General features: G+C 38.0%; 4 protein-coding genes across 5 annotated transcripts; 2 read left to right on the top strand and 2 right to left on the bottom strand.

The window, feature by feature from the left end:
• Positions 1 to 8,616: 8,616 nt before the first annotated feature.
• LOC107822875 (uncharacterized) lies at positions 8,617 to 9,521 on the bottom strand. Its single transcript, XM_075241722.1, has 2 exons — positions 8,982 to 9,521; positions 8,617 to 8,865 (listed from the first exon to the last, which is right to left on the bottom strand). The coding sequence occupies exons 1-2, from the start codon at positions 9,519 to 9,521 to the stop codon at positions 8,617 to 8,619; spliced, it is 789 nt and encodes a 262-aa protein (XP_075097823.1).
• Positions 9,522 to 12,749: 3,228 nt separating this feature from the next.
• LOC107771164 (uncharacterized) lies at positions 12,750 to 18,035 on the top strand. Of its 2 annotated transcripts, none has more exons than XM_016590493.2 (5): positions 12,750 to 13,235; positions 14,654 to 14,732; positions 14,828 to 15,646; positions 16,726 to 16,977; positions 17,611 to 18,035. In XM_016590493.2, the coding sequence occupies exons 1-5, from the start codon at positions 12,821 to 12,823 to the stop codon at positions 17,768 to 17,770; spliced, it is 1,725 nt and encodes a 574-aa protein (XP_016445979.1). In that variant the 5' UTR covers positions 12,750 to 12,820; the 3' UTR covers positions 17,771 to 18,035. The 2 variants fall into 2 exon arrangements, with proteins under 2 accessions (XP_016445979.1, XP_016445980.1); XM_016590494.2 differs by having other exon boundaries at positions 17,582 to 17,715.
• A 3,751-nt stretch (positions 18,036 to 21,786) lies between these two features.
• LOC107771165 (peroxidase 72-like) lies at positions 21,787 to 25,331 on the bottom strand. Its single transcript, XM_016590495.2, has 4 exons — positions 25,045 to 25,331; positions 23,696 to 23,887; positions 23,326 to 23,491; positions 21,787 to 22,328 (listed from the first exon to the last, which is right to left on the bottom strand). Exons 1-4 carry the CDS (start codon positions 25,270 to 25,272, stop codon positions 21,916 to 21,918), a joined length of 999 nt encoding a protein of 332 aa, XP_016445981.1. The 5' UTR covers positions 25,273 to 25,331; the 3' UTR covers positions 21,787 to 21,915.
• Positions 25,332 to 33,784: 8,453 nt separating this feature from the next.
• Positions 33,785 to 35,526, top strand: LOC142175146 (uncharacterized). Its single transcript, XM_075241721.1, has 5 exons — positions 33,785 to 33,962; positions 34,151 to 34,308; positions 34,386 to 34,664; positions 34,742 to 34,861; positions 34,945 to 35,526. Exons 1-5 carry the CDS (start codon positions 33,785 to 33,787, stop codon positions 35,524 to 35,526), a joined length of 1,317 nt encoding a protein of 438 aa, XP_075097822.1.
• Positions 35,527 to 65,494: the final 29,968 nt, after the last annotated feature.

Raw genomic sequence — 65,494 nt, 5'->3', positions numbered from 1 at the left:
ATGGTGAGAAGTGGGTTCAATTGAACTTGCTTCGTCAAAAAATAATACTGTGTATATGTATAAATTATGGCTAAAGCAAGGTAAATTTTGTATAGAAATTATTTTTGAACCCGCTTATACAGTTTATACCGCTTATGTTAGTTATGGATTTCTCTGATTGAACCCGCTTGCACAAAATCCTAAGTCTGTCACTGCTTCTTTGGTAATAATCAGAATTTATACAAGAAGATGGAAAACCTTGTAGCTCTTCCGAGCAGCATCTGTAGGTTGAAAAGTTTGGTTAGCTATCGAATCTCGATTCCCCATATTGTAATATCCCCTCCCCATTTTCCCGTCAACAAGAAAGTAATTACGTACTTCCTAGAACGAACAAAAGAACCAGACAAGTACTCGGGGAGATTAAAAGTTTAAAATCAAAGCGATAAGGACGATTATCCTTGGTTCCGAATTTAGCAAATAAAAAGATGATATGAAACTTCAAAGATTATCTTTGGTTCAGAATCTAAATGTGTCGCATTGCTCAAAACCGGAAAGCTTGCAAGAAGAGATAAAGTTTTATGATCCAGGACAAAAAAACTTCAGTTTTTAGTGTTGAAGTTTTTACAAATGAACTAAATAACTTTAGCATCTTCTGTTAGTGTTTTTGGAAAAGCTTATCCAGAACAAAAAAACCTCAGCTTATTTACTGCTGAAGTTTTGATAAATGAACTAAATAATTTCTGCATCTTCTGCAGAAGTTTTTGAAAAAGCTTGATGACAAAACTAATGAATCCAGGACAAAAAAACTTCAGCTTATTTAGTGCAATTACAAACAAAAACCTCAGCAAATAGAGAACAAAACTTCAACTACTATGCTTAAGTTCAGCAATTACAAACAAAAACTTCAGCACACTTGGTTCAGCACACTTGCTATTTCAGGCTCGGCTACTAGAATGCTGAAGTTTTGTGTGATTGTCTTTGCTACTTTAGTCCCGTATGCTGAAGTTACGCGAAAAAGTGGGTACGCTTGTAATTTTTTTTTTTACAAAGTGGGCACAAGTTAAAACGTGACTCAAAAAATGGGTATAGATGCAAATGCCCCTATAATTTTCTCTAATATTTATCCCTAATATTTAGTGAAAATCTCACTTTAAACCTATTAAGCCCAAACTATTTACCTTTCAATACTCATGCCCAAACTATTTACCCTGCCTACCCAGTCGGCCCAATTTATTTACCCGGCCTCCATATTTCACGCGGCCCAATCTACCCATCCCTCCTTATCTTCGATCCAGCCCACCTATTTCACCCGGCACAAGCTTCCCACGCTTTTCTTCGTTCTTTAACAGTTAACAAGTAGACTAGAGTACAGTTTTCAAATCTCCATAGCCAACCGATGAGAACGCAAAATTCACCCACATTCGAGTTTTTAATTTTTTTTCCGATTCCGTTCTATCTCTTCGTCTAGTACCTATTTTTGGGTGACATTTTTGCTTTGGGTGAAATTTTTGCTTCTGAAAGTACATTTTAGTGAAAGTGGGTTTTCAAAATCATAGGATTTTTGTGTTTTCCTTTGTACTTTTGTGAATCAATGTCTATGGGTTGTTGTTTTCTCTATGGGTCGGAAGCATTGTGCGCGTAGATGGTGGCGCCATGGACAATATCATTCTTCAACACAAGTAGCTGCTGAATTCGTTGCCTCAGCCATGTCTGTTCCTAGTTTTTCCTTATTTTCTGATTCTCAGTCTCTATTTAGTCATAACCCTAGCAGTAGTCATGTTGAAAACACAACTGAAAATGTAGAATTAGAGGGTGGAAAAGGCAACAATATTAATGCTTCGTCAGTCGATGAAACTCCCTACCTGTCATTACCCGACACAAATTCTGAACCAGTCATAGGAGATGTTCCTGTGACTGATAAGGGAAAAGGTAAAGTTGTTGAGGATTCTGAGTTAGGGGGAAGCCGACGTGAATCCGTGCCTAAAACAGAGACTCAACCAGTAGATGTTGATTGTAGCGATGATTCTCAGTTAAAGAAGAAAAAAATTGGTATCGCACCCAAGAAGGTAATTTTCTTACAATTATGATCTTTGAGATTTTTAATGTATAGTACATTGTTATTTTTTGATTTCCTGTTATGTTTTTGTATTATATTATAGTTATAATCAGTTGTGTTAATTTTAAGTGAATTCTATTTCTTCAAGTTCATTCTGTACATTTAAGAGAACTGTTGTAAATTTATTACGATTTCCATTTATCTGTTTATTCCAGCTATCCGTTTCATCAATGTTCAGTGCGACGTAATAGTGTTTATAGCTGTCAAAATCCATCACTAGATGATTAACTAAGAGAAAATCAAGTACCAGCGAATTTTGAGTTTTTGGGTGAAGTTCATTTGAGTTGTTCTATGTGTATGTTTCTGTGATATTAGCAAAATTTAGGCCTATCATTCTGCTTAGAAGAAGTAAAAGATATCATTTTGTATACATTGTGTTTGAGCGTGAAGGAATTGAGTGATCTTTTCTAGTATATTGTACAGACCAGTTAATTTGCAATAATGAGCTTGTTAATTTTGGATGGCATATTTGTCTTTGCTATTAGTTTCTCAATGTTTTTGAATCAATATAGACAGATTAAATTAACTTTCTGCTTGAGGTTTAAAAAGGGTCACTGATTCAGTAGTTGTTGTAGTCAGCCATATTTATTGAAGCCAGAGCTGCTCTGTGTGATTTCTGATTTTCAGCTTTGCATTAGATGGTTTTGTACATGATTTAGTATTTAGCCAGTTGACAGTGGTGGAGAGAAGCATGGAAGGAATGAGACCGTGTAAGTTAGGAGTGCAGAATGAGCTTTTCTTTATAGGTGGCATTGTGTGGATGGGGTCAATGGGCGAGAAGCGCTGGTACTGTAGCATAAGTTCCTTGTCGAATATTAGCTATCTTGTAGTGCAATTTGATGTGAGTTTATGCTATTCTTTTACTTCCTTAGTAATCTCAAGAATATGCAAGATGAAAAGTATTTTGCTACTATCCTCTAAAATATGTATTTGATAAAATAGTTTTCGGATACTGTAGATTTAATAGCTAAGTTTCTTTTGGCTTTCCCTCCCTAGTAATATTGAATATGCATCTTCAAATGAAACAACTTAAAGTAAGTTTATGCATTGGTGGTCACTTAGTATTGCTGTAAATTATTCCCACACTATTTTCCTTTTTGTTTCCTTATAAGTAAAATTTGTAGTTGCCGGAAATTAGTCAGTAGAATTGTATACCCTGCTGGTATAGTTATATGTCGTGTTGGTATCGTATGGTAGTTGTAATATTTTTAGTTGGTTTAGTTGCATTTTAAGTGAATTCTATTTCTGAAATTATTTTATATGAACATGTTTTGCAGTATTGGGATTTCCTTGTGCCTATGGACTTAGATTATAAACCAAAGGTTGATTGGGATACCAACTGCCATGTTATTCATCAATTAAAACCAAATTTATCAAAGAGGCAACTTCAACTGTTTAAGAAAACATGTTTTGGCTATTTTTGGATCTGCCACCAGTTATTGTGCAGATTCGGGTTATGCACCATTTGCTTATTAGAGAAGTACATCATGAGGTGAAAAATGAGATGCGGTTTGTAGTGAATGATTCTAGGTTGCGCTTTGGCTTGGGTGAATTTGCACTTGTTACTGGGTTGAAATGTAAGGGTGATACAAGTATAGAGAGCATAGCAGAGAATAGGTTGATTTCAAAATATTTTGGGACTGCATCCGTGACATTTGCCCAACTAGCAGACTGTTTTAAGAAGAAGAAATGGGAAACAGATGATGATGCGTTGAAGATAGCAGTTCTTTATTTTGTGAACAGCTTCTTACTTTCTCAACTCAAAACAAAGGTTATTTCACGGTCTTACATTGACTTGGTTGAGTGCGGTGATTTTAATAATTATCCCTGGGGTATAGATGTTTATAAAGCTACAATTGACTCGTGTTCCAACAAGTTTCAAGATAAGCCTTCTTTTTATAGACTCGGTGGCTTCCCGTTGGCTTTACAGACTTGGTTGTATGAATGCTGCCCAAGTTTGGATGGTCACTTTGCTGATCATCTTGGAAACAAACTTCCACGAATTTTGAATTGGGTAGTCATGGGTCAAATATCGAATGAGTGAATTGCTTTGCAAATGTGTAGCTTGCAACGCGAGCAGGTAATTTTCTCATAGTTTTATTGCCTCTCTTAATGTTTTGGTACAGTAGTTTAGTCACAGATGTAGCAATATCTCAGTTCAGTGATATACTCTGTTGGTATACATGTATACTATATTGGTATCATGTATACTATATCCCAGTTCAGTGATATACTCTGTTGGTATACATGAATACTATATTGGTATCATATGGTAATAGGGATCTTTTATCTTTCCATACTTTATTATCATTTCTATTTCTAACTAGTGTGCTTAATAATTGCAGCTAAAGAACATCACTCCAACTGATGATGAGAAGCAACTATTTGATGTGCGTGGTCTAAACTTTGAAATTGAAGTTGAGTGCACTGACAGTCAGCCCGATAGCTTTCAGGTTTTTGGCACTCAATTACCAAAGACGTAAAGTATGCATGAAAGTATTGGAGGTGATTCCCAACCTACCAATGTTGAGGTAATGAAGGAGTTACAAGCTTTGAAGCTTTTTGTAGAGACCAAGTTTGAGGAGGTGCTTGCAGCTATTGGTAGGCAGTCAATGAAACCAGAGGGAAATTCAGCGGTATTGATCTTTTATATAATATAATGCTATAGTATATTGTTCAAAGATGCAATATATGCTTATAGGATACTATTCCATTCTTTACTTTTAGTGCACATAGTATTCTTGTAATATACATAATACTAAAATTGTTAGTTTCTCATTTTCAGCATAAGCAACAGGATAATGATCCTGACTTTCGTGAGATGCATAATGATTATGACCAGTTTGAAAGTGGCCACGTTGGGAATGATCCTGTAGTTCTTGGAGATAGCACGCCCAAAGCGCCTTCTAGTATGTAAATCACAGATTTGATTGATTTTTTTTGCTGTTGTTTTTTGAAAATAGTACTCTTGCTTATACTTTTATATGTTTAGTATCTGGTTTTGGTGGGGTTGGTCAAGATGGAGGTGCCACTGGTGTCAATGTGAAGAACGTCACAGCAAGTGATGGTGTAGTTAATGATGATTTTGGCTTAGATTCTAACTTTGAACTGTCTGCATTTGCAATTGATCAAATCACCGCCATTATACAACAAGCAACATATAAGCAGTCATCTCATGATGTTAAAAAGTCGGGTCCTGCTCCGCTGCCATCAGAAATCCCTGTACAAATACGAGCAGATGTTGTTATTGAGTCTAATACTGCTCCACAGGGTACGATGTTGATGTTACTAATTCTGTAGTTAGTATGTAAATAATAGGTTCTTGATAGTTTTTTAATTTTTATTTAAGTAGTAATGCTGATAATGCTTTTATGTGTTTAGCATGTCGGGTTGATGGTGTTGGTCAAGTGGATGTTGGTGGCAGTAATGTGAATTTGCCTTCTGGTAATGTCTTCTATATATAACTTTTCATTCTTTTTTTCTAAATTTCTTAACTTTGTATATTTATTTATTCACTAGCATTTTCTAATTTAAGTTCTATGTCGACACGGAGGTGATCTTCACTTGGATTCTGATTTTGAATATACTAATTCTCAACTTGATCTAATTGCTTCCATTACACAAGGAGGGAGACATAATGTAAATCAATCTGGAAATGAACTGACAACTAGTGCTGTAAATAAGTCTAAACCTGATCAGTCGGCATCAAGAAGTATTGTCCAGATACAAACAAACGTTGAAACTACTCCTGCAGTTTTTGCACGGAGAAGGCGCCCCGCAGCTATAAAACAGTCACTGTATAGGAATGACTGCAATCTGGTGTAGTGCAGTTGGGGGATCCTCGAAGGTTATCAAAGGAAGATTTCCATTTGTAAATGACATTTTAGAGACTGTTGATTTTAAGCTTACAACTGCATTCTCAAACTTTGTTGAAGCAAACATGCAATTGGGAGAGTGCGTATTCGTTTCCATGTACTTTTGTTTTCATTTTTTCTTAATGTTTGTTGTTATATTTCTTATCCATATCTTCTTTTATACGAAATAGGGAAGTGTATTTACGTGGTGATCAAAAGCTAGAGCTTTATTTTGACTTTGAAGTTGAACAGATTGATGATAAGACATTTTTCCATACCTTAAACTATTCTGGCAGGCCGCTCTCTAGTTCGGTATGTGTACTACTTTTTATTTTTGTTGTTGTAGTAGTTCATTCATATTGTTAGTGGTAGTCATGTTTTCTTCCTCTCTTTTTTGCATTACTTGAATATTATATTCTACTATCTTAGGAAAAAGGCGAAATATGAAATTAATATGCCAATCAAAGTCACAACTATAGATACTCTTTTTAATAATATCATTCAAAGAGTTTTCACATAATTTTTAAAAGGTGGGAAACAAGATCATTTGATTGATAGATCAGACGATATCATGGAGTACATGAAAGGATTTAGGATACATTGCAACACTCCATGACACCAGGTTGATCATGTCATTTTTCCAATTAATTTGGCAGAAATTCGGCATTGGATATTGGGGTGTGTGTCATTCCACAAGAGATGTTTTTACGTATATGACTCGCTACATAGTCGAAAGCACAAAAAAGCTATTCAAAAAGTGGCAGAGGCTTATGCTGTGTTGATCCTCCTATTTCTAGTTAGTATTGAATTTTATAACCAAAGAAGTGACATTGTAGTAGAAAATGGTCTGCACATGGGAAAGAAGTTGACTGATCCTTTTGAGATTGAACTGATTACAAATCTGCCAACACAGCAAAATTCGTAAGAATAGTTACTTTTTTTTACTTTGTTTTCCTCATTCATATTAACATTTTCACTTCTAATTGATTTTTATAGTCTATTCATTTGTTTTATTTCAGAGATTGTGGAGTATATGTTGCTTGCTTTGCTGAGTATATTATTGAAGATCTTCCAATCCCTGTTGCCAATTTTGATGTGGATGGTCTTCGAGCTAGGTTTGGTATACTGTTGTGGCACTATGGGAGGAACAAGCAATTGCATGGCGAATCAAGTGAATCTGAGGCTCCAGTAGCACCTAAAAAGACTCGTGGAAGGAAACGCAAGAAGTAGTATAGGTCTCTTTTTGGTTTTAGTTAATCGTATCATGAAAACTTTGCAAGATTTAATAATTTTTGGTGAAGTATGGTATTATTAGTAGTAAATGACCTTCTGTTGATTCAAGATTGTAGGAAACTTGTGGCTTTATAAAAAATTTCCAGCTGCTAATATTTCTTTTGTCATATTTAATTATTCTGGTTCAAAATATGTGGTATAGATTTCTTCAAGTACATGGGGGTTATCAGTTTAGTTATGTCTCTTGATGCTGAAAATTTGCTGATTTTGTTTCTGATTTTAACTTGTTTTATTAGGTTTTTCTTAGGCTTTTTCCATAAAGTTGTTGGTTTATTAGGATGCCGAGGTCCATTCCTTTGCCAGAGGGTAAGGTTTAATGGATTCTGCAAGTGAAAATTAGGGGCAGATGAAGCGAACACTTCCAACAACATACAAAGTTGTTGTGACAGAAGTTAAATGATCTGCTTTCGAATGTGATGATGGTCTAAGCTTTAATGTTCATCTGTAGTTTTAGCATAGATGGTGTATTAGTGTAGTAGAACTATATACCAATCAGGTATACTGATATACCATTTGGGTATCACGTTGTATTTGACTCACCTTTCTTCCTTCAGCAACTAGATGTAAGTACTGACATGAGTTCCAAAGCGTGCGCATTTTGGGTATCACGTTGTATCTGGTGCACCATTTGTATTTTTGCACATATTTTATTTTAGCCATGTTAGTGCAATACCACTATATACCAGCGAGGTATACAAATATAACATTTGGGTATCACCTTGTATTAATGTACCTGATGATGTACAATAACTGCATGTAAATGACTTCCAATTTGTTATACTTCAATACAGACATGAGCTGCAAACCGTGCCCATTTTGTTAACAAATTATGTACAAATGTTGCATTTGCAGCACCACTTCTATTTCTGCACATATTTTGATACTAATAAGGTATACAGATATACCAATAAGGTATACAGATATACCACTTGGGTATCACATATATATTTTAGCATCTTTTTTCCTGCAGCAACTAGATGTAAATGCATCCCACTTTTATATACTAAAATAGAAAATAAATAGATTCTTATTGAAAATACAAGTAGCCATATAAATTTGTTGCCAAAAAGTAATTTCTCAAAGAATCATCATACCAAATATATGTCTAGTGCAAGAAATGCATTTTATTTTTTTACAATTCAAATGCTATGATTTTACGATATATGAGTTCTATAAAAACATTGAAGCATTATATCAATCTCTCTTTGGAATTTTTCGGCATGTTCTCCGGTTATGTCCTTTTCTCCCGCATAGTGCACATATAACTGTATTTCCTTCCCAGCCTCCTATGCCTCTCTTCTTTTTAGGTCTTCCTGGTTTGATTTTTCCTCTTGGTGGCAGTACCACCTGCGAAGAGACATCTTCTGGAATTTGCTACGTTGTTTCATCAGGCAATGGATTTACTGGTATCTCATATGTTTTCAGCAAGTAGTCTATGTTGTAGTAATCTGAGCAATACTTGTATGAATCCATATGGAATTTTTGTATAACTGCCATTGCATGTGGACATGGAATATCGTCTAGCTGAAACCTCCCACAAGTGCAGTTTCTTTCATGTAGGCGCACCACATTTCTTGTTTGGCCATCAATTACTAAATGTAAGAATTCAGTTGATGACAACACCTAGTATAATTTTAATTAAGAAAAGTCATTAGCTATATGAAGTAATAGTATTTCTTAAATAACAATATTCAGTTGTTTAGTGAAATCACTTAGGTAAAAAAGTAAAAATACAGTACATGCAGTGTTTTTATGATTTTGAAAATGCATATTGTCATCGTCTGTGATAAGATAGTATTATCTGCCAATATTTTTTCATACTTTGCACCAATCTTCAAAAATGATTCCAATGCATCCTTCCAATTAGTGTAATTCCATTTTTGAATCAATGTTGTCATAAAGTCAAGCAAATTCACAACTGGGAGGTATCTTGCGTGCTTGTTTGCTGCATTTACTGATTCCGCAATATTCGATGTCATGGTCATGGTTCTATTTGCCTTGGAATGCGCCCGAGACCATTTATCATATCCAATATCCATCAGGTATGTTTTCACTCTACTATCAATAGCTTCTAACTCTGCCATATGCCCGTTGAATTCTTCAACAGTGTATGCTCTTGCTAACGCAAAATATACTTCTTTGATTTGTTTTTGGCTCTTCCTGAAGTTTGTCTTTATGTTGTTCCACAGATGGAACATACATGCACAATGAGGGACTTCTGGATAGACAATTGAAGTTGCTTTCCATATAGCATCATGCCTGTCTGATATAATGCACATTCCCACTCTTTGTCCATAGGTTTCTCTGAACTGCACGAAGAACTATTCCCACGATGCATCATTTTCCGAATCAACAATTGCATATGCAAGGGGTAGAATTTGTCCTGTAAACCCAAAGAACAAAATATCAATTACAACACACTATATTAATTTAGCATTTCATATAGTAGTATAGTCATAGGTAGGTGCAGGTGTGTAGCAAAACAACTATATACTCTGTTGGTATACTTGTATACCATACTGGTATCATATAATATTTGAAAATATTTTTTGTTTCTTTAACTGAATAAAATATCAATTACAACACACTATATTAATTTAGCATTTCATATAGTAGTATAGTCATAGGTAGGTGCAGGTGTGTAGCAAAACAACTATATACTCTGTTGGTATACTTGTATACCATACTGGTATCATATAATATTTGAAAATATTTTTTGTTTCTTTAACTGAATGTAATTGGATTGTACACAAAATATTAATTTAGCATTTCATATAGTAGTATAGTCATAGGTACGTGCAGGTGTGTAGCAAAACAACTATATACTCTGTTGGTATACTTGTATACCATACTGGTATCATATAATATTTGAAAATATTTTTTGTTTCTTTAACTGAATGTAATTGGATTGTACACAAAATATTAATTTAGAATTTCATATAGTAGTATAGTCATAGGTAGGTGCAGGTGTGTAGCAAAACAACTATATACTCTGTTGGTATACTTGTATACCATACTGGTATCATATAATATTTGAAAATGTTTTTTGTTTCTTTAACTGAATATAATTGGATTGTACACAAAATGTTAATTTAGTATTTCATATAGTAGTATAGTTATAAGTACGCGCAGGTGTGTAGCAAAACAACTATTGGTATACTTGTATACCATACTGGTATCATATAATATTTGAAAATGCTTTTTGTTTCTTTAACTGAATGTAGTTGGATTGTACACAAAATATTAATTTAGCATTTCATATAGTAGTATAGTTATAGGTACGCGCAAGTGTGTAGCAAAACAACTATATACTCTATTGGTATACTTGTATACCATACTGGTATCATATAATATTTGAAAATATTTTTTGTTTCTTTAATTGAATGTAATTGGATTGTATTCTTACCCTCTGCGTCTTGCGTGGAAGCCGTGAGTATGGTCCCTCTATATGTTGACTTTAAAAAACTTCCATCAACTACAACTGTTGGCCTACAATAGACCCATCCTCTAATCGATGCATATATAGCTATGAATGCATACAAAAAGCTCCCATCTCCTTCAGTGTGTAGTCGTGTCACTGATCCTGGGTTAGCGTACTCTAACATATAAAGATATGTTGGCATTTTCTTGTATGATTCACTTGGTGATCGTCTCAATAATTGCATTGCTTTTTCTTTTGATCTCCATGCTTGCATGTAGCTTAAGTCCATACCATATGCTTTTTGGATGTCTCTCTGGATATCTGTTGGTGTATATATGGTTTTCGGGTCAACAAGTTTATCTTGTACCGCAACTGCAACAAAAGCTGAGGCAGCTTGCTTTTGTGAACAAAATCTCTTATCAGTTAAACAACTGTGGACAGAATTGAAATCCGTCACTTTGAAAAGATTTGATGCTCGCATGCTTGATGCTTTAAGTCTCCAAGTGCATCTTTCATCCATGCATTCAAGGATATACCTGTTTATAATACAAATGCAGTTATGTATAATATTTTATTGATAAAAAACACACACAAAAATCCGTACAATTATATACTCACATGATATACTCTGTTGGTATACTTATATACTGTATCAGTATCATATTTTGCTGATAAAAAATATAGACAAAGCAGCACAATTCTATACTCACATAGTATACTGATTTAGCATACATATATACTATATTGGTATTATGTTTTACTGATAATAACAAAGACAAACCAATACAGTTATATACTCGCATAGTATACTGATATAGCATACTTATATACTATACCAGTATCACTGATAAAAAACACAGACAAACCAATACAATTCCATACTCGTATAATATACTGATTTAGCATACTTATATACTATATAGGTATCACATAGTTTTTTACTTGAAAACATGCAGACGAACCTTCTTGGGCATGATTTATGAACCCGATATTGACATTTTTCTCTAACGGCATACTGTTTCATAACGAGAGCCAGCAGGTTCTTGTCTTCATAAATTTGTCCTTTTTCAACATTTTGATGAAATTGATCAGTTATGATGTTTGCATCATCAAGTTCTAAAATGACGTCATCTCCTTCTTGCACATCAAACGTAGTAATCATATCAGTGCTTTCAAATTGTGCAATTTCTGATGAAATTGGAGCAACATCGAAACTGGAGGTGCTTGCAGCTATAGTGTTTTTAGCAAACGACACACACAGGGGAAGTGTTGTCATCCTTGCACTTGATTTTTTCAATTCCATGTAAACACTAACACTCATATCGCTGCAAATTGTAATTGGTGGATATCCTTGAGCAATAACATACTGAATAACTATTGTTTTACTGCCCTTTTGCAGTTGCTTTGCAATTTCTATGAGAAGTTGTTCAAATTTCCAAGAGGTCTTTATTAGAATTGCATCAACATGAAAATTTATGAAATTATTGTTATCATCCCATTCTCCACTATGCTGCAGCAGAATTGGAATAATTTCCATGATTCTGAAGTTATAATCACTTTTATGTCTAAAATTGAATCTCAACAATGCAAATTTCAACAGTGTTCGAAATCAACAGTGTTCGAAATTTCAACAGTATATAGCTGCAACAGATTTTTCGAAATCAAACCTCTAGATCTCCAGATCTCCAAACCTAGATTAGAATTTTCAGCTAAAATTCAGAAGTTTAGCTCCGAAATCAAAATCAAAACAACAGCGAAATCAAAATCCGAAAAGAAGATGCGAATCAACATCTTCGATCTGTTTTCTCATACTTAGTGATCTTCAAATTAGGGAATGTCGGTGGAAATCTCAATTTTGTGCGCTGATTTTCTGAAATTTTGAGCAGCTTTTGCGTTTTTATAGGTAGGGCATTAAGCGTGAGTAGTTATTTTGATATTCCCGTTTATTTATTAAATAGATAGTAAATTGTAATTATTTAGTGGGTATAATTCTTTAATGGGTAGGGCAGGGTAAATAATTTCACTTTTACACGTACTAGTGTCTTTCCCCCTAATATTTACAATATTTATCCATTTGGCTTAATGAAATCCATACAAGACGCCCAAAAAGACAACAAAATTTCAATTTTCCGCGGAATCAAATCAACGATCAAAAACATGTCTTCATCTGAACTCAACTTTCCCGCCTCTGAAAACCCTAGCAGCAAATGGCGATTCACATGGGAAGCTCAATCTCACGTTTCAACTCTCCGATTAATCGTTTTCAATCCCAATATCAAACCCTCGTCTCAATGCAACAATATCTGTATCAACTTATCTATGGAGCAATCTTTGCTCACTATCAGCTTCTTCGAACCGGAACTGAAACCCGAGACTTTAATTAGGGTTCCAGTTCCTCGGGTCTTAATTGACCCGGAATCTCCGGTTCATTCTAGAGCGTTCGATGATCATATTGAAGTTAAATTTTCTCTTCTTATTCCTGTTGATCATCCGCTCATGTCGGGCTTGGATTTATCCGAACCGGAAGAAAAACGGGCCTCAGATACATTATTTCCATTCTCCGTGAATTATGGTTAGCCATTTTTCTTTGCCTTTTTTATTATTTAAATTTGATTTGTTTAGTTTAATTTCGATTTTTTATATACGAATTTGGATGTTTAGTGGTGATTGGCTGATACACATTGTGACGCCGCTAAAGGGAGAGGCTTTTTTTCTTAAATGAAAATTTCGACGATATTTAAAAGTCAAAACAACATATTTTGTCATATTTATGATATTGTATTCTCTTTATAGATTACTCCCTCGGTCCCAATTTATGTGATGTTATTTGACTATATACGATATTTAAAAAAGAAAGAAATGTTAGAATTTGTGTATAACTATAAATTATCTCATTAAGATAAAATATATATTTTGAAGTTGAATTGTTTCTAAACATAAAAAGTGTCAATTCCTTTTAAAATAGACTAAAAAGGAAATGTGCCACATAAATTGGAAGCGAGGGGAGTATATGTACTTTCTCTCCAAAATAATTGGGAAAGTGGGAGTACTCTTTATAATTAATATAATGTTTTTATGTTGCACCAAAGATGTGGCCTAGTGGTGAAGTTGGAATTAGACTAGGAGATCGAAGCGTTGGCAAACGAATTGTTTGGTGATTTCTTCTTGTACACCCAATCCTTGGTGAGCAGGACATACCCTATACCTATATTGGTGGAAGGATATAAGTGCCTAGTGGAACAATCGAGTTGCATGGAAGCCGCCCTCACAAAAAAAGTAGCATTTTTATACCCTTTCACCATTTATATGATATCTTACACCTTTTACATCTCTTAGCTACTGTTTTAATTAATTTCCAACGTACTCGAGTATAATAACAAATTATAAAATTTCTTTTCTTACCTTCGTGAAAGTCCAATTAGGTGGTCAATTTGTAGAAGAGAGAGCGGGACTTTGCGTGTGGGGGTTGGGGGGTGGGAGGACAAATTTGAAAACTTTTCCTTTGAATTAAATAGTTTGTAACACTTAGAGCTTATCAAGAATTTACTTTTGTATGTTTGTCAGGGATTTTAGTAATTAGCAAGACTAAAATTGCAATATTTGATCAATGTAACGTCGTAGTCTATTGAATCACTTTATGGAGTAGAAAATACAGCCCCAAAGTTCTAAAACATGCGCTAACCACTTGTTAAAAGAATGTGAAGGACTAAGACAAAAAGAAAAACAAATAGACAGCAATATTAAAGTAGTTTTATTATGGTTTATATCTTCTCCTTTAATATGTTTATGTATACCTTCATTGATGAACTGCTGCATTGTAATGCAGAAACTGGCATATCAACTTGCTGTTGATTGGATGTTTTAGGCATATAAATGTGATCACTGCTTGACATACACTATGACTCTACCACTATTTAAATTCTGGCACTTATTGAGCTTCTTTCTCATTTATTTATTTTCCCTCTTAATAATTCTTCTTTGTTGGATTAGAAATGAAGAACTTATCTGCTATGGAGGAAGTCCATTTTTACTGCAGAAGTTGCTCGACTAAGTTAACCAGGGCTATCAGGTAGAACTCTTCTTTCTCTCAGTCGGGCAGACAATTTTGTTACTCACTTTACTTGAACGCCATTGCATGTCTCTAATATTTATTTCTTTAAGCAGATTATTTAACGAGATGCCATCAGTTTACTGGCAAGATGTTGCAGACAATTGGTTTGGGACATGTTGTTGCTCGTTTGGTGGTATAAGTGAAAAGCTGGTCAAGGAATTTGCAAAGTCATATTCTTGTACAACAGGTGTTTGCCTTATAACTGGCGCATCTGTTATTATATGCAAAGAGGACCTCATTGGATGTGAATTTCCTGAGCCGAATAGGGACCAAACTTATCATTCTCAGGTCAATTCAGCCGAGACGACTTGTTTAACCAGAGATGCACCCTGCAAAAGTGAACAATCAAGAAAGGTATGCCGCAACTATCCAGGCGCAGGAGAGGGAGTTGATGAGATTAGCGTTGTTCGTCCTATAGAAGAAAATATTGGGGCGAAACAAAACAATGAAGTTGCTGAAAAGGTGTTAAATGGTGATAGTTCAACCTGCATGCCTTTACAGTTGAAGGATGAAGACAAAATGCAGTCATTGGCTGGAATTTCTTCAGAGGCAAACTGCCACACTAGAAAGCAGAACAATGGCTGTTGTACGAGTAATCTATGTGAAATGGAGAAAGAATATGAAATGAATATTGAACTCTTAGATAAGCAGAAAATATTTCTTAAAGGCTGCCTTGGGGATGCTTTTATGTTGAGACCTTCCAATCTTTCCAATGATGTTAAGTGGATTGAATTTCTCTGTCCTAAATGTTCATCTCTTATTGGATCATATCCTTGCTCCAGTGATAATGCACCATTGGATGATGGAGTTCGGCTATACAAATATAACATATCTACTTGTTTGCCTGTTTGTGGGTTGAATGATCCATTTAGGTAAGCCATCCTTCATTGCCCCCCTATATTTAATTTATCTTGTAATTTGGACATTCTCTTATATTTTTCATCTAAACTCAAAGTTCTTTACCAACTCGTGGTTCCTGAAACCATATGGATCCTGTAAAATCAATGTGTCTTTTAGGTTATATGTTTCTTGACATTTTCTCCCATTAACTTCCATGTTAGTTGATTTGTCTTTTTTTCTTTCTTTGGAGAGCTGAAAAGACATGAGAACAGTAACTTTGTCAATAGCGTAGTAAATGCTAAACAGTTTTCTAGTGGCATAAGTAAGATGTTGGCTCGTCTGAGAGTCGACATAGGCTATACCCTGATAGAGAGATGTACTTAAGATAGACCTTATTTCCTCTATCTTTCATTTATTTCCACTACTGATATGCTATGCATAAGGAAGATACCTAACAACTGAAAGACAAGATCTATAGATTGAATGTTGGGCCTTTACGGCCCAAAATATCCACAAGACGAGTGTGTAGAAATGTCGATGTTTAGATGGATGCATGTAGTTTAAAATTGACAAGATTAAAAATGATCACATCCGACACAGGTGCAAGGTAGGTAAGAGGAGTCTTGAGAAAAAAAAAGAAGATGGTTTGGTCAGGTTCTACTTTGACCTCCAAATGCACCAGTCTAAAGGTGTGACATTGATGATTGAAGGTGTTATAGAGACTAGTCAGACTTAAAATTACAGGGAGGGATACAATTTCTGAGAAGCAATATCAACCTAAGGACAGTACACAATGGATGCAAATAATCCAGATAGCTGATGCAATTATTTGGGATTGAGACTTAGTTGTGTTACATATTATGTATGGTATTTATCATGAGTGTTTTTTCGTTTAGTTAGAGACCTACGTTAAGACAACTCCTAGTTTTACTCAACCCCTTATTTACCTTAGGAGATGGATTATTTGTGTTGGAATGAAATATGCCCAAACGGAGTAGAGTGGATATACAAAATTTTCGAATAGTCAACTCCAACTAGTTTGGAATTGAGGGACAATTGATTGATTGACTTTGATTTTGTGACGTATTAATACACTTGCTCTGGGAGACAGGAACTATACTTTGGAAAGGATGTTTACACGTCAATTGCTTGAAGCTGCACAAGATGAACTATCATTTCGGACTGTTGTCAGAGATATGCACACCAAAAGTCCACTTTCACAAATTGTTCTCCTAAACCCAAATGCTTGGTCTTATAGTGGATGTTGCATGCATGATATGGAACCAGCTGCTAAGATCAATATGTACCCGATTGTCAAGCTATTATTCTCTGCGAATATCAAGGACATGGAACTTGAACCCAGGTGATTGCTTCTCTACTCTAGCTGGTCTTTTCTTCTGTCTTTTCGTGCCTTCTGCATATTATTATAGGTTATCTTCCCTCTATCTCCGCCTTTATGCTGGGCAGGGGAAGCTGAGGGGGTGGGGAGGAGGTTGGTGTTCAAGCTTTTGGACCTTACAAGTTATATATGTTCATCAATTGGGTTTCAAGAACTATACTATAAGTAGTTGCCATAGCTAAATATAAGCTGGCATGAAATACTAAATTATTGACATCCTGAGATGATTTTGAAAAAGGTATACTGTTTCGAAAGTTTTAGATAGATGGTTGCTACCGTTTTGAAAAGAAATCGTTTTTGAACACTCTCCAAAATGTTGCCATGTTGCATATAAAAGGCCAAGTGGATCCTTAAGAAGCTAGGCACTGCATTTTATATTAAAAATCAACTAAAGGTTATCTAGATAAATCTTGTAGGACTTACCGAAAATAAGAAAGTCATTGACAAGATTTGTTGTTACTTTATCTGATTCAACGTTATCCTATGCCACATGTTCCTGTGGTATTTTCTCCTCTTCTTTCAATTCATGCACATCTTACCAATGACTTCTGTCCCATCCATTTCAAAGCTCCTTGGCTGAGATCATACTTGTTACAGAAAAGTAGAAGAGTGGGTGACCAAGAATCAAACAGATGAAGTTTACATTTTGCCATCTCAAGTGACAGAACTAATTACAAATTTGGAGATGGCAACTAAAATGTGGCCACCGTCACATATGCTGTTGCAGGGTTTCTATATGTCATCCTTGAAGAGATAAAGGGTAAGTCGTTTCAATTTCGCTCGAACGATCATTGTAACCGAGGAGGAATTCGTATGTACAGTACATGTTCTGACGTTAGAAGCATTGGCCTGAAACAGTGGTCTCACTAGTTGAGCATGTTAACACCCTAGCCTTACGAGTAAGCAGTAAGTTTTGACAATCCCACACCAAATTGTACCAATTTATGTATTGTGATTGAATAATTAATAGATACCCTCCTTGGTTTACATGAAGTAATAATTTACGATTTTTAAATTACATACTTCACATTGTTTAAAAATATTTCATAGTATGTTTTGTTTTGTCGAAAGCTATGTGGGGAAATGCTTGGCGAAGGACAAGAGGGCCTATCATTCTCTCGTGGATCCACATCCTCATAATTTTCCCAAAACAGCTTCCACAGAAGAATTTAGGACAAAGCAACAGATAGCTTAGATTTATAGTTGGAATTCTGGCCTGTCATTTGTCTTTAGTGTTTGTTTATCCATCTATCTATCTGATATCTGATAGAAAATAAGCCAACTGAAGGGTATTGAGGGTAGTTTCCCAGGGGAATGACCTTATTTAACTTATTGGTGCTTAGAATTCTTTCATCTTTGACTCGCATAATTCAGCGATTAATAGCAGACGTGGATCATAATACTGAAGTTGCCAAGCAAATAGAATGTATCAGTGGAAGAGCCGGGAGAATCTGGTTGTGGAGGGAAGAGGATGTTTCATTTGCGGAATCGGGTATAGTATTTAAGTGTAAAAAGGCAGGTATGGGGTATTTAAGTAGAAACAGTAGAGGGACAAGCCTATTATCTAGCGTTTCAAAACTGTAATAGCCAATTTCTTTGTTACCGGAAAAAATAAATAGAGGATGCTCCATTTAGTTCCAGACGCGGGTTGTCAATAATAATGACTGTTGTATTAGCAATGGGGATAACTAGTGGTGGCAAAATGGATAAAAGAAAATAATTATCCATTAAAAAATGGGTTGGAGAATGAACTTTTTAAAAACGGGTCAAATATGGATAAGAACCATATTATCCACTTAGAAAATGGATAACTAATGAGTTTAGCTTTTATATTTGTAAATCCTCAAATTGGGGCTCCTCAAGTTTGGAGACTAGGAATTCTCTCAAAAGTGATCATTCAAGAAGCCAGAGATCCATATTATCCGCAGGTTAACCTATTTTTTATCCGTATTAAATATGAGTCGGGTCAGATAACTTATCCGTTTTTGCATTTATCCGTTCCGACCCGCCCGTATTCCATCCCTAGGGACAACTTACTATTGTTGGATTCTTTCAGCTAAGTTTTGTCCCAGAAATAGCACTAAGCCTTTTTTCACAAGTCAAATATATCTGCCATGGATTTTATTCTGCCTTTTATGAGAGGTCAAAGCCGAAAGGTAGAACGAGGAATATCACAAGCATTCGCTATCATTACTCTCCAAAGGTTGGCCCAAAAATGAGTAAGCCATCTTATCACAATCCTTACACTGTCCAGTGAAAAGGTCCTGGCCCTTCTCATTTTCTCTGAGAAAGTATGTAGTTCTATTCGGAAAATTACGCTAACACATCAAATATTTATATTGTATTTATCATTCGTAACTATATTTTCAGTAAGTTTACCATTCATAGCTATATTTGAATTTTATAGCAAATTCATAAAATAAGAGATTAATTATTTTGAACTGAATTCGACTCTCAACAAGAACATTTTATTTTCTTTATTTCTATATTTCGCCTTAGTTGTATTCGTTGCGCGAACAAATACAGTCGATACATATTGTATTCATTGCGCATTTGAATACAACAATTGAATAGTAGCTACGAATGGTAATTAGGCAAACTATAGTTACTAGGCTCTAAACTACAATGGTTTATGAAAATTCTTCTTCTTAGCTCAGTTGGTTAGAGCGCTCACTTGGTTAGAGGAGATCTTGAGTTTGACTCTCAACAAGAATATTTTATTTTCTGTATTTCGCCTTAGTTGTACTCGTTGCGCGAACAAATACAGATACATATTGTATTCGTTGCGCGTTTGAATATAACAATTCAATAGTAGCTAGGAATGGTATCTAGGCAAACTATAATTACTAGGCTCTAAACTATAGAAAGAAGGCCGGTTCTTTTTAGTCTTTGACCCCATGAAACATATAGTACAAATTGATAGACAAATTCTAAAATTGTTCTTGTCCTCGTTGAAATTCTGTCTCCTTCAAATGTCATAAAGCAAATAAGGCTGTGTCTTCATGTTCTCAAGATCCTGGGAACATATTCCCCTTTATGGGATAATGACAGTTCATGCATGCATGCTGTAGTCTGATAATTAGTTTTCAAATAAATAAATAAATAGAAGCTCAAAATTGTATGAGGAGAAGAGAGAAAAGTAGAATTAAAGAATCAGATTTCCATTCTCATTTTGGCTATAAATAGTATCTTGGAAATTAGAATTATAGCATGCAGAAATATTGAGAAAAGAAGAGAGGTCTTACATGAAGGTAAGAATCCCTTTGATAGCCAAGGATGACTTGCCTGCTTCATTCTTAGAGGCTACTAATTGCATTTTCATGTGCCAATTACCAGCATTCTTGTTTGATCACCAGGCAGTCTCCTTGGCTAGTCTAATGGATTTGTATCTTGCATGTTAGACTCTTCTCTTCTTCTTCAACCACTACAGGTCATGAGTTATTTTGACTTTGACTTAGAGGTGAATTCAAGATTTTAAATCAGTAGTTGTGAAGTAGCACTACAACCAGGGGCGGAGGGAGTATATAAGTTACGGGTTTGGACGAACCCAATAGCTTTTGCTTAAACTCTATATCTGTATTAGCTTGTGAATCTAGTAACTATAACGAGCTATGTGTTCAGCGGCAAGTTTAGAACCCATAAACTTCAAATTCCGGCTCCGTCTCTGACTACACCGTTAAGTCTTTTGATAATGGTTGAGGATAGTTTTAAATAATTTCAAAATTATCGATCGTCTTCTTAGTTAACTGTGGGATCTGCCCCTTAGCCATCCATCTTTAGATACGAAGGGCGAATGAGTCATAAATTTTAAGCCCAAAAATCAGGTAAGAAATGTGGGAAACAACATCCTCATACCAAGGTTTGCTTTCTGCACCTACTGATATGATGATAATTCAGAAGTTTTTTTGCAAATAAGAAGGGCATTGTTCCTACCGGTAGAAAAACTTCTCTTGAGCAATTCAAGTATCACTTGAGTGGTAGTACGAAGTAACCCACTTCCAGAGGTATACAGCCTGCCAATATATATTCCTATCTTTTTTTTTCTTGACAAAAAATTCGTATCTATTATTTTATACCGGTAACTAGATGAAGCTCAAAATTTTACGTTAACAATGAATCTTTGTGCAATGTCATTGTTTGGAAATATGTCGATAGTGAGAAAGACAAGGTAAAACTTAGTAGAGTGCAGATATTGCCATCTTTTGTTAGGTATAAGGGGGCTATAATTAGTTTTTACAAAATAATGATAGGCACTTGAAAGATGAACATGAACTTAATATGTTGTGATAAAGTTTATGAAGCAAAAGCTTTGTTAGATTGTCTAATATCGGTTGAGAGAATGAGTTGTTCTTTTTGTATATGTTTTTGGCAATTTTGATCTCATGAATTAACTTATAAATTAAGTTAGGCTACTGTCCTTTTCGTTTTATGGTATCACAGTCAAATCCATCTTTATTCTTGGTTTACCCAGTATTAAACTCTCATGTTATGATATCCACGCTCAAATAAACTTAATTGAGTATAAATTTGAATAATAGTTACTTCATGAGCTCGGATTGAGTTAGACGCCCATCCATGTCTTATCAAATCGAGAAAAAAACTATGAAGAACAAGCTTTATGAGGTTCATGTTGACCAATTAGAGTAGGTTTTCTATGTTTTATTCGGGTCTTAAATATTTGATGTGGTCCAAGAATATAAAAGGCCCATGTGGATTGCCACGTTAGCTTATTTCACCGAAAAAATTAAAAAATTTGATTGAGTGATAAAGATAGGTTAGTGATTTTCAAGATGAACTTGGTCTATGAGGAAAATTACAAGCTAATCAGAAAGAAAAATCAGGAAATAAAGTTAAAAGAAAAGCATAAAAATACACCAAGGCTGATGTTGAATATTGTGATATTTAAGAGTTCATCATCCTGCAATTCTTCCGAATCTCGCCCCTGTAGCCAGTTAAAGGCGAGATATTTCCCATCTTAACCATAGACTTCGCGAATTGCTCGAAGAAAATCTCATTGTTTTCTGCATATAATTTCACCAAGGCTAATGTTGCCTGATTTTTTGTCACAAGAACTTGATCTGAATTAAACAAGCCCCTTGAAGCCAACAAATTCTTGAAATAGCTGTTGTCAAATTTTGTAGGGGAGACAAAGTCCATAACAAATAAGTTTTGGTCACCACCAGATTTAGGGCACCTAGTCCGCAATTGAGCAGCATATGTTTGATCCAATGTATAGTCTGGTAAACTGTTGCCTGATTGATTGTAGAGCCTCTGCCTGAAGCTGGTACATCTTGCATTTCCAATTGTGTGGCTCCCTGCACAGAAAATTCTTCTAGTGTTAACTAGGGTGGGCATCGGTTGGTCCGGTTAAAATATCGGTTACTGGTAATCAGTTATCGATCGCTATCGGTTCAGTTATCGATTTATCCGATAAGATGACTCAATCTAGATTCTAGAGGGAAGAAGTAATGAAGGATAATGTGTACTGTATAAAGAATATGATAAACTTTTTCTACTGTTATAACCCTCTCATAGAATATGATAAGCTTTACATCATTGTTTCTCTATGTGTTGAATGGTAAATTTGGGAGGGTTACAACAGTAAATAGAGAATTGGGAGAACTGGAAAATTTATACACCTAAGGGTAAAGTCGTATTCATATAAAATTTATTGAGTTATCTGTTAAATCGTTAATTAAATTAGGAAAACTGAGACCCGAACCAATAACTCAATAGTAAAATTACACTAAACCATTACCGAACCGTTAACCAAATAACCCGAGAATAACCCAATAAGCTTTTTTTGATTCTAGCTATCGGTTTTACCCGATATATACCCCACCCTTGTGTCAACTATAGTTTTAAGTGTGCTCCCTAGTCTTCCTAAAAATAAACAAGGATTTAACTTATATGCGCCCACATTATAAAGGATTTTTTATAGTTAATGTATTTTAATCAAATTTAACTTCTATGCACGAACAATATATAAAAGATTTTGTATACTATCAAGTCACCTAAAATATAATTACAGGTAATTAAATCCATAAAAAGTGAGATAAAACACCTGAAAAATAAGGTAAGTGGCATGTTATAACAAGTTATTTTACTTGCAGCATGTTACTTGCTTTATGTTTTAAGTTACTAATTTCACTTAATATAAAAGAAACTACTTGTAGATAGTATATATTTTTTATACCGTATGGATAAAAGTTAAATTCAATTAAGAAATGTATAGGAAAGAGCCTACAAGCGAGGGGAGGGACAAACGAATGGATTCAAGGGAATTGGTTAAAGAAAAATAGAATATTATACCAGATAAAGTAACAAGGTCAACAAGATCAAGTCCTTTTAACTTGAATTTTGTGAGAATGGTATTAAAAGTGTTGTTTGGAGCAGGAATGTTATTGTTGGAGCCACTTAAGCTAGCATCTCTTGAGTCTCTTCTTCCCAATGGAACCTCCCAATTTGGTCCACCAGCCTGTAAATAAATAAATTTAAGTTTTATGTATTGATAATATAAAAAAAATATTTATGCATCAAGTAATTTGTAAGTTAATTATTGATAAATCTCCATAACAAATATTATTAATTAATTTGTAATCGTATAAAAACGATAGCTAATTAACCTACTATCAAGGTTTATTTGAACAATTTTATTTGCTAGGATTGTGGTTATACTTACTAAAACTGTAGAATCCCTAGCAGCAAGCGCCAAGATATCAGCACAAGAAACAGTTTGAGGGCACTCTTTTTCAAGTGCTGATTTAATCTCATCAATTACTTCAAATCCACGAACTGAATTCCTGTTGGTGTTTGATCTCTTTTCACTTATTAGGGTTGCACTGCTGTCCAGAAGCAACGATGCATCACATCCCTACATGATCATAGTATGAAAATATAGTTAGCTACCATTTTGTACTGTAGAACAACTCTACTGCATACAGGGTTTGAACAAAAGTTACTGGTTCAGCCGAACCCGTATCCGAAGGCTAGCTCCACCCCTGGCCTAGCCATCAATGAAGTAGATAAAAATCATGGGAAATCAAGATTCAAATATAAACAAAAATTATTAAGAGATAGTATCTTTTTGTCTGCCTAAATTTTGGTGGGTAGAGTTATCCAATGCTTGTACTTATGAGAGGTAGTAGACAGAGGTAGTTGTAACCTATGCACTCAGAATCCGGACTTGTTCGACATGACTAGAATGTCGTAATTGTCCAACACTATGTTCCTCGATCTTCAAAGAAAATTGACTCCTCAAATAAGTCAGGAAGTAGGCATTGGAAAGGCCAACCACTATCTTATAGGCATTTTGGTGGAAAAACGAACGACCACATGGCTCTATACCAAGTCATAAGCTATAGCGAAGCCAAGCTGCCTTCTATAGGCAAAGCGATGAAAGCACCATGAAGGCCTATGCAACAGTAAGAAAAAAAGTACATTGAAGTTATGAAGTCACTTAGTCGTATATTATGCAAAGGGAAGGGCATCTGTATAGAGTCACGTCACTTGTGGATACAGACTAGGCTATAAAGAAGAGAGTCAACAATTATGGACCGATACTACAAACAAGGAAGCTTGACCGAGAAAAGAAGTCAAAGAACGAAGACTACTTCTCTAATAGCCCCGTTGAATAAGTCGTTTTTGTTTGTAATAAATTGAGGTAGTAGGTAGAGAGGTAGATGACTATGCACTATGGGTTCAATTGTATTTTGTGTGTGTGTGTGTGTGTGTGTGTGTGTGTGTGTGTGTATATATATATATATATATATATATATATATATATATATATATATATATATATATATATATATATATATATGTGTGTGTGTGTGTGTGTGTGTGTGTACATTAGAATCTATAATTTCAAAAGTATAGCGAGTTTAATGCTAAGAACTTCATAGATCGAACCCTTCAAGTTTAGACTTAGAACCACTTATGATAGCAAGTGCTTGATTGAATAGTTGAGCTGCGCGCAAATTAACTTAAAATATCATCGTTATTAAGTGTAATCTCAATGATGAGTTTTACCTTGACAAAGCAATCATGGAAATGGAGCCTCAGCAAAGAGGCAGCCATTCGGGCTTCTCTGGCTACGGCCTTAGCAACAACAGACTTGACGATTTCTTTAGCTTGTGGGCATGACCAATCGTAAAACTGTGGGTATAGGTAACCATAATAATTGCTCTTGCTACAAAAACATATTGGTGCAAAAGCAAGAAGAGATATGACCATAAAAAAGCTCACTGATTTAGCCATTTCTTGCCAAAATTTTAGTTCTAAAGACTTGTTATATAGAAGAAGTTTTAATATTTAAGGATAGCTCGTTATTGTGATGAAATATTTGAGATGGTATTCATGAGTATATATAGTGTTCAATGACAAATAGATGGAGTTGGTAGTTTTTTGTTAGGATTATAAACATCTGTAATATCATGATGCCTAGGAATTTTTTTAATTAACGCATTAAACAAAGCATGAAAATATAAGTTGTTTTGGTCAACCATACTATATCGCTTTTGGTTGAAGGGATGAAGAAAAATAAATAAAAAGTATGTATACGTAAAGTGGGGGCAGCACCACCTGCTTTTACTCTTTTTTTTTGTCCTCCTTTTGGGTAAAAATAGTTGAAATAAAACTCATTAATAAAAACGAACGGGAAATAAAACAGCTTGATACCTAGCCAAAGCCAATGCTGATTTATTTAATAGTGGGGAATTGCTCCTTCAACGTGAGATTTAGCTTGTAATTTACGATTACGAGAAGTAAATATAATTAGTTCAACCGATCGCCATATAAAGCTATTAGACATATTAAAGTTAGACCATGCAAATATATAATTCTAGTGTGGTTAATTTATGTGTGTTGGTTTGAAGAATTCGTGTCTTATCGGAAGGGTGATGTCGTCAACCGCATTCCTCGCTTCTTGGGTAAGAACTGGGTGATCTCTGTTGTGCATATCTATGTTGGGTTCTTTAGTTGACATGTGAATGGAAAATAAAGAGTTGTTTTCCCAAAAGACACTGTAGACGTTAAAATTTTAACGGATCAAGCCCGTAAGAAATTTGGCGAAATCCTAATTAATTCCAAACACTACAAGACAATTCTAGGAGTCTATTAGGGTTGCTTGGAGTCCACTCTACCAAAACCCTGACTTGAAGGCTACTCTACTATAATCCTAAGTTACACCTATAAAAAGGGTACATATTCCCTTGAAAAACATCACAAAAAATGGAGATTATCTTGAATCTCACAGGATACTCACAAAGAGATCAAGATGCAGTCGAGTACTTCTTGATAATCAAATACTTCAAGAAGATCCACAAAATAATTTTATGGAGATGAAATGCATCCCATGAATTTATTCTACGTTCAAGAAACACGCTGCTCCAGCCCTCGAATTACCAAAATAATCAGGAGAGAAGAATCAATGGATAAATAGAATTGTACTCACAACTGATTAGTAAAAATAATTTTCTCATATTTTGTGATTGTAGTTAATTTTTCATATCTCAAAAATATGTTGCAAACAGACACCACAAAAAAAAAAAAAATACCTTTTCTTTCCATCCATTTGTTGGCTATAAATAGAGAGGTCTTGCCTCATTTTTTAACACACTAAATATTCTGAAAATTCTCTCCACTCTCTTTTATATTGTTGCATTGTTTTTCAAAAGAAAACATAAGTGCCAAACTGCCAAGTGTTATTTGCTCCGATTATTGAGTTCGATGAAATTCTGTAATTTCTATTACCAGTATTACAGAATAGTTATTCCGTTTTATCCTAGGAGGAACTAATCCAAAAATATTAAGCATCAATGAGGGGATTAAATTCGTTAATGACACGCAAGCAACTTGTGTGCTAAGAATTGACACGCAGGATTGACAAGAAAGGAATTACGAAATTCTCCAAAAGATGAAAGTAGCAAAAATGAGGATGTTGAGGTGGATGTGCGGGCACACTAGGATGGATAAGATTAGGAATGATGATATCCGGGAGAAGGTGCACGTGACTCCCATTGATGAGAAGATGCAGGAAGCGATGTTCAGATGGTTCGGGCATGTACATAGGAGAAGCCCAGATGCTCCAGTAAGGAGGTGTGAGCGGTTGGTTGTGGAAGGCACAAGAAGAGGTAGAGGGAGGCCTAAAAAGTATTGGGGAGAGGTGATCAGACAGGATATGACGAGGCTTCAGGTTTCCGAGGACATGATACTTGATAGGAAGTTGTGGAGGTCGAGTATTACGGTTGTTGGCTAGGAGGTAGTTGAGTCTTGCGTTACTTTCTGTCTTTGTGAGCCTAGTCCGGTAAGGTTTTGTCTAAGATAGCTAGGGGTAATGTCGTTTCTTACTATTTTCTATTTTCGACGCAGGTTCCACTTACTAGCCATCGTTTTTGCTTTGCATTTTTCTTTTGCATTTTATGTTCCTATTTTTCCATTGATCTCCGTGATGAATCTAATATTCTCTCCTTTTGTCTTTTTATTATCTTGAGCCGAGGGTCTTTCAGAAACAGCCTCTCTAACCTTTCGAGGTAAAGGTAAGATCTGCGTATACACTACCCTTCCCAAACCCTACTTGTGAAATTCTACTGGGTTGTTGTTGTTGTTCCTTCACCAAACCATTGACACGCTGGATAGTAATATGGCAACTAGTTGTGTCGCTTTCTGCCAAAGAATGTGAGATTTGGACCAACTAAAGAATGTTGTGACTTTTTTGGTGTTTGACCAGTGGAAGTGTGATCAAACTATGTAAGTTTATTGTTAAAAACTATATCAATTATTTCCAGATCCAGTAAATCGCTACAAGTAGCAACACCTAATGCGGTGCTCCGTGAAGTAATGTGAAAACTATTGGCCATTTACAATAAGTTTCATAGTATTCGTATTGGAGTTCTCAAATTTGTCGAGAGCAACTAACACTACTAGAAATCCGGGAAAAAGCAACCAAAAATTAGCGACCAAATTTGGTATGTCAAGAAAAGCGACCAAAGTTGGTTGCCAAACTGCCGAAAATAATAAAAAAAATATTTGAAATATATTAGCGACCAAAGTTGGTATCTATTTGGCCGCAAATTTAGTCAAATTGTTAACTGGACTGGTCAGACTTGCTTGGCCAAATATATACTGAGATTAGCGACCAATATTGGTCGCTAAAGTGGGACCCACATTAAATTTGTTAATAATTTTATTATTATTTTATAAAACTTATAAAATATAAATATATATAATTTAAAACTTGCAACCAACGTTGGTCGCTAATTGAAGGATAAACTGGTAGCGACCAACATTGGTCGCTAACATGGGACCCAGTTATAATATTTTAATAAATATATATTTATTTAAAAAAAATTAAAATATAAATAAATATAATTCAAAAGCTAGCGACCAAAGTTGGTCGCTTAATGAAATAGAGACCAACGTTGGTCGCCAATGTGGGACCCAGTTCTAACGTTTAATAATTTTTATTATTAATTTAAATATTATATAAAATATAAATAAATCTGATTAAAATTTAGTGACCAAATTTGGTCGCTAAATTAAATTCATGTACTGTTAGTGACCAACTTTGGTCGCTAAATTAAATTCATTTACAGTTGGCGACCAAAGTTGGTCTCTATATGGTCAAAATTAGAAATCACTTTTGTATTTACTATGTAAATAATATAAATGTAAGTCGTTAACACTTTTGTAATACAAGGGATGAATAGTACTACGAAGCGGGCGTGTGTGTCTATATATATAATATATATATACTTACGCTATATACTATGCACTAAGTATAAGTGTATTAGGTAATATTGTATCGAATATAAGCTTATATATATAATATATGTACTTACGCTATACTATGCACTAAGTATAAGTGTATTAGGTAATACTGTATCGAATATAGCTTATATATATATATATATATGTACTTACGCTATACTATGCACTAAGTATAAGTGTATTAGGTAATACTGTATCGAATATAGCTTATATATATAATATATGTACTTACGCTATACTATGCACTAAGTATAAGTGTATTAGGTAATACTGTATCGAATATAGCTTATATATATATATACTGTATCGAATATAGCTTATATATATACTTACGCTATACTATGCACTAAGTATAAGTGTATTAGGTAATACTGTATCGAATATAGCTTATATATATAATATATGTACTTACGCTATACTATGCACTAAGTATAAGTGTATTAGGTAATACTGTATCGAATATAGCTTATATATATATAATATATGTACTTACGCTATACTATGCACTAAGTATAAGTGTATTAGGTAATACTGTATCGAATACAACTTATATATATATATATATTATATATATATATAATATATGTACTTACGCTATACTATGCACTAAGTATAAGTGTATTAGGTAATACTGTATCGAATACAACTTATATATATATAATATATGTACTTACGCTATACTATGCACTAAGTATAAGTGTATGAGGTAAAATAGCGACCAACGTTGGTCGCCATTTTTGACCGTTTGACCAAAAGGCGACCAAAGTTGGTCGCTTTTGTAGGATATATATATATATATATATATATATATATATATAAAAGAGGAAAATAATTATTTTATTTATTTATTTTCAAATATAGCGACCAACGTTGGTCGCTATTTTGGTCAAACAGTCAAAAATAATTTGGCTACCAAAATAGCGACCAAGTTTGGTCGCTATTTTTTTTAACAGGAGCCAAAACGGGTTTCAGGTCCATTCTTTCAAAATTATTCCCCAAATTAAAATCTTTCTCCTCTAACACTCAAAACCCCTTCCCCCCTCCGACTTCCAGCAGCAGCGACGCCCCCGCCACCGGCGACCCCTGACGGCAGCAGCAAATTCCGGCGACCTCCACTCCCAAGGTTAGTTTCTCTCTCCTTTTGTTTATTTTTCCGAAAAACAATGATTTTAGGGGTTCAATTCCAATATATTAGGGTTCAAAGTTATATATCATTTGTTCAACTATGTTTAGTTCAAAGTTAATTCCATGTTAGAGTTCAATTTCTATATGTTATATATTATTTGCAATTTTTAGGGTTCTTATTAATACTTTTAGGGTTCAAATAAATTAACTATTTAGGTAGACTAATTTATATATGGGGTTAAATTTTATTTTATGAAGCAACAATAATAGGATATGAATTGGACTTTTAGTTAACTAAAAAAAGATTAGGCTATGAATTAACTAATTTAATTTGTTCTTGCTTTATTTAAATAGATGGAACATCGTTCTTGGATGTAAAATAGGAATTATCCTAATCGGCGGGGATTGCAGGAGGATTTTGTAGAAGGGGTTGAGGACTTTATTAGACATGCAATGTCACTTCCGCCATACATAAAAGAAGGAGTAATTAGGTGCCCTTGTGTTAAGTGCGACTGTATGAAGTTTGGAAAACCGGAGGAAGTTAAGGTTCATCTTTATATGGTAGGGTTTATAGCGAATTACTTTGTGTGGACTAATCATGGAGAGATGGATGGTAGCCATGGGATATTTCATAACATGGTTGTTGGTGAAAGTAGTAGGTCGAGGGAGAATAGAAATAGTGATTCCAGAATTCATGATATGGTTGTGAATGCTTTTGGAATGCACTTTGGGGGTGAGCCCAACGAAAATGTTGAACAAACTCCTAATGATGAAGCAAGACATTTTTATGAACAGTTAGAGGAAGCTAGTCGTCCACTACGTGAAGGACGTCCGCACTCTGAGTTGTCTGTTGCAGTTAGATTACTAAGTATCAAATCTGATTGGAATATTTCTCAAGCAGCCATGGATTCTTTCATTGACCTTATGCGTGAACTAGTTGACGAGGAAATCGAATTACCTGGTGATTTCTATAAGGCAAAGAGATTAGTTTCTAAGTTAGGACTTTCGTCAATGAGAATTGATTGTTGTGAAGATGGTTGCATGTTATATTATAAAGATGATGCAAATTTAAGCAGTTGTAAATTTTGCGGAAAGTCTCGTTTATCAACCAAGCAGAATTTCAATTTGCGTGCTAATTTAATGTGGACAATTAATGATTTTCTTGCATATGGAATGTTGTCTGGGTGGATGACTGCTGGGAAGCTAGCTTGTCCTTACTGCATGGAAAATAGTAAAGCATTCACTTTGAAACATGGCTGAAAGCAATCATGGTTTGATTGTCATCGTCAATTCTTGCCTGATGATCATGAGTTTAGAAGGATGAAAAATGCTTTCAAAAAGAATAAACTGGAATATGATTATCCACCTCCGATACTTTCAGGTGATGAAATTTGGGAGAGGGTCCAGAACTTCAGTAAAGTTACTGAAGTTCCACCGCATAGATTCCCCGGATATGGTGTTACTCATAATTGGACCAAACAGAGTATATTTTGGGAGTTGCCTTATTGGAAGGATAATCTTCTCCGTCACAACCTTGATGTCATGCATATTAAGAAGAATTATTTTGACAATTTGTTCAACACAGTGATGGATGTTAAAGGTAAGACAAAGGATAACCCGAATGCTAGAATGGACTTACAAGAATATTGCAGGCGGCCTGAATTACACTTGCAGACAGCAAACAATGGTAAGTTATTCAAGTCCAAAACAAGTTACACATTCACTTTGGAGGAAAGACGACAGATTTGTGATTGGGTAACGAAATTGAAGATGCCTGAGGGTTATGCGTCAAATTTTGAGAAAAAAGTTGATATGGAGGTAGGGAAGTTGAGCCATTTGAAAAGTCATGACTGTCATGTTTTCATGGAGACCTTAGTGCCTATTGCATTTTTTGGTTTGCCTGAAAGAATCTGGAAACCCATCACTGAGATTAGTTTGTTTTTCAAAGACTTGTGTTCTTCCACATTAAGGGAAGAAAACCTACGCCGGATGGATCAGAACATTCGTGTAACTTAGGGTAAGATGGAAAAGATATTTCCATGTGGGTTTTTTGATGTGATGGAACACCTTCCAATCCACCTTGTACACGAGGAACGACTTGGAGGGCCTGTTCAATGCAGATGGATGTATCCCTTTGAGAGGTAATATTATAGTCCATATATGATTTTCTTTTTTATTTGAATGTTCTTGGCTAACCTAAAATTATGTAGGACAATTGGCAAATGCAAACAATTTGTTAAGCAGAGGAATAGAATTGAAGGATCTATATGCGAAGCTTATCTTGCAAAGGAAACTGCTCATTTTTGTTCTTATTATTTTGAGAGCAACGTGCCATGTGCTAGGAATAGGCCCAACAGGCACTCGGTCGACCTTACGAATGATCCATTATATCCGCCTATGTCCATATTCAATCAACCAGGCCGATGTTCTAAGGATAGTAGAAAGAGAAATTTGAGTGATATGGAGTTCAAGTCAGCTACACTTCATGTGTTGCTAAATTGTCCCGAAGTAGTACCATTTCTCAAGTAAGTATTGATTTAATAGTTATCAAAATATAAAATTTACTGTGATTACATCTCAATGCAACTACTAAAAATATTTGATGTGTCACAGTCACTTCGTGGGTCAATTTGGCCAAGATGCTGTATATACGACATTTCATAGGTGGTTCAAACAATTTGTAAGTATATCCTTAAAATATTCTAACACTATGTAGGTAAACAATGTTTGGAAGTTATGCTAACTTATGAATTTTGTTAACAATATGTAGGTAAATGATCCAAATAATGGTGTAAATCAATTTTTGAAAGATATATCTTGGGGACCTGGGGTTGAGGTCACAACATATTCCAAGTCCGTTGTGAATGGTTATAAGTTTCATATAGAGGGTTGCTCTAAAAATAAAAAAAAGCAACAACAGTGGGGTGTGGGTTCAAGGTGGTGATGACAACCAAGTTGGAGATATTGATTATTATGGTGTGCTCAAAGAAATAATAGAACTAGAATATTCAGGCAGGCCATTTAAGAAAATTATTCTCTTTAGATGCAAGTGGTTTGACCCAAATCCAACAAGAGGTACGAGAGTACACAATCAATATAACATAATTGAGGTTAATCATACGAGGGAGTATGATCGCTATGATCCTTTCATAATTGCACATAATGTTAGGCAAGTATACTATGCTCCTTATCCATTTCGGCGGAATAAGTCTGATTGGTGGGTTGTAATCAAAACTAAGCCTGTAGGTAGGGTCGAAGTCGAGAATGTGTTGGATGTTGCATATCAAAACGATATCTCCAGTGTTCACCAAATAGTGGATGAACTTTTAGAAAATGATTTGGAACATCCTGAACACATATTGGAAGAAGTTGATATAAATGAAGTAAGAATTATAGAAAACGAGGATGAAGAATCAACTGGTGAAGCTCAAACTACTGAGGAAGAAGAATTCTCTGACGAGGAAGAATACGTTGATGGGCTTTAAAAAGTTGGTTTCTTCGATAACTCTCATTTATAGATAGTTTTCTTATATGTTTCAATCTAAATATGTATTATATTATGCAGATGACAGGCAAGGGTCGAGGTAACAATGAAGGTAGTGGTTCTCGGGGTCGAGAAAAGGCTAGGAAGCAAAAGAGGAGGGTAGAAGATACTACTCATCAATCTTTTCCACCATCTTCTGATTTGCCTATCACTATGCCACAGCCTCTACCCCATGGCTATACTGAGTTGCCACAGCATCACCAGCCCTACACCTTCGTGCAGACCCCGAGTGTTTCTTCACAGGGCCATCGGACTGTGCGTCCGACATACAGTCCACCTGCCTCACTACCACGTGGATCCCGCCCAGCAGCATCACATGGATCGCATCGATCCATGTCACAGCCACATGGATCACAGTCATTAGTGTCACAGCCAGTCGGGTCACAGCCACTCAGGTCACAACAGTCAGTATCACAGCCACTTGCGATCCGTGCAGCTATGTCGCAGTCACAGGGATCACATCTATCGTCATCAGCGACTCCACCTATTGGAGGCCTTCGCTTGCGGGATAGTAGCTCTGACCCCCTACTCATTCCACACATGCCTCTGATACACATGTTTCGGACGATGATGCTGCTACTGCTACTGACGAGGAGGTGCATTATGATTAGTATGGCAGGATCATCATAGTCCCTGAGGGTGATGGGTAAGAGTTATTTGTTATTTTTATGTTTATTTTTTTGTACAGTTTTTACTAAGATATTAATTTGTTTTATTTATTAAATTGCAGGTTCCTCCCGAGTAATATTACTACGAGGATAATCACCAAAGCAACCAGAAAGCTTTATGATGCCCCTTATGCGTCTTGGCGTGAATTCCCATTCTCACTGAAGGAGGCAATTTTCAATGAATTTAAGGTATAAATGTTCTTTTAAGCAGTATAATTATTTATATTTATGATATTTCCATATAATATTTAACTTTTGAAATACAGAGCAAGTGTGTATGGGAACACCAGTATAGCGCGGACGTGGCTGCAAATTTTAATCTCAAAGCTCGCAAGCGGTTGTCGCATTCTTTCTCCATAGCTAGACAACTGAACCAGAAGCCTGGCTGGTTGCTTCAGGAGTTTTGGGATGATTTGCAAAGGCAATGGCTTACTGCAGAGTTCTTACAGACGAGCGAAAAGGGAAAGAAAGCTCGCGCATCTGAGAAGGGAGGATCATTGCACACTAGAGGTGCGGTCAGCCAGGGGACAATAAAAAGAAGAATGGTACGTAATTGCTTAATTTATTTTAATTTTCAAAGTATATCTGTTCTATTTATTAATTAAAATTTATGAGTTTTCAGGAAAAGAAGTTGGGCCGTCCGATGAACCAAGATGAGCTATTCAGGGAGACTCATATTGTGAAGAAGAAGAAAGAGACGGATCAAGAAAGGTGGGTCGAGGGACGTGCCTCGACTGTACATGTAAGTTTTCACTTTTCATTAAGTATTTTCATTTACTTTTATGTAAATTTTGAAATACTAATTCAATTTACTTTTTCTTATAGGATCGCTTCAGAGTTGAAGCTGAGGAATTCATACGCAGCCAGCCACCTAATGAGTCGGGCGCGCCATTCCAACTTTCGGCCGAGGATGTTGAAAGACTATGGACGCGGGCTGCAGGCGGTCCAAAATGGGGGAAGGTATACGGCCTTCCTACTAAGACATTCCATCGCTATAGGTGTAGAATGCAAGGAATAGGGATTTCCTCGCAAGCCGAGCAACTTGTTGGGGAGAGCATCTCCGCTATGCGAGAGACTGTGACAAAGCTCACATCTGAGCTAGAAGCGTCCAAGGAAAGAGAAAAGCTTAGAGATGCTCAGTATATTGGCGTGGTCGCTCAGTGCCAGAGCATGCAAGAGCAGATCAAAAATCTCCTAGCTGGATCTTTTTCAATTCCCCGGTTTCGGCCATCATCGCCAGAGGCTGCCCGTCCCCGTGCTCGTTCGTCCCGTCGTCCAAGTGGCCGTTCCTCCCGTCCTCCCGGTGATCATTCTTCCCGTCATCGACAAGTAGACCCTTCTCAATACCGTGATGATGATGAAACTTCATCAGACGGTGATGATAATGATGTACCAAACAATGAATGAATTTTAGACAATTTGAACTAGGCAAATACAATTTGTTTTCCATTGGGTTGTAATAAGAGTTAACTTAGTTTGGTAGTTCTATTGAAATTTACACTTTCTTGGTTTTAATGTAGTTTTTAATGTTGTTTTTGTGTTGTTGTTGTTGTTGTTGTTGGGTTGTTGTTTGGTATTGTTATTGGAATTGTTGTTTGAATTGTTGTTGTTATTGCTTGTTAGGGTTTTGGTATGACTGGCAGGTGGTGTAGCTGCCAAAATAGGCAGTTTCTGCCAAAATAATACACAGAAAAGCGACCAAAGTTGGTCTTTATTTGGTCGCTTTTCATGTTAAAAAAATAATTTTCTGGAGAATAGCGACCAACATTGGTCGCTATATACCCAGATTTCTACGAAAAACGACCAAACTTGGTCGCTATTTCATTAAAAAAATAAAATTTCTGGTGATATAGCGACCAAAGTTGGCCACTAATATTTAAAAAATAAATTAAATTCATGTATTTAGGGACCAAAGTTGGTTGCTAGTTTAATAAAATAAATAAATAATTGAATAAAAAAGCGACCAACATTGGTCTCTAGTTTCCAGATTTTAAAATATAATATTTGGATTAGAGACCAAAGTTGGTCGCTTTTTAATGATTAATAATAAATAAATAAATAACGTATTTTATATTTAGAGACCAACTTTGATCGCCAAAATTTATATTATTAAATTAATAAAGCGACCAAAATTGGTCTCTATAGTCAATATCCGGAAAAATTGGTCCATTTAATTTAGAGACCAAAGTTGGTCGCTAATTAGCGACCAACTTTGGTCCCTAAATAAAAGGGACCATCAATATAGCTACCAGGCCCCTGTGGTTGCTTTTTAGCCCAATAACGACCAACTCTGGTCGCTTTTTGCGGTCGTTTTTCCCCGGAGTTCTAGTAGTATAATAGGCCTGCCACTGCTATAAAAGGTCAAGCAGATTGAATCTGATCCATAATTCCAAAATTGGAGAAAGGCTTTGGCTTTGACTTTAATAATGCAAAGCTGATAAAATCAACGCAATTGATAAGACGAAAGTAGTGCCGACTTAATGGGGAGGCGAGTAAAGCAATTGCTTCAGTCCCCAAAGCTGAAGGCCCCAAAATATATTTTTTAATATTATTTAAATCTTATAAATTTGTTGATAAAGAGATTAGATTTTATACATTATTTTTTGGAATGTGATAGAGGTTATTCAGATAAATAACTGAATATTATAAACAAATATGCAATATATGAAAACGAATAACTTGATAACGACTTTGATAATTAAAATTAATGAAGTATCTTTTGGAAATGATTATTTCTTAAAAGAGTGGATAAAGATATTTTTTCACTTTAGAATAGGCTTGAATAATTTCAAATGTATAAAATTATTTTAATATCTACTTAGTGATACAAAATTTAAATTATTAGATTATAAGAATATATAAAGACACTATCTTAAGTGTCAATATCTGTTTATTATAAAATATAATATTGTCACGACCCAAAATTCAACTAGTCGTGATGACACCTAGCCCGCTAGGTGAGCCAATTACCCTCTATCCAATTTCAGTAGAATTTAATGAAACAATAAAGGAAAGAAAATATCTTAATCTTATACATTTTTCAAAGACTGGTAGTACAAATCATGAGCTTGTAAGAATAGAATTTACAAAGATGGTATGAAGTAAATACATCATCTGTTCGAAAAGTACATAAACAGAGTGTTATATTTCTAAGGCTATCATGAACAAGAGGCAGTTACAACCGGTACGCAGGTACGTCTTCAAGTCCAGCTCTTGTCGATCAAAGATACATCAACAATCAACATCTGCACGCAAGGTGCAGAAGTGTAATATGAGTACAACCGACACCATGTACTCAATAAATAACAAACCTAACCTTAAGTTGAAAGTAGTGACGAGCTGGAACAAAGGTCGGGTCCAACACCAATAACCAACAACAGTTCATAACAACGTAAAGCAAATAAATAAAGAAGTAATTCAGAGATAAAATGCTCAGCTTTTTCATAGTTTCCCGAAAAATAGTTCCGCTTTTCAAGTATATTAGTGAAAACCCAAATCCTTTACCAAAATTTGTCGAAAATATGAATAAGTTTGAAAACTATGCGATATCTGCTTTTGACTAATAGAAAGCATCTCTCTTTTGTCTCTCCTGATCGAACTCACCAAAAAAATCACAATAGAAAAAGTTGTTCTTGCCAGGAGAGTAGCGTCGGAAACATCTTTATCTGAGGAGGAGGCTTCGTCGTCTGGCTCCTCATAAATGATGTTAGGATCGGCCGGCTCATCCTCGGAATCCGAAAAGAAAACAGAGACAGAATGGAATCACTTTGTTTTAGTGACATATCTAATCAGACTGAATAGGATTTGAAGAGCTGTCACGATCATTCACAAAAATTTCAGTGAACTATTGAAGTTATCAGTGTGATTGATCAGACAAGGAAAATTTTCCCAAAAATTGTTTCCACAATAAATAAGATGTTTCATTCTTCTTTCCAGATAGCAAGTGTGGAATACCTCTTTATGCCCTTATATTAATATGTGTGAGAAGACATGAATGACGTAATACCGTACATCATGAGAAAAATGCTTCTCTCTGCCTGTACGTTATGTGTGCATGTCAATGCCATGTATCTCAGAGATGAATTCATGTACTCACACTCTCAGAGTACTCAATCTCACTGTCTCACACTTTCCACTTATTATGCTCAATCACTCAGTACCATATATGGCCAATACGGCCCAGGGAAGATCCATCCCAGAATATATACATCAACTGACCTACAGTCACTCAATACTAAGTAGGGCCAAATCCAACCCGTGGGGAAGATCCAACCCCAAATATATAAATGTTTCGGATAAGATCCATATCCAGGAAAAATCCATCCCTCAATATAAATCAACCGCGCTCACTAGGGGCGTGTGCAGACTTTAGAGGGGCTCCTTCAGCCCAAACGCTATCATAAATCAGTATAACCGCTGCAGCGTACATCCCGATCTCATATATGTAATCAAATATAATATGGTGCGGCGTGTAGCCTGATCCCATAATATCACTCATACTCAGGCCCTCGGCCTCACTCATTCATCAATCTCTCCAGTCTCTCGGGATCACAATACCATGAAACTAGCCCAAAATATTATATGATATGCCAATAAATGGTAACAGAGACTGAAATATGATATGCCTATGAATGTGTATGACTGAGTATATAAAGTAATGAAAGTAGATAACTCAACAGCAAAAATGACCTCAGTGGGTCCCAACAGGATAAGCATGTAGCCTAGGCATGGTTTCTAATATGGATCAACTCAATAGCTCAAATATGTAGAAATTTCGTGGTTACAGGTAAGATCAGGTAACTACACACTATCACAGGAATAACAGAGTCACAATTCACAAGGTGCATGCCTACATGCCAGTCACCTAGCATGTGCGTCACCTCAACACCAATCATATAGCACGTAATTCGAGGTTTCATACCCTCAGTACCAAGAAAGTGTTACTTACCTCGAACAAGCCAATTACAATTCCTAGCAAGCCAAACGATACTCCAAATATGCCATCTCGCGCGTACCGACATCCGAACGTCTCAAACCTAATCATAAACAACTCAAATACATCAAACAATGCTAATGGAACCAATCCCATCGACAAAGGTCAAATCTTGAATCAAAAATCCAAAATCGGCCAAAAAGTCCAACCCAGGCCTACGCCTCGGAACCGGACAAAATTTACGAAATCCGACGACCCACTCAATTACGAGTCAAACCATATTTGTTTCACTCAAATTTGACTTTAAATCGGTGTTCAAAACTTAAAAATTTGATTTATGAATTTTTAGACAAAACCCCCCAATTTCCTCTTTAAATTCATCAACTAATTGCTAAAAATGAAGATAGATTCATGAAATGAGATAAAAACCAAGTGTATAATACTTACCCCAATCCTTGTGATGAAATTGGCCTAAAAAATGACCTCAATATAAATCCCACATCTCAAAATATGAATGATAGGTTACAAATACCTTGGGCATAGGTACTTTACTTTATGTTTTGATGATCTAACAAACTTACCATCCAAAACCAGATACGGAACATGTTACACATCTACAAGACCTTGAGATCACAAAGTTCCAGGTTGGGATCTTGCGTGGGATATAACTCAACTTTTCAGAGAGGAAGGAACGGCTGAGGGAATAGGTCGCTACCAGTTCCCGAGGAGACTGTATGAAGTCAACTCTCCAGTAGGAAAGTTACTGCCTACACACGCTACTGCACAGGAACAGTGCAGCAGTCAACTTTCTATGGAAGGCTTTTTACCTACCTTGCTTACATCATTGTAAGTGATGTCACACATGTATAAATATCATCAAGGAAGGTAAAACAACTTACTTCATGAGAGAACCAGATAAAGGACCTGAAGCATGCTTGGTATAATCATTCAAGTTAATCGACTCAAGATAATCTGGGCAGTGTGCCTTCAGATTCACATGAACCAGATTAGGGACCTGATACCTTTGTGTTCCCTTGACAGAAGTATAAGTTAACAGTACAGCTGGAAAGCAACTGTAGAAAGTGACTGCCTGCAACAGTGCAACAGACAGTGTAGCAGTCACTTCCCATTGAGAGGAGGCATGTACTAACCAAGATTTGACATCACTAAGGTGATGTATTTTGTAGTATAAACCTTATGCAAGGCACAAGATTCAGGTTCAAGACTTGCAAAATCAGAAACGAAAATCCTCTCTCAAGTGCTTGCAACAACCTCTCTCAAGAACAAAGCTGCTACAACCTCAAGGACCTGATCCAAGATCGAAGATATCTTAAGTCATTAGGTTTGTTGAGTCTTTGTTATTTGTTCTTCATTGTAACTCCTATCTTGCTTTCTTAGAAGTTGTTTTTAGGAAACCTAAAATTCGTAAACTCTTTAGTTTATGTTGTGACTAGGTTTAGTCATAAGTTAAAGTCTTTGTAACTAGAGAGTTACAAAGTGGCTTGTAATAAGTGTTATTACAAGTTAGAGTGAGTAAAAGCCTTTGTAACTGTAAAGTGACAAAGTGACTTGTGGTGAGAGCATCACAAGTTAGTTAAATTCTTTGTAACTAGGGAGTCACAAAGTGGCTTGTGGTAAGAGTACCACAAGTTAGTTTAATTCTTTGTAATAGAGTCATTACAAAGTGACTTGTAATAGGTGTTTACAAGTTAGTGAAGTTAAAAGCCTACAAGTGTAGGTCGTGGTTTTTGTCCCCTTGAGTTGGGATTTTTCCACGTAAAAATCCTCTGTGTTCTTTACTTACTGCCGTGCTACTATGGAAAAATTAGAGAACCTGATTCCCTATACTGGTTGGTTTTACAGTCTGTTGCTTACAGTAGGAGTGGATAGAGAATCTAGTTCTCTATAGATTAGGAACTTATCCTGTGTCTCATTTACATATTGATTCAGTAGTTAGCACTGTGGGAACTGATATAGGACTAGATCACTATACAGTTCGGTTCATTAGTATCTTCAGTGGAAACTCATAGAGAACCCGGTTCTCTATACAGTCTGGTGGACGCTTTGTTTCTAACAATTGGTATCAGAGTGGGTTCTTTCTAAAAGTTTAACACCTAGAAAGGATCTACATGGTTGCTCCACCAAACTTCGAGGAAAGTTAATCAACCAATAGAACACAAAGATTTTAGAAGATGGTTCGTAAAAATGGTGGGATCCCAAAGAAATGAAGTTCCAGCAGGAATTTCAAAGGAAATGATTGCCGTCATAAGTGTGGAAAGCCTGGACACTTCATCAAAGACTGCTCATTTCTGAAACAAGAGCATCACAAACACAACTCTGATAAAGTAGCAAAAAGGAACCTGGTTCCTAACAAACGATTCAGTCGAAAAAGTGAAGCTGACAATGTTGTAAAGCAAGCTCTTGCTGCATGGGGAGACTTCTCCAGTGAACCAGAAGAGGAACCGGATTTAGAAAGTAGCTCAATGATGGCAGTGCAAAATGAAGCAACGGAATCTGATTCATTGTTTGCATTGATGGCTCAGTCCGATGAGGATGAAGAGGATGGCAATGATGAGGTAACTTTCAGGGATGTTCAGAGAAATTTGAAGTCTTACTCTTCGAAAAAATTGGTGTCATTAGCAAATGTTCTAATTGATACATATTATAGTTTTGTTAATGATAAAGATGCCCTAATCATAGAGTTAGGAGATGCTGAACAGTCTAGAGATGATTTGATGGTAGTGGTTGATGACTTGAAGGAAACCATATAAACCGTAGTAAAGAAAATAATACTATAGTAGAGAAAATTGCAGCTACTGAGCAAGAAAGGGATGATATGGTAGTTTTCATTGTATATTTAAAGTGAGAAGTGGAAGAAGCAACTAGAGAACACAACTTGTTGAAAAAACAAACAAAAAAATGGATGGACAACACTGAGGGAGAGGAAGTGGCTAGAAAGGCTCAACTTGAGCTTGAGATTGAGCTTAAGAAAGTTAATACAAGTCTTGTTGCTGAGCTTAAAAGGAATAGACAACTTCAGGAGGATTTAAAAAGGCTTAAAAATGAGCTTCATAAGTCACTTAAATGGACCCGGTCCTCTGATGTAATAACATCTATATACAGGAGTAATGATGGAAACATGCAAGGCATCGGGTTCCAAAAGGCTAAAACTCCTATAATCCCCATAGGAACTATGTAACTGTGGCCAATAATAGGTTTTGCACTCACTGTGGTCAAACTGGTCATTATAAGGACTCTTAAAAAGTTAAAATTCAATCTTTATAGAAAAGCAGAGTTTTTTTTTGAAAAGAGGCATACTGATGTGGAACCTGGTTCCCTGAAAAGAAAATATGTGTTGCCTGCATGGGAAAAAAGAAGTTTGATCCGCCCGTTCTATCATTATAAGGGACCTAAGCTGGCTTGGGTTCCTAAGTCTAATCATTGATTTGGTGTGCAGGGAATAGTGAAAGGGAGCAGTCAATAGTGGTACATGGATAGTGACTGCTCGAAGCTCATGATTGGAAGAACAAATGATTTTCTTTCACTGAAGGCCATACAAGGAGGGAATGTATCCTCTAGAAATGAAAGAAAGGGTACATTCTCGGTGTCGTAAAGGTTGAAAAGTCTCTCAAATCTGTGATGAAGGGAACAAAGCAGAGTTCTTGTCTAAAGTGTGCACAATTACTAATCTGGTCACTGGCGAAGTGGTCTTAGTAATCAAAAGATACAAGAATATCTACGTTGCTGATTTTGAGTCTCTATAAGCTGGTGATACGAGTTGCTTGAAGAAGGACCTGGTTCGTGGTCTGCGAAATTCAAATTTCAAGGAGCACAGAGTGTGTGATGCATGTGCTAAAGGAAATATCTGATGTTTCAAATGGTAAGGCTGATATGATGAGTCAGATGAAGGTGACAAGTGAAGACAATGCAACATCCTCTTCTACTTCTCAAGAGGAACCTGGTACCCCAATTACTACCACTGAAGCTGAAGAAAGAGATGGAGATGCAGCATTAGAAACTTTTGATGTAGAACACAATAGTGGAAGTCATAATTTTGTTGATGTCAATGATGATTCACATATGGAAGAACCTGGTCCGTCAAATTCTGAAGTTCAAGTATCCAACTAGAAGCAAAAGAGTTCACATCCCTTCAAAATGTAGTCACATCCTTAGACTCTGGTATTCAACCTCGTTCTAAGCAACTATGCAAGAAGAGCTCCATCAACTTGAAAGGAACAATGTATGTAACCTAGTTCCACGACTTTCTGACAGAACTGTTATAGGAGTCAGGCTCCCCTTGCTTGGTGTGAAAGGTTGTCAAAATTCCTTCTAGAAAATGGTTTTGCAAGAGGAAAAATTGACAAAACTCTTTTTTCTGAAGAAATCATGAAGGAACCTACTCATTGTTCAGATTTATGTGGATGACATCATATTTGGAGCTACAACTGACTTATTATGTGAAGAATTTGCTAAACTCATGGGAAGTGAGTTTAAAATGAGTATGACGGAGGAACTGAATGTATTCCTGGTCTTCAAGTGAATCAGTCCATAAAGGGAACGTGTATCAGTCAGCAGAAATACATCAAGGGGGAATCATTAGATCTCTACTCTACCTTACTACCAGCTAGTCATACATTGTATTTAGTGTGGGATTATGTGCAAGGTTCCAATAAAAGTCTAAGGAATCTCATCTGAAAGCTACTAAAAGAATTCTGAGATATTTTAAGGGCACACAGAACCTGGTTCTGTACTATCCTTCAGGTGACAATTTCAACCTTATTAGTTATGCTGACGTTGATTATGCAAGCTATCTGGTTAACAAGAAGAGCACATCTGGAACGACACATTTTCCAAGGTCATACTTGATCTCATGGGGTACAAATAAACAAACCGTATGACTCTTTCTACTGCTGAAGCTGAATATGTGGTTGCTGCTTCTTATTGTGCTTAAATAGTACAGATCAAGCAACATCTTAAAGACTTTGGTGTATTTACAGCTTGAACCCGGTACAACACAAGAGGACAAAGCACATTGATGTCATACACCAACTTTTCAGGGACAATGTTGAAAAGTTTCTAATTTGTATAAAGTTCTGGAAGATGATGGATCAGGTAATAGACATCTTCACCAAGGCGCTGAGCAGGGAACATTTTAAAAGAAATCGTCTGGAGTTGGGGTTGATCAAGCTCAACTGAGGACCTGGTCCCTTGATGTTTGGCTATGTTAAGAAGGAAAGGTACAATGCTAAAAAGTGTTTTTCAGTGACATCTAACTTAAATCTATACTGTTACAGGTATACACATATGGCAGTTTCAGAACAAAAAAACAAGTAAGAATGACATTGCACTTCTAGGAGTCTTTGCTCAAAATTTTTCAAAAACTGTCAAGGAACCTCGTTCCTGTGACTCAGGTTAGTAGTCTCTTCAATACTTATATGCCTTTTTAAGCTGGTGAAGTATCATGTCATTAATTTGTTTCTACCTTTATCCAGCCTCTCCTCCTAACTTTTGAAGTCCAAAATGTTAAACCTTTTTCTGAACTGACCCGTTTCCCCAAAAAGGCACTTCTCCATCTTACACCCAAATAAAACCGATTCTTTTCTTCAAAACCAAAATCAGCCTTATTTCAAAACAATCCTTCTTTCCAAATATGCCATAAGTGAACCCAACTCTCTCACTTTCCAAAAACCTAACTCCATCAGAATCAAAACCTCAAGAATTCTTTGATAGTTTTTTATGGAAGTTTAACTGAAAGGGAACATGGTAGATCTAATATTCTAGAGTGTGAGGCTGAAATTGTTGCTGGGTTTGTAGAAGCCTTGAAGGATGGAGGAATTGGTGAATATGTTGAAAAAGAAGGGAACTGAATGAGGGACATGGTCCCTAAAATCCTTCTTAGGATGATAATTCTAATTATGATCTTTTTCTCTTGGGTTCTGTGCTTAAATGAACCTCTGATCCAGTAAAAAGAATTGAGAAAAGCAGGCTGATTGATGATGAAGTGGTGTAACCTGCTGATGTGGTGATTGTGGAAGAGAGGATGAAGTGGAAGAATCTCCATTTGTGAAAAAAAAATGGAGAACAGAAAGTTGGCTAAGAAAGATGCAACAAATGATAAGGGTGAACAGATTGAGAAGAGAAAGAGGGAGACATAGTAGCTAAGGGATAAAAAGGGTAGTGTAAGTGAGGAACCTGGTTCCTTATAGAAGCAAAAGGTTGAGTTATCAGTTTTGGAGAGGAAGAAGACTCCGAAGTCTCAAAAAGTGCTGTTAGGCAGAGTGTTGACTCTGATATTGCTGAAAAATAGAGGAACTTCTTGACGTTGTTGAATTTGAAAAATAGAATCACTTCCTTGTTCCTCCAAGTCCCAACGTTTATGAAGAAGAAGTAAAAAGTTCTATGTTTTATGTGATAATCTGAAGCTATATGTGCATGGGACTGAGTTTGTTCTTGATGAGATGAAGCTTGGGGAAATTCTTGGTGATCTGATTGATGGTTCAACCTAGTCAGTTGGGTTGAGAACCTGGTCCTCATAGACCTTCGGCAGAATAGAATGCTAAGTTGAAGGGTGAGAATGAAAGATTGAGGAAACAGGTGAAGGAACCGAGAAAGCAGATGATTATTGATCAAAGGAGAGTAAATGAACGAATGGACAAGCTCATCAAAGCCTTAGCCCCTTACTTTTCTTCCTGCCCAGTGATCCATGTCCTTCACTCCTTCCAAATTCCCTTAAATTCTTATCTTCTTTTGATCCCTACATTTGATGACATTGGTACTTTAGTTGTTTAAATTGTCATATTATGTATTGTTGAAACTACTGTGCTTTTGTTATAATTACTCCACTATGGGCAATCACTCTATTTTGTGCCATGACATTCACTTGTTGTTCTTGTTACTGTTTATGCTGTGTTGCCCAAATAGCCTGAGTTAATGTTGTTGAACTTCTTTTTGGTGGTACTTCTTCTGTTATTCTTTTCGATGATGCCAAAAGGGGGAAGTTATATAAGTGTCAACACGGGGGAGGAACATAATCGAATTGATATGTTGTGTTGTGCATGAAAGATGGCTCTGCTTCGCAGGGGGAACGTTGCGCATGGCTCTGCTTCGCAGGGGGAACGTGCTGATGATATGTTGATTCTAGATCTGATCCGCAGGAAAACATATGAAGAATCTGGTTCTCAAGAGGAATACTAATTTTAGGTTTGTCATCATCAAAAATGGGGAAATTGCTCTAAGTTACACTATGTCATGTTTTGATGATGACAAAATTTCTCAACGTACTAGGTACGGACCAGATGTGATCAGTACAGATAAGGAACCTGATTCTCAGGGGGAATAATTCTGGGTTTGTCATTCATGAAAAAGGGGGAAATTGATAAGCTATGGTACTTTGAGTTTTGATGATTTTCCAAACAGTCTTGAGGAACCAGTTATGATCAGTTCCTTAGGTTCGGTTCTCACGGGGAATATGGCTGATTCGTAGGGGGAACAATGTGGAGATCTGGTCCTTAGGGGGAATATCAATTCTAAGTTTGTCGTCATCAAAAATGGGGAAATTTATAGGTTAATAGTACATTGGGCATAGGTACTTTACTTTATGTTTTGATGATCTAACAAACTTACCATCCAAAATCAGATATGGAACCTGTTACACATCTACAAGACCTTGAGATCACAAAGTTCCAGGTTGGGATCCAGCATGGGATATAACTCAACCCTTCAGAGAGGAAGGAACAGCTGAGGAAACAGGTCCCTACCAGTTCCCGAGGAGACTGTATGAAGTCAACTCTCCAGCAGGAAAGTTACTGTCTGCACACGCTACTGCACAAGAACAATGCAACAGTCAACTTTCTATGGAAGGCTTTTTACCTACCTTGCTTACATCATTGTAAATGATGTCACACATATATAAATACCATCAAGAAAGGTAAAACAACTTACTTCATGAGAGAACTAGATAAAGGACCTGAAGCATGCCTGGTATAGTCATTCAAGTTAATCGACTCAAGATAATCTGGGTAGTGTGCCTTCAGATTCACATGAAGCAGATTAAGGACCTGATACCTTTGTGTTCCCTTGACAGAAGTATAAGCCAATAGTACAGCTGGAAAGCAACTGCAAAAAGTGACTGCCTGCAACAGTGCAGCAAATAGTGCAACAGTTACTTCCCATTGAGAGGATGCATATACTAACCAAGATTTGACATCAGTAAGGTGATGTCTTTTGTAGTATAAACCTTATGCAAGGCACAAGATTCAGGTTCAAGACTTGCAAAATCAGAAATGAAAATCCTCTCTCAAGTGCTTGCAACAATCTCTCTCAAGAACAAAGCCGCTGCAATCTCAAGGACCTGATCCAAGATCGAAGATATCTTAAGTCCTTAGGTTTGCTAAGTCTTTGTTATTTGTTCTTCATTGTAACTCCTATCTTGCTTTCTTAGAAGCTGTTTTTAGGAAACCCAAAATTCGTAAACTCTTCAGTTTATGTTGTGACTAGGTTTAGTCATAAGTTAAAGTCTTTGTAACTAGAGAGTTACAAAGTGGATTGTAATAAGTGTTATTACAAGTTAGAGTGAGTAAAAGCCTTTGTAACTGTAAAGTGACAAAGTGACTTGTGGTGAGAGCATCACAAGTTAGTTAAATTTTTTGTAACTAGGGAGTCACAAAGTGGCTTGTGGTAAGAGTACCACAAGTTAGTTGAATTCTTTGTAATAGAGTCATTACAAAGTGGCTTGTAATAGGTGTTTACAAGTTAGTGAAGTTAAAAGCCTACAAGTGTAGGTCGTGGTTTTTGTCCCCTTGAGTTGGGATTTTTCCACGTAAAAATCCTCTGTGTTCTTTACTTACTGTCGTGCTACTATGGAACAATTAGAGAACCTGATTCCCTATACTGGTTGGTTTTACGGTCTGTTGCTTACAGTGGGAGCAGATAGAGAATCTGGTTCTCTATACAGTAAGAACTTATCTTGTGTCTCATTTATATACTGGTTCAGTAGTTAGCACTGTGGGAAATAATATAGGACCAGATCGCTATACAGTTCAGTTCATTTGTATCTTCAGTGGAAACTCATAGAGAACCCGGTTCTCTATACAGTCTGGTGGACGCTTAGTTTCTAACAATGAACAAAACAGCTAGACCCTTGATAATATAGCTTTTGCCCAGTGATTTTTGCTTTTGCGAACAAAGGGCCACTTCTGCGGCGTCACTTTTATGACGAAATTCCCGCTCCTGCAAAAAAAAGTGGACGTCTTCCCTTCCACATATGCGCAACAGGCACCACTTCTGTGCAGGCGCAGGTGTGAGACAAAACGTGCTTCTGCGCATAAACCCGCTTCTGCGATCACAGCTTCCGCTTCTCCGTACACGCAGGTGCGCCTCTTCCTCCGTATCTGGGATGATCTCGAACCAAGCCTTCCTTCGCTTCTGCGATGACACTACTGCTTTTACAGCTCCGCACCTACGCCCATGGCTCCGCATGTGCGATTACACCAGAATCTCTTCCAAACCAGCCTTAGCCAAACTTTCCAAATGCTCTAAACCTCGTCTAATACTCACCCGAGCCCCTCGGGACCCCTCCCAAATACACCAACAAGTCCCATAACATAACACAGACCTACTCGAGGCCTCAAATCACACTTAACATTATCGAAACAACGAATCACACCTCAATTCGAACTTGATGAACTTTGAACTTTTGAACTTCCAAAACTCGTGGTGAAACATAGCAAATCAATCCGAAATGAACCCAAATTTTGCACACAACTCCCACATGACATAACGAAGCTATTCCAACTCCTAAAGCTACAATCCAAACTTGATATCCAAAATATCATCTCTCGGTCAAACTTTTGAACTTTCCAAACCTTCAAATTTCTAATTTTTGCCAACTTGTGCTGAAACCTTCTAGAGAAATCCAAATGCATATCCGCACCCGAGTCTAAAATCACCATCCGGACCTACATGAACCATCAAACGTGCCCAAAGTTGTTCTTAAGCCACCAAATTGCCATGTAACCTTACCATGCACATACTCAGGGGTGATCCTACGCCACCCTAATCCATATAAGCTTGACGACACAACCTAATTGAAGATCCTTAATTCAACCTTAGAACCAAATTTCCAACATCCGAAATTTCCTACAAGACCCGAATCTCGCAATCTACTCACTGTATAAGTCTAAACATACTTTACCAAGCCATAACCATAACCCAAGATGTAAACACATGATATACCACGCAACTCAAATACTCATACCAAAAACTTCTACTCACTGTAGCTGCTCAAAACAACCCAATACCGGTAATAAACCTCATATCAAACAAAACCTCGTTCTAAAACCTTCGTACACTGCCGATGATGAAAGAAACACGCAGAAACTCATAACCATTCATCAGATCAACTAGTCATGGAACTCCCCCTCCTTCGACAAGATCTATAGCCAATTTATAAGTCAACTTGCGATATTATTCTTCCGTAATCAAATCTGATAGTATCCATTCGAGGTCCAATGACCTCATCTCATCAAACACAACCACTATAGTGACTTGCCACACCAATACAACCTAAAGCCACAACCTGTGCAATCCGTGCACCAATATGCAACAATCCAAATGTACTCAATCATGGAAAAGGACTCAAAGGAGAAAACCATCCCACAAGTTTATCAAGTACCACCACAATCGCAATGCTACGAACCCATCAGACATAGTAGTACCAAGACACTAGAATCTGACACAAGGAATCATATCTTAATATAACTCTGTTGCAATACGTGACCCCATCCAAGCACTGGTTCATATGAGATACTTCAAGCCGACCTGCTCATAATCAATAACCACGCACAACTCGACATCAAATTCCCAAAGTGCATTACCATAACCACAGAGAAGAAAATAACACAATGACACACAAACCCAAAAGAACATAACCAATGCGCCATCAATCATGCATCACCCAAATACCTATCTTGCTCAAATTTCGCTATAAGGCCCCAATAGAATCGCACCATGTGTGCATATAATCAGCGAATCACAAGCCCTTGCAGCATAGGTGAGTAACTCATGGAACATCTACGGACACTAACAAACTCAACTCTAACTGAATGGAACACCCCTCAATAATAGCAGTACAGAGTCAACTAATCTGACCCGGTGTAGAATATACATCCTCATTGAGCCTACCGATGAACCCTAAATCAACTTTGGTCACCAACAAATAGATAAATAACCCTCTAAAAGTCCACAATGACTGAATCATAACACATACCATCATCTTCTGACTAGTTTTGGCCTCATTTTCACAGTCCACAACCACGAAACAATGTGCTCCTTAGAACTCCTAGTCTCTAAATCCGTAGAACACACGAATAACCATATCTGATCTAGCTCCACTGCCCGGATGCCTAACACATCTCTCATATACAAACACCCAACAAGGAGTACCTCTATAATCCTTTCGTGCCACGTAGTAAAATCTGAATATCAACAATAGATCAACCCGGCGAGTGCCGTAATACCAATGAAGCATCCGTAAGTCAAAACACAATGTGCACCCTTCTCAAGAAATACCAAGTAGTAATATCATTCACCTAGTCCTCTAAAACTGTTCATGCTGCCTAATAATTTATGTCCTTCCCTTCAAAACTGACCTGTGACCTTGCAGATGCAAATTTCGATCCCACACAACACACTACATCGATCATGCCATCATAAGAAAAGTAAAATAATCTCATAATCAACTCTGAGTCACAAGCAGAATACATAACCGATCAGTCAGAAACCTTCCATTTGATCCCATCCAGGATAAATCACAATACGCAACATGCTCCTTACGCCGGTAGGAAATATCCATCTCAAACTGTGACAGAAATCATCAAGAACTCTTTGGTATCCATTTGCACATAACCAAGCTATTAGAATTGAATCCTTCTAACTCAACCAAACCACGCAAGTCGCCAAAACCAAGAGCATTACCGTGAAACACCTGTAGCGACTCGCCATATCGTAAGTACCCAAAGAACCGATTATATCCATTATTGTGCTGATCCAACCTACTATCAAGCTGTCCTAATTTTTCGAGTTCTTCCCGAATTGCCTTCAAATTGATACTTCTCCTTGCTAGAAGACTACGATCCTTAGCCAAAACTTGCCCCACGAACTTTAGCATAGAACCACACCGTTCTAAGGCCCATAAGCCACTGAATTCTCTCTCAAGCACCCCAAAAGTACCACAACTGAGATACCCACTCTGAAGAGACCTTCCGTGAATCTAAAGCCACTTCTTTCCACTTTCTGATACTAAAATGTAGAATCTATAATGATATAGAAATACTGCAAGTCTCGATACTATCCAATGTAAATCTCCAATTCCCAATTGCTACATTTTAATGAGTTGGATATAATGAGTGTTGCACATTTTAATGAATTGGATAAGTTCCGGTACCATGCATATGCGAGTTCGTCCTTGTACAGAGAAAAGATGAAATATCTTCATGATAAATACATTTTGAACAAAGAGTTCAAGGTGGACGATCTAGTATTGTTGTTTAACTTAAGGTTGAGAATGTTTTCCTGGAAGCTAAAATCCAAGTAGAGTGGTCCATTTGAAATTATTGGTGTAACACATTTTGGTTCATTAGACTTGAAGAACAAGAACGATGAAGTATTCTGAGTCAATGGTCACCAGGTGAAGCACTACTTGGGCAAGGTTGGAGATAGCCACATGGTGGCGATCATTTACTTCACTTGAGGGAGCTTTGACATTGCATCGTGCCGCGACAATAAATCAGGCGCTTCTTAGGAGGCAACCCATGTTCTTTTCCTATATTCTTTTGTAGTTTGGCGTTATTTGTGTTCTAACTTTATTTAAAATGCATTATAGGGTTGAGTGTGACATTCAAAAAAGGTGAACTAAAAAAATGGCTAAGTGTTAAGGGATATGCGAACAACACTTTATTTGTGCGGACCGCACAATTTTATGTGCCATAGCAGGAGGACATTCGGGGCTGCACATTTCATATGCGGACCACACAATTGGAATCTTGGCAAAGTGTAAAAATGTTAACTCTCTGAAGTTTGAGCCAGTCAGTGCGGGGCTAATCTGCAACAACAAGTGGAAATCTGCATCCACACCAAAAATATGCGGACCGCACATTAAGATCAGAGAATGGTGACCCAGGTGATAGAGTGCGGACTCGCACATGGAAATCTGCGACCGCACTCGACCCCTTCTCCCTCTTAGGATTCTTAGTATAAATAGAAATATCTCGAGTTCAATTTTTACACTTTTCCCTTTCCTCAAAATCACTGTTACTCTGCAAGTTTCTTGATAGATTTTCACTGACCCCATGTCACGACCCCAGTTCGCCCTCCGTGAACTGTCGTGACGGCACCTAGTCTCTAAAACTAGGTAACCCTAACAATTGCGGAACATAAACAAAATTCGCAGAAGAAGTAATCAAAAACCAAAAATAACTGAGTGGAAACAATAATTATAATGTTGTGCGGCATATACAACACAACATTCTCAAAACCAAGTACACTATCCCAAAACCCGAAAACTCACGGAAACACAAGCCTTTGAAATATCTAACAGTCAAACTCCAGAATATCTAACAAGAAAGAAAATACAGAAGGGCAATGTTTAACAACTAGAATAGAAAGGGACTCCTTGGTCTGCGGATGCGACAGATGTACCTCGAAGTCTCTAGAGCAGTCGCCTCCCTCAAGGATGGTAGGCCTGAGTAGCGGTACCTGGATATGCACATGAAAAACATGCGCAGAAGGGGCATGAGTACACCACAGCGGTACTCGGTAAGTGCCAAGCCTAACCTCGGTTGGGTAGTGACGAGGAAGGTCAGGGCCCTACTAAGGTTAAATAAAATATAAAGATCAACAGTATAGAACAGAACAGTATAAATAAATATAGCAGTAAAATAACACAAGATGTACAGGACAGCAACAACTATACAGAAATAAGGTAAACACGGAAAGGAAATATAGCTTAGCACCAATAATAACAATCGGGGATCTCCCAGGATACCGTCTTGTAGTCCCATATGTACATATCCAATGGATCTCCCGGGATCCCATCCCGTAGTCCAACTCATAGTGTGCGGGGATCTACCGGAATCTCGTTCCGTACTCCCAAATATAAATACCCAATACTGGGGGAATCTACCGGGTGCATTCCCGTAGTTCCATATAACTGTGCAGGGGGATCTACCAGAATCCCACATTCGTAGTCCCAAAATAAACAGACAAGGGGGAGCTACCAAAATCCTACATCCATAGTCCCAAAATAAATACACAGCAACAACAGGAAAATATATAGAAATGGCATATTTCATGTTAAGGCAACAAGTGATTCTAGCCTAGCATACTGCATAGAATTCAGGCAGGGCAAGTTGAGCAAATAAGGCAATTAAGTCACTTAGACATGCTTTCCTAAGCTAACAACATGCTTAATAGTGCAAGTAATAGGAACAGAAAAGGAAACATGCTAGTAATTACTTAAAGAAAACCAGATTTCCAATAATTAGCACAAGTACGCACTCGTCACCTTACGTACAAGACATTTCAATAACCAAATATACCAATCCTAAGGGGAAGGTCCCCCACACAAGGTTAGACAAGCCACTTACCTCGAACCGGCTCAAAATCAACCCGAGACCACAATCTTTCCACGAGTACTCGACTCTAAGTGGCCCAAATCTATTCAATTTAATTGCATAATGTAAATAACACTTCAAGTAACTAATTATACAATTAAATTCTAAGCTAATATGCGAATTTACGTAAAAAGACCAAAATGTCCCTCAAGCCCACATCTCAGAATCAGGTAAAATTTATATTTCCAGAAACTTCACTCTCACAAGTCCAGTCATATCAAAAGTACCAAAATCGGACCTCAATTTGTCCCTCAAATCATCACTCAAAGGTCTCCAATTAGACAAGTCCTAACCCCCAATTACCACTAATTTTCCTTAATTTTCATGCTTAAATTGATAAAAATCCCTCCAATAACGAGTTTAAGGACCAAAGACCTTACCCCAATGAACTTCTCTGAAAATCCTCTTGAAAAGTGCTCCCCAAGCTTCTTCCCATTTTGAAAAGATAAAAAATGGCTAAATTTCGCGAAGGCAAGAATTTATATATTCTGCCCAGCGATTTTCGCATTTGCGGTCCTGGGACCGCATCTGCGGTCCTGCTTCTGTGGAGCCAAGGTCGCATCTGCGACTTTTCATTAAAGGGCCAGCTTCCGCATCTGTGACTCCCAATCCGCAGATGTGGTACCGCTTCTGCGGTATTACCACCGCTTCTGCGGTATTACCACCGCTTCTGCGGTTCCTGAAGAAATCACCAAATTCCTCTTCTGCGGCCACTGAGCCACTTCTGCGGAACCCAAACCGCAGGTGCGGTTATAACAGAACCAGCAGCTGAAGCTGCAACTCTAACTCCAAAACTTTTAGTCAACCATCCGAATTCATTCCGAGGCCTCCGAGACCTCAACCAAAGGCACCAACAAGTCACAACCCAATATCCAAACTTGTATCAATCCTTAAAACACCTAAAACAACATCGAAAACTCGAATTAACCATGGATTTAAGCCTAAGAACTCCAACTCAAAATACGCTTTCAATCAAAACGTCTATCAAACCTCGTCCGAATGACCTAAACTTTTGCACACACGTCACATTCAACACTACGGAGCTACTCCAACTTCCGGAATTCCATTCCGACCCTCAGATCAAAATCTCACTATCGGACCGGAAACTTCAAAAATTCAACTTTTGGCATTTCAAGACTAAATTAGCTAAGGACCTCCAAAACACAATCTGAACACGCCCCAAAGCCCGAAATCACCTAAAGGAACCATCAAATTTCCATTCTGAGGACGTCTTCACACTGTTCCGACTATGGTCAACTTTCCAACAATTAAGCTCTCATTTAGGGACTAAGTGTCCCAAAACTCTCCGAAACTCGAAACCGAGCATCCCGGCAAATCAAAAATAGCAGAAATAAACTTGGGAAAAGCAGTTAATAGGGGATTGGGACGTTAATTCTTAAGACGATCAATTGGGTCGTCACATCCTCCTACACTTAAACATTTGTTTGTCCTTAAACGAGCATAAAGACATACCTGAAGTAGTGAAAAGATGAGGGTAATGACTGCACATATCCTGCTCGGTTTCCCAGGCCACCTCCTCGACCGGCTGGCCCCGCCACTGAACCTTTATTGATGCAATGTTCTTTGACCTCAGCTTTCTAACCTGCCTGTCCAATATTGCCACTGGCTCCTCAACATAGGATATATCCTTGTCCAACTGGACCGAACTGAAATCCAACACGTGTGATGGATCACCATGATACCTCTGAAGCATCGAAACATAGAATACCGGATGAACTCCAGCCAAGCTGGGAGGTAAGGCAAGCTCATAAGCAACCTCCCCAACACGCCTTAATATCTCAAAAGGGTCAATAAATATCGGACTCAACTTTCCTTTCTTCTCGAATCTCATGACGCCCTTCATAGGCGAAACCCGAAGCAGAACCCGCTCTCCAACCATATAGGAAACATCACGAACCTTCCGATCCGCATAGCTCTTCTGTCTGGACTGGGCTATACTGAGTCTATCCTGAATCACCTTGACCTTCTCCAAAGCATCCTGAACCAAGCATGTGCCCAATAGTCTAGCCTCGCCCGGCTCAAACCAACCCACCGGGGATCTACACCATCTACCATATTAAGCCTCATACGGTGAAAAAATATTAGACATTCCATCTTCTGAAACCAACACTTTTGATGTTATTTGACGTACAATAATTTTTAGATGCCTATTATGAATTTGCACCCCCTGGGAGCGATAAACCTGTTGGATTTTATTAACCAAAGAGATTTGGCTTTGCGCTATAGTTAGCTCAGCACCAATCAAGAATCCCCAAGGAATCTAAATGCTGGACTGATAGCTGTTGTTATAAGCAAACTTCGCCAATGGCAAGAATTGATCCCAAGACCCTCCAAACTCAATCACACACACACAGAGCCTATCCTCAAAAATCTGAATAGTGTGCTCGGACTGTCCGTCCGTCTGAGGGTGAAGTGTTGTACTCAACTCCACCCGAGTACACAACTTATGCTGAACGGCCCTCCAGAACCGTGATGTGAACTGAGTCCCTCTATCTGAAATGATGGACACTAGAATACCATGCAGACGAACAATCTCCCGGATATAAATCTTTGCCAACCGCTCTGAGGAATAAGTAGTACACACAGGAATAAAGTGGGCGGACTTGGTCAGCCGATCCACAATCACCTAAATAGCATCAAACTTTCTCAAAGTCCATGGGAGCCCAACTACAAAGTCCATGGTGATCCGCTCCCACTTCCACTCCGGAATCTCTATCTGCTGAAGTAACCCACCCGATCTCTATTGCTCATACTTCACCTGCTGACAGTTGAGGCACCGAGCTACAAATCCAACTATATCCTTCTTCATCCGCCTCCACTAGTACTGCTACCTCAAATCCTGATACATCTTCGCGGCACCTAGATGAATAGAATACCGTGAGCTATGGGCCTCCTCTAGAATCAACTCTTGAAGCCCATCAACATTGGGTACACAAATTCGACCCTGCATCCTCAATACCCCATCATCACCAATAGTCACATCTCTGGCATCACCGTGCTGAAGGAAATGAGGGTCATCATACTGCCTCTCCCTGATATGATCAAATAAGGAAAACCGAGAAACCACGCAAGCTAGAACCTGACTGGGCTCCGAAAGATCCCATCTTACAAACTGGCTGGCTAAGGCCTGAACATCCATCGCCATAGGCCTCTCCGATGCTGGTAAATAAGCTAAACTCCCCAAACTCTCTGCCCGGTGACTCAAAGCATCGACCCCTACATTGGCCTTGCCCGGGTGATACAGAATAGTGATGTCATAGTCCTTCATCAACTCTAACCACCTCCTCTGGCGCAAATTTAGATACTTTTGCTTAAACAAGTGTTGCAAGCTCCGATGGTCAGTATAAATCTCACAAGGTACATCGCATAAGTAATGGCGCCAGATCTTCAGGGTGTGAACAATGGCAGCTAACTCAAGGTCATGAACATGGTAATTCTTCTTATGTATCTTCAACTGTCTAGACGCGTAGGCAATCATCCTACCATCCTGTATCAACACCGCTCCGAGGCCAATCCACGAGGCATCACAATAGACCGTATAACCCCGAACCTGTAGGAAATATCAAAACTGGGGTTGTAGTCAAAGCTTTCTTGATTTTTTAAAAGCTCGCCTAACACTCCTCCGCCCATTGAAACGGAGCACCCTTTGAGTCAACCTGGTCATAGGGGCTGCAATCGATGAAAATCCCTCCATAAAACGACTGTAGCAGGCCCTTCAAGCCAAGGAAACTGCGGATCTCAGTAGCTGAGGATGGTCCGGGCCAACTCTGCACGACCTCTATCTTCTTCGGATCCACCTGAATACCCTCACTCGATACCACGTGGTCTAAGAATACCACCGAATCTAACCAAAACTCACATTTTGAAAACTTAGCATGCAACTTCTTCTCTCTCAGAGTCTGAAGCACAGTCCTCAGGTGTTGCTCATGATCTTCTCGACTCCGGGAATACACCAACATATCATCAATAAAGACAATGACGAACGAATCAAGATAAGGCCAGAACACACTGTGCATCAAATACATAAAGGCTGCTGGGGCATTGGTCAGCCCAAATGACATAATAAAGAACTCGTAATGACCATATTGAGTCCTAAAAGCAGTCTTCGAGATATCTGGCTCCCGAATCTTCAACTGATGGTAACCTGAGTGCAAATCAATTTTAGAAAACACCCGTGCGCCCTGAAGCTGGTCAAACAGATCATCAATACGAGGCAAGGGATAACGGTTCTTCATTGTAACCTTGTTTAACTAGCGATAATCAATACACATACACATTGAACCATCCTTTTTCTTCACAAACAAGATAGGAGCACCCCAAGGTGATACACTGGGGTGAATAAAACCCTTGTCAAGCAATTCCTATAGCTGATCCTTCAACTCAGGAGGAGCCATACGATATGTGGGAATAGAAATGGGCTGAGTTCCCGGCAACAGATCAATGCCAAAATCAATACCTCTATCAGGCGGCATACCCGGAAGATCAGCTGGAAACACATCGGGAAAATCCCGTACTATTGGAACTGAATCAACTGAAGGGGTATCAATACTGACATCTCTCACATAAGCTAAAGACGCGTCACACCCCTTCTCAACCATACGCTGAGCTTTAAGAAAAGAAATAACTCTACTGGGAGTGTGGTCTAAAGTACCCCTCCACTCAACACGCGGTACACCTGGCAGAGCTAGTGTCACGGTTTTGGCGTGACAATCAAGAATAACATAATGGGGCGACAACCAGTCCATGTCCAAGATAATGTCAAAATCTACCATGCTGAGCAACAATAAATCGGCTCTGGTCTCAAAACCACTAAGAACAACCAAACACGACCGATAGATGCGGTCCACAACAAGAAAATCTCCCACAAGAGTAGAAACATAAATAGGAGAACTCAAAGAATCCCGAGATACACCCAAATGCAGAGCAAAATAAAAAGACACATAAGAGTAAGTGGAGCCTGGATCGAATAGAATCGATGCATCTCTGTGACAAACCAGTATAATACCTGTGATGACAGAATCAGAGGCAACAACCTCGGTACGGGCAGGAAGATCATAGTATCTGGCCTGACCTCCCCCTCTAGGGCGACCTCTACCTCCTCGACCTCCATCTCTAGCTGGCTGAGCAGGTGGGGTAGCATATGGAGCTGTAACCATAGCCTGAGAACTCTACGGGACACGCTGTGGCTGATAAGTCTGTAGAGGTGCACCCCTCCCAAGTCTGGGGCAATCTCTCACCATATGGCATGTGTCACCATACTCAAAATATGCTCTGGGAGGACGTGGTGGCTATGACTGGCTCAGGCCAGGTCTGCTGGACTGACCTCTAAAAGCACCCGCGCAGAAGGCGCGCTAGATATCGGAGGTGCATAATATGGCTCCTGAGGTCTAGGAGGAGCTGGAATACCACTATCTGCTGGAAGAGCTGAATGAACAGGGCGACTTATATAACCTCTACCATGACAACCTGCTGCTGGGGCATGGGCACCAGAGAAATGGCCCGACTCTTGAGACCTCTTGGCCTCCCTCTCCTTTCTCTCCCTAGCATGTATACCCTAAATCCTCCTAGCAATTCTCACCACCTGCTGATAAGAAATATCCATCTCCAACTTGCGAGCCATGCCAGACTTGATGCTGGGAATAAGGCCCTTAATAAACTGGTGAACCCTCTTGCGAATAGTAGAAACCAAGGATGGTGCATGCCTAGCCAAACTGGTGTAACGAACAGCATACTCAGAGACAGTCATAGTACCTTGGTGCAAATGCTCAAACTCTACGCGCCATGCGTCCCTGAGGCTCTGAGGAACATACTCTCTCAAGAACAGATCTGAAAACTGAGTCCAAGTCAATGAAGCAGCCTCATCCGGACTGTCTAACTCATAGGTGCGCCACCACTCATAAGCGGCTCCTCGAAGCTGGAAGGTAGTGAAGGAAACCCCGTTCAATCCTGATATACCCATGGTACAGAAAATGCGGTAACACTCATCTAGAAATCCTAGAGCATCCTCCGATGCTAGACCACTGAATATAGGAGGCTTGCACCTCTTGAACCTTTCAAGCCTCAGCTGCTCCTCCTTAGAAGCTGCTGCCCTGTCCTCAGGTTGAACTGACACTGTAGGCAGTACAGGAATAATCTCAGGGACCTACTCAACATGCACTCGCTGCTTAGGAGTATGGGCGACGGGAGTCTGTGCTCCTCCCCCAGCCTAAGATGTAGCTGCAACAAGGGGAAGCAACCCTGCTTGAGCCTGAGTGGTGTACATGCTCATGAACTATGCTAGATTCTCCTGAAGAGCTGGAGTAGTAGTATCAGTAGGCGTGTCTGGTGCCTGGACTCCGACTGGAACTGCTGGTGGTACCTCGACGGCATATCGCGCAAGTTCTCTGGCTACACTACGTACGCGTCCTTGGCCTCTACCCCGGCCCTGGCCTCTAACGGCTGCAGCAGGGGGATAAGTACATATCCCGTACCTCGTAGTTGCATAGCCTTTCGTAGATAAGTATAGACATCTCCGTACTGATTAGCAAGACTCTAATAAACCGGCTTGTGATCCATGACTCCTATGAACCTAAAGCTCTGATACCAACTTGTCACAACCCCAGTTCGCCCTCCGTGAACTGTCGTGATGGCACCTAGTCTCTACGACTAGGTAAGCCTAACAATTGCGGAACATAAATGAAATTTGCGGAAGAAGTAATCAAAAACCAAAAATAACTGAATGGAAACAATAGTTATAATGCCGCTCGGCATATACAACACAACATTCTCAAAATCAAGTACACTATCCCAAAACCCGGAAACTCACGGAAACACAAGCCTTTGGAATATCTAACAGTCTAACTCTAGAATATCTAACAAGAAAGAAAATACATAAGGGCAAAGTTTAACAGCTAGAATAGAAAGGGACTCCTCGGTCCGCGAACGCGGCAGATGTACCTCGAAGTTTCTAGAGCAGTCGCCTCCCTCAAGGATGGTAGGCCTGAGTAGCGGTACCTGGATCTGCACATGAAAAATATGCGCAGAAGGGGCATGAGTACACCACAGCGGTACTCAGTAAGTGCCAAGACTAACCTCGGTTAGGTAGTATGACAAGGAAGATCAGGGCCCTACTGAGGTTAAAAAAATATAAAGATCAATAGTATAGAATAGAACAATATGAATAAATACAGCAGTAAAATAAATAGGATGTACAAGACAACAACAACTATACAGAAACAAGGTAAACATGGAAAGGAAATATAGCTCAGCAGCAATAATAACAATCGGGGATCTCCCAGGATACCGTCCTGTAGTCCCATATTTACATATCCAATGGATCTCCCTAGATCCCGTCCCGTAGTCCAACTCATAGTGTGTGGGGATCTACCGGAATCCCGTCCCATAGTCCCAAATGTAAATATCCAGTACTGGGGAATCTACCGGGTGCATTCCCATAGTTCCATATAACAGTGCAGAGGGATCTACCGGAATCCCACATCTGTAGTCCCAAAATAAATAGACAAGGGGGAGCTACCGAAATCCCACATCCGTAGTCCCAAAATAAATACACAGCAGCAACAGGAAAATATACAGAAATGGCAAAATTTCATGTTAAGGCAACAAGTGATTCTAGCCTAGCATGCTGCACAGAATTCAGGTAGGGCGGGTTGAGCAAATAAGGCAATTAAGTCACTTAGACATGCTTTCCTAAGCTTACAACAGGCTTAATAGTGAAAGTAATAGGAACAGAAAAGGAAACATGCTAGTAATTACTTAAAGAAAACCAGATTTCCAACAATTAGTACAAGTACGCACTCGTCACCTCACGTACAAGGCATTTCAATTATCAAATATACCAATCCTAAGGGGAAGGTCCCCCACACAAGGTTAGACAAGCCACTTACCTCGAACCGGCTCAAAATCAACCCGAGACCACGTTCTTGCCACGAGTACTCGACTCCAAATGGCCCAAATCTATTCAATTCAATTGCATAATGTAAATAAGACTTCAAGTAACTGATTCCACAATTAAATTCTAAGCTAATACGCGAATTTATGTAAAAAGACCAAAATGCCCCTTGGGCCCACGTCTCAGAATCAGGTAAAATTTATATTTCCAGAAACCTCGCACTCTCACGAGTCCAGTCATATCAAAAGTACCAAAATCGGACCTCAATTTTTCCCTCAAATCATCATTCAACGGTCTCCAATTAGATAAGCCCTAACCCCCCAATTACCACTTATTTTCCTTAATTTTCATGCTTAAATTGATAAAAATCACTCCAATAATGAGTTTAGAGACCAAAGACCTTACCCCAATGAACTCCTCTGAAAATCCCTCTTGAAAAGTGCTCCCCAAGCTTCTTCCCATTTTGAAAAGATGAAAAATGGCTAAATTTCGCGAAGGCAAGAATTTATATGTTCTGCCCAGTGATTTCCGCATTTGCGGCCCTGGGACCGCATATGCGACTCCCAATCCGCAGATGCGGTACCGCTTCTACGGTATTACCACCGCTTCTGCGATTCCTGAAGAAATGACCAAATTCCGCTTCTGCAGCCACTGAGCCACTTCTGCGGCGCCGCACCTGCGGAACCCAAACCGCTTGTACCAATCCTTAAAACACCTAAAACAACATCGAAACCTCGAATTAACCATGAATTTAAGCCTAAGAACTCTAAAATTCTCAAAATACGCTTTCGATCAAAAAGTCTATGAACTCTCGTCTGAATGACCTGAAATTATGCACACACGTCACATTCAACACTACGGAGCTACTCCAACTTCCGGAATTCCATTCCGACCCTCGGATCAAAATCTCACTATCGGACCGGAAACTTCAAAAATTCAACTTTTGACATTTCAAGCCTAAATTAGTTACGGACCTCCAAAATACAACCCGAACACGCCCCTAAGCACGAAATCACCTAACGGAGCTAACAGAACTATCAGATTTCCACTTTGAGGACGTCTTCACACTGTTTCGACTACGGTCAACTTTCCAACACTTAAGCTCTCATTTAGGGACTAAGTGTCCCAAAACTCTTTGAAACTCGAAACCGAACATCTCGACAAACCAAAAATAGCAGAAATAAACTTGGGAAAAATAGTTAATAGAGGATCAGGGTGTTAATTCTTAAGACGACCGATCGGGTCGTCCCACCCCACACACAACCACCTGTGTTTATACACTAGTGCACTCACTCTATATGGTATGCTTCATTTCATGTTAATTTTTTTTGTGTTCGTTTAATTTTTAAAATTTTAGTTTCTTTTTAGGCCATCTGTTATTAGAGTTCATTCATGTGTTCATGTGGGGTAGATCTAAACTGGGTAGTTGATAATACAGGATATAATGGGTTAGGTTAATGAGATTTCATGTTTATACCATGTTGCCATGTCTATTTGTACAAGTAATTGCAAAATTGAAGTAGAAAAAGAATGCATGTGCATAATTTTTGAAATTTGCGGCCGCACTTGAATTTGTGCGGTCCACAGTTTAGGTGTTTTAGGCAACCTGGTGAAGCAAGTGCATCTGCGGCTGCACTTTAATTGTGCAGACCGCAGAATTCTTAAAGAGGCCGCACTCAAAAAATGTGCGGATCGCAGATGTATTTTGATGCCGCAAAACAACCTCTACACGATCTTCAGAAAGGGGTTTCAGAGCCTTTTATGTTTTTTGGTAGAAGTGCGGCCACATTTGTAATTGTACGATCTGGACATCCTGTTTACGGCCACACATCAAAAATCTGCGGACGGCAGATCCCAATTCCAGCAACATGTTGTTTTTGTCTTAACTTCATTATGTCCACAAGGTTCTTTCTTGCACACATGAGTCTTAAATATGTTGAATGATGACTTGTAACTAACAATCCTCTTTGCTTTGATACAGATATTGGTTCGATCATGCAGTCGCAGAAAAATTACAAAAGGAAGAGGTGAATCTTCTAGGGGTCGAGGTAGAGGTACCTTGATCCTTGACCATCCCAAAACTATCAAGAAGAAGGCCACAACAGGCAGAGGGAGGGGTGCAGACCTCTTTGAGTCTAGTTCCTATGTCCCGTCTAGGGAATCTTCCGAGGGAAACTCTTCCTCTATTCAGGAGGGGCAGGAGCCACACAGTCTAGCCACAAGTGTGACTTCAGCTCACGAAAGAGGCCTCTTCATCTCACAGCACTTCCGAGGGGCCAGAGAGTGCTAGCCAGACCTCTAAGCCAGCAGCTGCCCTAGACACAAATATAGTACAACATATCCTCGATGATGGTAGAGGGGGAGATGGTACATCCATAGGTATGGAGAGATCGAAGAAAAAGGAGATATGGGAGGATAGGTTCGTTAGGTTGGCTGCCTTTACTGACTTTCGTATATCATGGCTGGTAAGATCTTGACACTTGAGCGGCAATTTCTCTTGAAGGATTTGGATAAATACAACCCGGCAGTGTTAAGGAAGCTCAGAGTAAGAAAGGGCGAGAGTTGAAGATGACAAGGAATACCTCATCCGAGAGTTCTACGCAAATGTTTCTCACATCAAGAAGGCGACGAAGGTGACTAAAGTACGCAACCTCAAGGTGAGATTTGATCAACTCACTCTAAATGCATATTTGGGGTTTGAGGACTTGGAGCCAAAGGAGTATCTAGAGAAATATGCTATGAAAGAAGAAGTTCGACCATGGTTAGAGGAGATCTTAGAACCACCAGGGCCACCACCATCATGGATCACTGCTGGGGTTCATATTCAGTAGAACACTTTGAGCTTTGAGGCGAAGGGATGGCAGACTTTCGTGTGTAGCAGACTTGATCCTTGCCAGAATGAGACTCACTTGACTCTTACGTGTTGTCATTATGGCTTCTATCATGGCCAGGTACCTATTAATGTGGGTGCCGTGATAACGGCCAACATTTCATTAGTAGCACAACACACCAGCATGACCTACCTTTATCCTAACACTATTATAGAGTATCTCACTGATGCTAGAGCCAAGATCATATGAAACCAAGGTGAAGCCGAAGAAGCCATTTGACTGGTATTCATTGATGGATGCAACCACCAAAGAAGAGAGCTCAACCTTCTACCACCACAGGGCAGTCTGATGAGCCGACAGTGGTAGTTACTGAGACAACTGACATTCCATCTACCTCAGACTTAGCCCTCTTCTAGTGCTACTGCTATGCCTCCGCCACCATCTTTATCTCCTACCACAGTCCCCAGAGGCATCCCCTACTACATCCTCGAGGCCGATGCCCATGCCTACAGCTCCATTATCTGCTATACGAATCTCCTTAATATTGGTGAGTCTCAACAACTGAATGTAGATAGCTATTTCAAAACTGTCAGACATATCTAGTATTGTTGCAGTGCAGTCATCTACACATGCACCACAAGTCTCCTCTTATCTTGATGAGAAGTTGAAGAAAATTCTAGACAACCAGAGATTCTCATGGATACTCTGGTACAACACGGGTCAGTTATTGAGGAGTTGTCCAAAGAAGTGAAGAAGATGAGGTAGCCCAGGCAAGCAAGCGATCAGTTTACAAGCTCAGGAAGGAGGTGACCAGACTTGTGATGGCTGGGGATCTACCTTTTAATATGTTAATTGACCCAGACTAGTCTGTCCCAGATCCATCTACACTATCTGCACCGGTTAATTGATCCAACTTTTAATATGTTAATTGCTGGCGACACTATCGAGGCACCTTTTAATATGTTAATTGCTGGCGACACTATTAAGGCAGTGCGTGCGATATTTTCCACTCCTGCCACTCCCAGATATGATG

The sequence above is a fragment of the Nicotiana tabacum genome, chromosome 21 (genome assembly GCF_000715075.1).
Source record: "Nicotiana tabacum cultivar K326 chromosome 21, ASM71507v2, whole genome shotgun sequence".
In the NCBI taxonomy this organism is placed as follows: Eukaryota; Viridiplantae; Streptophyta; class Magnoliopsida; order Solanales; family Solanaceae; genus Nicotiana; species Nicotiana tabacum.
This window is presented reverse-complemented; position numbering and strand designations above follow the sequence as displayed.

What these genes read in the sequence shown, in the direction of transcription:
- LOC107822875 (XM_075241722.1), bottom strand. Translation starts at nt 9,521, where the DNA reads ATGTGCATTATATCAGACAGGCATGATGCTATATGGAAAGCAACTTCA. An exon ending in AAATCATAAAAACACTGCAT is followed by an intron (nt 8,866 to 8,981) that starts GTACTGTATTTT and finishes AAATTATACTAG; the next exon opens with GTGTTGTCATCAACTGAATT.
- LOC107771164 (XM_016590493.2), top strand. Translation starts at nt 12,821, where the DNA reads ATGTCTTCATCTGAACTCAACTTTCCCGCCTCTGAAAACCCTAGCAGC. An exon ending in AAGTTAACCAGGGCTATCAG is followed by an intron (nt 14,733 to 14,827) that starts GTAGAACTCTTC and finishes TTCTTTAAGCAG; the next exon opens with ATTATTTAACGAGATGCCAT. An exon ending in GGGTTGAATGATCCATTTAG is followed by an intron (nt 15,647 to 16,725) that starts GTAAGCCATCCT and finishes TCTGGGAGACAG; the next exon opens with GAACTATACTTTGGAAAGGA.
- LOC107771165 (XM_016590495.2), bottom strand. Translation starts at nt 25,272, where the DNA reads ATGGCTAAATCAGTGAGCTTTTTTATGGTCATATCTCTTCTTGCTTTT. An exon ending in TCCATGATTGCTTTGTCAAG is followed by an intron (nt 23,888 to 25,044) that starts GTAAAACTCATC and finishes ATGATCATGTAG; the next exon opens with GGATGTGATGCATCGTTGCT. An exon ending in CTAGGGATTCTACAGTTTTA is followed by an intron (nt 23,492 to 23,695) that starts GTAAGTATAACC and finishes ATTTATTTACAG; the next exon opens with GCTGGTGGACCAAATTGGGA.
- LOC142175146 (XM_075241721.1), top strand. Translation starts at nt 33,785, where the DNA reads ATGTCACAGCCACATGGATCACAGTCATTAGTGTCACAGCCAGTCGGG. An exon ending in GGACAATAAAAAGAAGAATG is followed by an intron (nt 34,665 to 34,741) that starts GTACGTAATTGC and finishes ATGAGTTTTCAG; the next exon opens with GAAAAGAAGTTGGGCCGTCC. An exon ending in GACGTGCCTCGACTGTACAT is followed by an intron (nt 34,862 to 34,944) that starts GTAAGTTTTCAC and finishes TTTTTCTTATAG; the next exon opens with GATCGCTTCAGAGTTGAAGC.